The 62,780-nt window shown below is 50.7% G+C and overlaps 2 protein-coding genes across 2 annotated transcripts; one reads left to right on the forward strand and one right to left on the reverse strand.

The window, feature by feature from the left end:
• The first annotated feature begins 11,548 nt into the window (after positions 1–11,548).
• Positions 11,549–32,556, forward strand: PIGU (phosphatidylinositol glycan anchor biosynthesis class U). The gene is made up of 12 exons (XM_082491013.1): positions 11,549–11,800; positions 14,926–14,990; positions 16,309–16,368; positions 17,337–17,399; positions 19,502–19,611; positions 21,329–21,429; positions 23,484–23,581; positions 25,774–25,928; positions 26,431–26,574; positions 27,352–27,476; positions 29,339–29,481; positions 32,346–32,556. Exons 1-12 carry the CDS (start codon positions 11,671–11,673, stop codon positions 32,457–32,459), a joined length of 1,308 nt encoding a protein of 435 aa, XP_082347139.1. The 5' UTR covers positions 11,549–11,670; the 3' UTR covers positions 32,460–32,556.
• An 8,851-nt stretch (positions 32,557–41,407) lies between these two features.
• MAP1LC3A (microtubule associated protein 1 light chain 3 alpha) lies at positions 41,408–60,631 on the reverse strand. The gene is made up of 4 exons (XM_082491301.1): positions 60,491–60,631; positions 50,442–50,497; positions 43,209–43,315; positions 41,408–42,685 (listed from the first exon to the last, which is right to left on the reverse strand). The coding sequence occupies exons 1-4, from the start codon at positions 60,528–60,530 to the stop codon at positions 42,523–42,525; spliced, it is 366 nt and encodes a 121-aa protein (XP_082347427.1). The 5' UTR covers positions 60,531–60,631; the 3' UTR covers positions 41,408–42,522.
• Positions 60,632–62,780: the final 2,149 nt, after the last annotated feature.

Below are 62,780 nucleotides of genomic sequence, written 5' to 3' on the forward strand. Positions count from 1 at the left end.
CAAAATGTAGCTCAGACCTCTCACTGAGGGGGAATGACATCAGTAGGACATTTGGGTTCATTTCACTTGTAAGATTGGGCTAGGAAGGGCATGTCATTCCCCAGTGGCTCCTTCCAGAGAGAATCACAGAATGGTTTGGGTTGGAAGGGAGCTTTGAAGGCCACATAGTTTGGTTGATATTTTGTGGAGGAGGTCGCAACTCACCTGACTTTAAACCTTATGTGGTCATTTAGTTCCTTTTCTCCTGTCCCTTCTCAGGATTATCTGGAAAAACACTGATCCAGACTCTTACCTGGTTTCAGCTTAGCATTGGCTTTCCAAGTGAGGTCTGCTCCCTGCTCTGAGGGCAGCGCTGCTGTCTTCTGTTACGCAGCAGGGGTGGACAGAAAACTTGCCACAGGATAAATCTGCAATTCCATGACTTCAAACCAAAGAAGTACGTTCCCTGTAACTAAAACTGCACACAACAAGGCGGATTCTGTATTCCTGCTGCCTTTATTTCCAAGGAGTACAGAATCTAAATTCATACTTCGGTGGTTTAAAACAACACCGAGCTTCTACAATGCAAGAAAATTGGCAAGATTTGACACACGAGTGCTCACGGGCTCTGTCACTCTACTTCCCATGACCCTGCAGCCACCTCCACTGTCTGCAATAGCCCACATAATAGGAAACCTCTGCGGCATCTACAGTGTTTAGCACTATGCAACACCACAGGCCCTTTTTCCACATTCCTGGTGAAAGATAGGAGGAAAGGACAAACCCTCAGACACCTCCTCTGTGGTGCCCCAGGGCTGGATTGGGCATGAGAGGCTGATGCCAGAAGAGGACAGGTCTGCGGGTGGACCTGATGCTCCAGGAAAGCTCAGCAGTTGGGAAGGGCTGTTCAGGTGCTCTATAGGACCCACACACATCCCTCTGAACAAAACCCCCCTGAGGCCATGGTCCCAGTTGGCTGGGCAGTCACAGGATGTTTTTTCACCCCTCCACTGGAAACTCTGGCGTGCAGGCTGGTCCCTGGAGGAAGTTTAGTCCAGGAAAAGTGCATGGGTGGTGAAGGGGGAGCAGGGTGGGGGTTCACTGCTCAGGGATGGAGTGGAAATGGGTTCCCAGTGCCTGGGTCAGAGCAGGGCTGCTCACAGCGCTTCTCTGCATCTGGTTTTTGCCTGAAAACACACACTTGCCTTGAAAACAAATAAATCTAATGAAATGGCTGAGCAAACCACTCTGCTGTAGCAGTCCCCACCGCGCACAAAGGCACGGTACAGTTCAGCAGCTGCCAGCCAAAAAAACAGCTTTGTTTTCCTCCAACACACTAACACTCCTGTGTAACCACACAAGGAGAGGGAGCATCCGTCATACAAACCGACCGCTTTATCACACTGGCAGCAAAGGCTGAAGCAAAAGAAACGAGCCACATGCGTCAAAACAACAGTGTGTGGTACCACCGTAGCTGCTGGTCGGCAAGGACTGTGCAAGCGCAGGAGAGGGGCGCGGGAGATGCCCGGAGAAGGCACGGTGCTGAGCAGCAGCATCTCCTGCACCCACGGTCCTGCTCCTAAAGGCAGTGGGTGACCAGCAGTGGCTGGAAGGAGCCCACTGAGGAAGCGCGTGCTTTGTTTTTCTCTGCTTTCCTTGTCCTGCTCTCACCAGCGGCTCCTCCTCGGCTGGGGCAGTGCTGAGCTGGGTAACGTACTCCCTCGCTGCTCTTCGCAAAGGCGGGTGAGGCAGAACCAAGCTGAACTCAGAGATCTGTTTTCCTTGGAGACGGTGTTGTCCCACTGGCCTCCCATAGAGGAAAACACACACAATAAAAGAGAGCGTGATCTACAGAGCTGCTTTTCATAACCCCCTTTGCCTTTCCAGTCTCTCCTTGCTCCAGCTGTTACAGACCTGCCTGGTTTTCCCTCGCTTGAAAAGGAGGAAGGAACCAGGGCTGACAGCTGTGAATGCTCAGCCTGTGTCCTCGGGATCCTGGATCTGACCCAACCTTTTTTTGTATAAAGGACTTGAAAGCCAATATTCTACTTGATCAGAACAAACCCCATGTGTTTGTTATAAATGAGTGAAGATCCACAAGTATATTCAGTCGCAAATATTGTCTTGAATACTGCAGATCTGGCTCTAAATTTGCTGCCACATCAAAATTGCTACTAGGCTCTTTGATATATTAAAATCACAGAGATATGCAGAAGTCAAAGTGATTGCCCTCAGCGAGGCGAGGGGAGGGAATCGATAGCACCATGTTTCATTACTGTTTCGTTAGCCAGGTTAATCCGCCACCAGGATGCAACCGATGCCGCGTCTGAATGTGTGATCTCATTGTCCGGGAAAGCTTTAACAGCTTCAGGGCTTATCTAAATACAATAGGTAGAGCAGCAACCTAAAAAAATGTTAAAGTGACAGTTAATCAAGAAATTTGTGAACCCCAGAGAGCTCCCAAAAGGTCACTTTGGCTGAGTCATTACAGCACTTCTGGCTCCGAGAGCGAGGGACCTCTGGTGATGGAAAAGGGGGAGGGATTGCACTGACCCCCCTGCTTTGCTGAAAAGCTTTTCCGACAGCCTCGTTGCTGCCTCCCACAGTCACCTACATCCACAGCAATCATACTCGTTTTATTCCTTTTAAAATCTTTGTTTTTCTTCTTTTATTTTTTTTAAACTACAAGCTGTTGTGTATCCTTCGTGCTCCTCTCTGAATGGGCAGTTCTGGCCAGAATTTGTCTTAAATCTTGCAAGAAAAGGTTTGAGCTCTCCTTGGCTACATTCCCTCTGCAACTGGGGCTCCTGACAACATCTGGCGGTTGTGTTTGGACTAATCTCTCTATACTGAGTACGCCAGTTGGTCTCAGCCCCAGGCTGTTATTATGGCAATGACATATTAATCAAGCCTTGTTCCAAATACAGCTTTGTCGAGACTGGATCACTAAATCTAACTTGCTTTTATTTCTGGCGGCAGTCTGAGAATTTGGGAACCTGAGTCTCTTCGGTTTGGTTTCTGTCAACAGTGAGTCTTTGAAGGAGTAACCAGTGAGGGTGGTTGTGTGATTCTGATCTGTTGATCAGTGAGTAGATGACCTGGACTTACGTCAGTAACCAGTAGGCAGCAGGAGGTGGAAAAGCTTTGTACCGTCTTTATTGACTTCTTAGTCAGTGCCTCCATGCAAAGGAGGGGAGAGACAGAAATAATTCCATTTCACAGGTGGGTTTCTCACGGCTAACCATACTTCCCCAGCCTGGACAGTGTGAACGTCTTGGTACTGTGATATCTTGGCCCACTGAAATTCCCCACTAGAAAAGTATCCTTTTTTTTCCCTGAACTGCAAAGTTCAATGGGGAATGTTCAGTATCCCCATTGCCGTTTTAGGAGCCCTGCTCTGCCCCTGTTACCTTCCCCTAGACTTGAAGATTGAGGCAGAGGTTAAATGAAGGATTTGAGAGGTGCTATGTAAAATGGGCCCCTGCATAGCGAGACCTTTGCTAGCTATGGAGCCAAAAGAGGTGAGGTTTGTGGGCTTGGCACTTTTACACTGATTGCTTAAAAGAAAATCTTTAATTCCTGGGATTTCTGTGCAAATGCAATTGTTGGAATGCCTCCACTTCACGGTCACACGATCTCTGGAGCAGCAGTCATATAGTCCAGTGCAGCCCAGTGTATTACCTATTGCTCAAGGCCTTGGATGGCTCCGCACAAAACAGAGGATGTGACACTGCTCCAGACACACAGCCCGGGAGCAGAGAGCCAGCTGCTCTGGATTCGCTCCAACGCATTGCTTTCTGTAACGGCTCACATGTTGTCCCCTGCCTCTGTGACAGGTCACTGCTGAAGTACATGGTTCTCGGGCAGCTTTCCATGGAAACACCTCACTAGGAAGGCAGAGCTCCGGTGTCCCCGGCAAGAGCTGCCAATCGCACCGGTTAATGTTGCAGACAACCCATGGCTGCAAACAGCCAAATTTCAAACACTTGCATTCTTTTTCCCAATACTTAATGATTTCCTTCTGGCTGAACTGTTCCCAAAGCTGAAAAGAGACAGAACAGCTACAAGTAATTCATCCAAACCTTGCTGACAGCAGCAGACACCCTACCTGCGATTCCCCGTTGCAGTGGGGATGTTTGTGCTCCGGCATATTACTGCAGTTGGAAAAGGTGAACTAGGTATCATGGCACAGGTCTGGCGGGGCAAAAGACACTGCTCCTGCAACTAGCAACGCACCCTGGAAATGATCGAATGAGAACAGATGAGAAATATGGAGGAGGGCGGAGGGCAGAGACTTGGGCAAGGGCTGGTTTGCAAGAGCCTTGGTAATGCACAGATGATCCCTTTTCACTTCTTTCCCATCTGATCGTATGGCAGATCCCAGATGGAGGTAAACAAGTTGGGTTAGATCTAATTGGGAAAGGCTGACAAGCTTCCAGGTGCACAGCACGTTCTCTGAGCTCCCTCATTTGCCTGTTCTCATCCCTTAAGTCAAGCGAATAAGGCAAAGGAAAAAGAACTATGAATTTTAACAATTGCTTTTCCATCCATCACACCCTGTTGGCTTCAATTCTTCCACTGAGTTCCTCACAAATGAAGAAAATCATGTTGATTTGGAAATCTGTATTGTCAGCTTGGCAGTGCGCACATCCCGCGTGTTCCCTCCTCTCCTCCTTTCTGCTTCTCCTTTCACAGTATCACAGTATCACAGTATGCTAGGGATTGGAAGGGACCTCAAAAGATCATCTAGTCCAATCCCCCTGTCGGAGCAGGAACACCTAGATGAGGTTGCACAGGAAGGCGTCCAGGCGAGTTTTGAATGTCTCCAGAGAAGGATACTCCACAACCTCCCTGGGCAGCCTGTTCCAGTGCTCTGTCACCCTCACTGAGAAGAAGTTTCTTCTCAAATTTAAGTGGAACCTCTTGTGTTCCAGCTTGAATCCATTACCCCTTGTCCTATCATTGGTTCTCCTTTCCTTTAGCCCAACTGGTGGATGTTCTTCCGTGACAGTGGGGGTCTTTGCACATGGGCCCATGGACTTGGATAGCACAGTAGATATAACAGATCCTAACACAGGTTGTTACAAGCTGTACGTAGCCCTTAGCTGCTCTGCCAGTGGGTGTTGCAGACCGTTCTCAAACCCTCCGAATGAGCAATACTGCGGGAAAGGAAAGCCCTGCTGAAACGCTGGCACAGGAGTACTCTGAACTGTTAAACCTATGAACGCATCACACCTCAAGTGCTTCTCATTGTATTAAAAAAGACCTAAACCGCCCACTGGTCTGCATTAACCTCTGGTCTTTCCTCAGACTTGCCAAGAAGGGTGCAAAGCAGATGGCTCTGTCAGGCAGCTACGAGGGTGAGAAGGTGTGACGGGAGCGCTCGGCCTCCTCAGTGGACTGGCGGTGGTTCGGTGCAGGCTCTGGAGGAGGTAAAGGCCTGAGCCGTAGCCAGGCCGGCGACTCTTCTAGTTTCAATCTCTTCTCTGAAAACCCTCAAAGGAACCGACCGACACAGCGAGCATTGATGCATGTGAGCTTGGATCACCGATCATGCGATTAACACATGAATAGCGGTTGGCTTTTCCAAGACTCATTTATCAAGGAAAAAAAAAAGTTGTGAGTACAAGCAGTCTCACACGTACCTTTTCCATTTCCATCGCATGTAATTTGACTACGAGCCTACCACTTTATCCCATAAATATAACAGCCTAAGTGAGCCTTCTTTGAGCTCTGCCTGCACGGCAGCGTGGCTGCACGGCGGTGATCTCCCCTTGAGCTGGGACACCTCTCAAGGTTACGCCTCAAAGCAGAGAGACCTTTTACCAACTTTGGTAAGTGACCGATATCGCACATAACCCTGTAGTATGGTAATTTTGATTACATGTTGAATTGATACTAATGAAACTTTGTAATCTTAACTAAATGATATAAAGGATTGATTGCACATATATGATCATAAACTTTCGATGAAGTCTAAGTCTGGATCCAGCCACACCTAGACTTCTCTCTGAGAAGGAGTTTAGAAAATAAGGGGGTCGACTTTGAACTTCCTGACTCAACGGGAGAGTCCTCCTTACCCTTTTGCACCTCCTGTCTCTCTGTGAATCATTCTAACTCGAGTGTAACTCAATTTTCCTTTGTATGTTTTTCCATGCAGTAATTAATAGAGCGAACCCTGCCATCAAACTTTGTTAAGTTGCACTTTTACAACATCATATTAAAACCACTTTTGATAATACCTTTGACAGTGGTTCTTCAAGCGATCTAAATCACCCACTCGCGACAGAAATGAAACCAACAACCAAACCCATAGACCGTCACAAGTCTGATACAAACAATCATCTCTGCAACCCAGCCGGGGATTTTAACCAGGGACCTTCCCAGAAGAAGGGCGCCAGGTCCATGGCGGTGCTGTTAGTGGGAGCTGATCACACGCCCAGGTGGGGCAGCCCTGAGTAGGCTGAGTGGAATGATGGCAAAGTCAATGCCAGCTGATGAGACAACCCATTTTTTAAGATGCTGTTGTCAAGGTGAGTAGTTTGTAATGCCCTGTTTAGACAAAGCCCAAAAGCTGAACTGTGCTGTTGGTCTTTAGATTCATCTTGTCTAACTTCACCAGTCTGGAGTTTCAGTGTTCAGTTCACATAATCGGCTTGGCCCTTCCTCACCTGGGAGAGATGTCTGAAGTAAGTTTTTCTCTCTCTGGACAAGCCCATCTCTCCCTCGTGTAGATGACGAGCTTCCACTAGCTGATTAGCTAGCTTAAGTTAGCTGGCAGGAATCACAGCTTTCCCCTTTGGATGTTTTTATTTTTTTAACATTGCCATTTAAAACGCACTCTGGAAAATGTTCAGTGTGGCACCAGAAATATAATCTTTCTCGGGGCTGAGAAAAGCTGATTTCCTTTCTTACAAAGAGATCTGTCATTCATGTAAAGGAAGTTTCTGGCATGTGAAGCCACTCAGAGAAATCTGAAGTGCAACTTATTCACTCTCCTCTCCGAAGCCGAAGAAGAGCTGATCACTCAGGCTCCATTTTTGATACGGACCACTGCTAACCTCCATAAAAGACCAGAAAGCTCACGCTGTCTTCTGCCAATCAGCGGCAGAAAGCCTGGAAGATAGCTACAGTACTGCTATTCCAGCGTGCTAGGAAAATCTGTTTTGCAAGCTAATAAATAGAAGGCAAGCACCTTTCTCCCAGTGATTTACAAAAACAACAATACTCTTCAGTTTAACAGCAGTTTTTACCCAAGAATCCCAAAGAAAAGTAATGAGAACTCACGTAGCCCACACAAATTAAATGCATATGAATTGGGAGGTGGGTATTTTTTTATTGGCAAAACCGAGAACGGGCAGGTGTTCTAGCCAATAAATTCCAACAGGAGACAACTTGGAAAAGAATAGGCAAAAGCAACTGAAGTCTTTTATCAATAAAGGGTCCTGGTATGTAAGATAGAATATTTAAAAGTGGACTTCACAGGAAAACCAAAACCACTGAGGAACAGCAATGACTACATTGCGACTATTGCTGTGTAATGTCTGTGGTAGGAAAGGCAGAAGAGAACATGGTGTAGCACTGAAGTGGTTGACTGCAAGGAAAGAAAACATGACAGCTTGGCCAAAATAAATGGTGGGTGAAAATCATCCCTCTGGGACACGGGGATGGGGTGGAACAGATCCCACAGGAAGAGGAAGCACCTCCGAACAATGAGCACTATTGCACGGGGCCCTGATGAGGTCTCAGCCAGAATAATACATGTAGTTGTGGTCTCCCAAGTGCAAAAAGATTGAATTAGATTGGAAGAGCTGCCAGAAAGGGCTGTAGGGTGCCTAAGAAATCAGAACACCTATTTTACACAGTGAAGCTAAAAAAGGAGTGGCTTGTTTACCAAGAAAAATGTCACCATTGCATAATTCCAACAGGGCACACAAAAAGTGCCCAAACCAGCATCTGTTTGCGGGAACAAAGATGAATCATCCCTGAATTGGCTCAGTCTTAAACAGAGTGTTTTATGAAAGTTCTGTGATGCAACATCACCAGGTTGTATTCATCACCTAAATTATCAGCGTGGGTGCCCCACATAGGCAAAACAATCAATGAAGTGAAGAACCTTCCAACAGCAGCTCTCATTTACCTTTTCGGCTCCATCTAAATCTGCACTTTTTTGTTAGGCAACAAAAGCTGGAGGCTTCAGGATAGGCAGTGAGAGTGAGTCCCCCTCAGAGCTGCATTTGCTGCTACCTGTGTGGACCAGCAATCACTTCACTGTCCCACTGCAGTACTACCGGTGATACCACAGTAGGAGATACTCAAACTTCAGCTGGTTAAACTGCTCCCGTATTTCAGTATGCCAAGCCCTCTGTGCATGTCACCACCAGCTCACTTGTACAGCAAGGAATTTCAGGAAGAAAAGACAGCATGTAAAACCCCCGATGCTACAAAAACTACCATCAGTCTGGGGCAAACACCAGGACATAGCACATCAGGTTCATGCCTCTCCTGAGAAAAAAAAAAAACAAACAACCAAACCTAAATCGTTGCATGAAGCAAGCAAGCCCTTATTTCTCAGTTTTCTGTTTTGTATCCTTCCAGCTCTTTGCTGCTAGTCTCAGTTCAACTCTCAGTATCAGTCCCTGATAGCCCCTGAGACCTCTTCTCTATTGCTTCTGCTGCTGTCCCTCCCTGCCTCTTCGCTGCTGCCTGGGAAAGCGGCCGGCTATGCTGCGCTGGCTTTGAGCTACACAACGCTGCTTGGCTGCCCGGTACACGCTGCCAGGTGATCTCAGACTATCACCTTTCCCAAACCCACACCAGTCTGGGTCTCTTTAACCTCTTCCTGATTTTCACAAAGCTTGTAGGAACCCTGAGATTTTTAGAGGTCTGCTCCCGTGTCTCATTTGGCTGAAAGTGGGTTCAAAAGTTACTGCCAGACAAAAGGCAGCGCCACGCCGTGCATGTGTGTTTATTGCAACTCCTTAAAGACCCAGGTCTAACCCCCCAAATTAGTGTCAGCCTGTAGACAGATACCAAGACTCTAGCACTTAACGCACTCGTATTTGCCTTATGTATTTGATACTTTGAGGGGGCTGAACATGTGAACTTAGCTTGTGAACTTGACTCCATTGCTAGCCCCAGGATCTTCTACTGGAGAAACACTGAAGCAAACCTATGCTCCAGAAATAATTGCTGCATTTGTCATGAATTATTCTTTTGACCTTTCTTTTTAGTTGGTTTTTGCACTCCAATTAAATACAGAACAACTGTAGTGGCATGATTTCACATCTGATTCCTGGTGCCCTTGGAGGTTATCTGAATTTCCCCAGGGCTTCCATTTCCCTGTGCTGCATCAGATGGTGCTGGAAAGCCCATGGCACAGATCAGACTAGCAAAATCAGCATCTCGGAGTCGTGCAGCTTTAACCACATGACTGTATCCCAATTATGCAGCAAAGTAGCACTCTCGGGCAACTGCTGTCACTTGCATTGGATCAGAACTGTCACTTGAAGAGCAATCAGTGCTGGGGAAAAAAAAAAAAGCATTTCTGATTGGAAAACTTGAGAGTATTGTTAACAGCTGCAAAGAAGAACTGGCATTTCTGGCTTCTTATTTACAGACGTCTGCACAAATGAATTACATTGAACAAATCCACTCTGCTTAATTAGAGGATGTGCCAAGCCCAGTCAGTCCTGGGGCCATCAAGCCCCACGGCCAGCTAGTGCCCATGCTAATAGGAAATCAGTTTTAGCACCGCAACCACTGCCTTCATGCCAGCAGCCTGAGAGCAGAAGAGTTGCCACATGACAGACTGAACACTGAAGCTCCCCTTATTGCTTCAGGACAGATTTGTTCTGTGGCAGTGGATAGGACTGACCGCATTTGAGGAAACCCTGCAAAGGCAGAGGCTGAACAGATGTGCTGCCTCACCCCAGCAAGAGAGCGAGCACAGCAAGAAACGCTCCTTGGACCATCTGGCCCGTTTTGTAGCATGAAAGCATTGATGCTGTTCTAAGTAGCTATGGTCTTGGCGAGGTGAATAAGGTGAGTATGATTTACCAGCTAAATCCACCAGTCCCTCCAGTCCTAGGAGATATACACTGTGTCTGGGGTATTCACTGTGCCATCTGGGCCTTTAGAGACCATGTCCCCGAGGCATTCAGTCTTTCTCCATTCCTGCAGGTGGGTGCAAGTCTATGCTATGGCTCTGAAGCTGCATAAATCCAATCTAAATGTTGTGACTTGGACATTATCCATCTCTTAGAAATGGCAACCCCAGTACTATCAGCAAATCCTATCAGCTTCTTACATGAAAATAAGTGTTGTCTTCGCATACCGTGATATGAAGTGTGTGTTTTCATTCTGGCCCTCAACTTTTTAAGAGACTACGGGGTCTTCCTTCCATTTGTCTCCACTCCAGGGGAAGTGTTGTAAAGGCCGCTTTCGTGAATTTGTGTGAATGGGCTGTACAGGTACCTGCGGATGTAGATGCAGCAACAGTTACCAGGGGACAGCAGGAGAGCATGTGCTGGGAAAGTAGCGTGTGAAAATCTCCCAAAAACTTGTAAGCTCTGGAGACTGATGGTCTTGTTGAAACCACACAGACTGACAATCTCAGTTTGCCAAGAGCCTGCTGAAACCATACAAGGCCACCAGCACTCACTGTCATCTATAACAACTGCATAACTCAGACCATAGCCAAAAGGGTGGTGGCAGCTACACGCAGGCAAAGGCTACAGGGGTATATATACCTGATGAAATAATGAACAGTCTAAGGGACTTTCCAAACACCTGCCCAGAGGCCACTGATCCTCCACTTCTGAGTGTACAGCTGGCTTAGCTTGCCAGCCTCTGCTCCAGCTGGGCACCCGAGTGAGTGAATTGAACGCATGAGTAGCTCGTGCCTGGGGGTAGGGCTGCCATCCATAGGCACCTCCACAGGCTGGCGAAGTGGGACAAAAGGAGCCTGATGAAACTCAAGAAGGACATGTGCAGTGTCCTGCAGCTGAAGAGGAGGAGGAACCCCTTGTAGTAATCCTGCCCGAGCTCAGTGCAGGGCCACCACGGCGCTCAGGTGCTGGAGCACCTGCTCCAAGGAGAGGCCGAGGCACCGGGGCCTGCTCCGTGCAGGACACGAGACGGCTCCGTGGGGCAGCACGGCCGCCCGCGGGAAGGCCAGCGAGGAGACGGCGCCAGTCCCCCCACAGAGGCGGCAGGAGGAGAGGCGGCGTGCAGTAGCGAGAAGCGGCGGGCCCTGACCAGACCCACGGAAAGGCCCGCTCCCGCCAGGCGCTGGGACAGGCTCCACGCCCCGGCTCTGCCGCGCAGGCCGCACCGGCCGGCGACGCTGACTGGAAAGGTGCAGTTCGGCGGGTGGGAACCGGGACACCCGCCCCGCAGCGCCGGCAGAACGGGTGACCCCAGCCCCGCTCCCACCGGTCCCGGCCTCCCCGGTCCGCCCGCTCCCGCCCTCGCCAGGCGGGTCGGGGGAAGCAGCCCAACGCCTTCGCGCTCCGGCTAAGTTCGCCCCAACGCGCTCTCCGTAGCGCGCAAGTGGTGTCAGGAAGCGGCGGCGCGGCGCGGGGCCTCTTGGGATATGTAGTCTTCCCGGCCGGGGCGCTGCATTGGGGCCGCGTTCTCCGGCGCCGCTCGGGAACTACAGGCGGCGGCAGCCGGTTTGTGCCCGCGAGGATGGCGGCTCCCTTGGTGCTGGTGATCCTGGTGGCCGTGACGGTCCGGGCCGCGCTCTACCGCTCTAGCCTCGCCGCTTTCATCTCCGAACGGGTCGAGGTGGCGTCCCCGTTGAACGCCTGGAAGCGAGGTGAGGCCCGCGGGCCCGGGCCGCGGGACCGCTCCCCCCGCGGCTGAATGTGCCGAGGCCCGCGGGGGTGGCGGTGAGGGGGCCGGGAGCGGCGCCCCCCCGGGGCTGGGGACCCCAGGGGGCCGGGAGCGCAGCTGCGGGCGGGCGGGGGGCTGTGCCCGGGCACGGCCCCGCGGGGAGAGGGCCGGGCCGCAATCCCGGGGCTGGGGACGGGCCCCTCCTCTGCCGGCCCCGACCGAAGGCGGTATGAAATGGTGGGTGGGGGTTGGCCCCGAGGGAAGAGCGAGGGTTCGGCAGCTGCGAGGGGACGGGAGAGACGTGGGACCGAGGGCGGGAGGATGGGGGGTTTAGCCATCGTGTGCGGCTGATCTGGTTGTACTGGTACAGACTGATTGTGTCACGGGTGTCAGTAAGATGGAAGAATGACAAAATCTGGCAGTGAATATGTAGTTTCAGCAGCCTTGACTGAGTCGCTTTCCTTACACCGTAACTGCACAAGCACTGTCTGGTGGTGTGAACACATGGCTCCCACTTTTCACAGAGCTTTTCACCGTTTCATTTTCCTTGTTCAGTTTGTGGCCCCACATGTTGTTACCACCGTGATTCAAATTCTCTTTGAAGACTGAGGTACAGTTTAATCAAGGCTTTTCGGTGGCATTCATCTCTGTTGCATCTGAGCCCATTAGGAACCTTAATTTATTTTAAAGTCGGCCCTTTGGGAAAATAATATCCAGTTATTATGCAGGTAAAGTTATTTGCAGTTTTTGAGTGGAAGACAGCGGCACAGACTAATAAAGGTCAAAAGCATGAATGCAGTTGGTGGCCTGGGGCCTCTGCTGCATGGTGTCTACACTTCATACTTCATAGTTTCAAAATATAGGTCCCAAAAATTCCCTTACAGCAATGGATACTTTCTAAATCTTACCTTAGAGCGTCAAGGTAGGCATCTAGAGAGTAAGGAGCACAATTAGCATCACCTTGAAAAGTCAGGGCTGTCATCATATGGGAACTTTGTGGGAGAGACAGAATCCACTTCTCCAGTATATCGCTGAACTGGGAACCTCTTGTTGCTTCCTGCAGTCTCCTGCCTCACTTCCCTCTGAACAAATGGACCTGTTTCCCATAGCTTCTTTCCCTGCGTATGCTGCTCAATCCCCAGGGAACCTTTGTGCTCAGTAAGGTGGAGGTCCTATGGCAGAACGTGTGCATTCATTGCCGCACAAGCTGTAATTACATGATTGCAAAGGATCTGAATTAAGGCTGCAAAATGTCAGGAAGTTTCAACAGTGGATAAAGCTTTTAGCTTTGCCCGGTAATGTGTATTAATTTCTGCTCTTTTATTGTGGTTTTGGACGTTTCAGGTCTCTCTACATCTAATTAGGCAAAATAGTTCAAATTTTATATTATGTTGTGATTTGTCTTCTTAGAATTAAGTATTTCTCCAACATAGACACCGTTTACACATAATAGGTGACTCAAAAGCAGTAAATATAATACATTTGATTTATCATAGAATCATCGAATGGTTTGGGTTGGAAGGGACCTTGAAGATCATCAAGTTCCCACCCCCCTGCCATAGGCAGGGACACCTCCCACCAGACCAGGTTGCCACATCCCAAGGCCACGTCCAGCCTGGCCTTGAACACCTCCAGGGATGGGGCCTCAACAACTTCTCTGGGCAACCTGGGCCAGTGCCTTACCACCCTCAAAGTGAAAAATTTCTTCCTAATGTTTAATTTAAACCTGCCCTCTTCCAGTTTAAAGCCATCCCCCCTTGTCCTGTCACTACATGCCCTGGTAAAAAGTCCCTCCCCAGCTCTCCTGTAGGCCTCCTTTAGGTACTGGAAGGCTGCAATAATATCTCCCCAGAGCCTTCTCTTCTCCAGGCTGAACACCCCCAACTCTCTCAGCCTCTCTTCATAGGAGAGGTGCTCCAGCTCTTGGATCATCCTTGTGGCCCTCCTCTGGACCTGCTCCAACAGCTCCATGTCCTTCTTATGTTGGGGGCTCCAGAGCTGGATGCAGTACTCCAGGTGGGGTCTCACAAGAGTGGAGGAGAGGAGGAGAATCATTTCCCCAACCTGCTGGCCACACTTCTTCTGATGCAGCCCAGGATACGGTTGGCCTTCTGGGCTGTGATCGCACCTTGCCGGCTCATGTTGAGCTTCTCATCGATCAGCACACCTAGGTCCTTCTCCTCAGGGCTGCTCTCCAGCCATTCTCCACCCAGTCTGTATTTGTGCTTGGGATTGCCCGACCCAGATGTAGCACCTTGCACTTGGCCTTGTTGAACTTCATGAGGTTGGCATGGGCCCACCTCTCCAACCTGTCCAGGTCCCTCTGGATGGCATCCCTCCCCTCCAGTGTGTCTACCTCGCCAAACAGCTTGGTATCATTGACAAACTTGCTGAGGGTGCACTCGACCCCTCTGTCCATGTCTCCGACAAAGATGTTGAACAGTACAGGTCCCAGTACCAACCCCTGAGGAACGCCACTCATCAGTGGTCTCCACTTGGACATCGAGCCCTTGACCGCAACTCTTTGAGTGCAACTGTCCAGCCAGTTCTTTATCCACCGAGTGGTCCATTTGTTGAATCCGTGTCTCTCCAATTTAGAGACATGGGAGTGTGACGGTGTCGAACGCTTTGCACAAGTCCAGGTAGATGACATCGGTTGCTCTTCCCTTGTCCACTGCCACTGTAACCCCTTCGTAGAAGGCCACCAAATTTGTCAGGCATGACTTGCCCTTGGTGAAGCCATGCTGGCTGTCACCAATCACCTCCTTGTTTTGTATGTGCCTTAGCAGAGTTTCTGGGAGGATCTGCTCCATGATCTTTATGTATAGTTAAGTGCAAAATGTTTCAGCTATAACATTTGTAGCTGAAATAAATAAATAGATTACAACTGGCCATTCAGCTAGTAAAGAAATTTGCATGGCAGAAGTAAGAAAGCAATCAAATCTAGCTGGCTGTTGGCTTTGTGAGATTTTGTGTCACCCATTCAGATGGCCATTCAATGTGAGATTGTCACAAGTGCGGATGTTTTAAAAACTATAGTTTTACCATCATGAGATTTTTCTCTTCCCACATTACAGGATTCTAACAAAGGTGTTTTGTATGTTTCAGTGGTTGAAGGATTAGCTCTGCTGGATTTAGGGGTCTCGCCATATTCTGGAGCTATTTTTCATGAGGTTGGTATGCATGCTTCATTTTAAATGTGGTATTCAAGTGGCATGTTTCTTAGTCTTGCTGCTCACGGACTGGCCAAGGCCGGGAACCTGTCTTGTCCCAAAGACTTCAGAGAACTTGGAGTCGTGTAGTTGTCTGTGCAGTACTTGTATACGTAGTGACTGGCGCAATGAGGAAATGCAGTTCATCACGGAATAACTCGTTGCTGTGCAGATGATAGACATCATAATATTTGTTACTGCATAAGGAGAGTCTGAGACAGGGGAAATCCTTAATAAGTAAAATATTCTGTTCACATCCAGATGTTTCTGTCAACAGAAGCCAGAACAGGGAGAGACAGTGTCTTTGTGAGTCTGAACACAATTTTACTGCATAGCAGCATCTTGAGTTTCTGCATTTGCAGAAATATTAACATTAGCACAAGCATGCGGAACATCTGTTCCTCATCTTGAAAACACCTGGTTCCTCCAAACGCTTAAGTGCCTGTGGGGTTTTGTGCCCTTGAGTGGTCTTACTGATATGAAGTGTCACCTAGGGGTGTGGCAGATACTTTGTATACCTCTGAAAACTTGTTTCTCTTCCATAAATTCTTCTTTAAAGATGATTTCCTCCCAGGCTGTGAAATATTTTCCCATGCTTATTTATACCATCACATTATTTTAAAAGTCTTTCAAAAGAAATATATTTTCTCACAGTGAAGACTGAATTTACACCATGTAAATATAGTGCGTCCAGATTAAGCTTTTCTGTCAAAGGAATAATTCAGAAATATGCTCTTCCTCTTACCCTAGAAGGGAAAAACTGTGGTAGTAAGAGGATGGTAAGACTGTAGTCCTACTGCTTTATGTTTTTTATGTGCTTTCTTTGTTTTGCTTTATAAAAGACTCATCTAAACAACAGGCTAAACAGTGAAACCAGCTGTGTAGGAAATACTTTCCAAAGTACCTGCAAACAACCTGAAAAAATAGATTCTCTAGAAAAAGTTATTTTCTAAAGCTGTTCCTCATATGGTTTCTATTGTAACTGTACCACTATACTAATAGAATTGAAAAGTTGGAATAGAATATAATTTTTGAAGTTTATGGTGTCTTTTACAAACTGCATTGAGAACTTTGGAAGGGAAAAGACCAATAAGTGTGCTTTGATTAACCACTTTGCTCTGAAGTAACAGCGCTATAGAAGTTGCAAAGGAAAATTACCTTTCATAGTCTCTCATCTCATGAGTGATTTGTCTCATCTCTGCTCCATTTTTCTCATCAAATCGCCAGTTGTTTTATCTGGTCAGTATTTGACATGGGTTTCCCTGCTGTTCTCTTTTAGACTCCGCTGATAATATATCTCTTTCACTTCTTGATTGAATATGCTGAATTGGTGTTCATGGTAAGTGCTTCTCGAAGGCTCCTCTTGAATGGTCCCGTTCTGTGAAATGCTGAGTATGACTTTCCTTTTAGTTCTGCAAGAATCAGGGACCCGCAGCCTCCCTGAAGTTCAGATTCCTGCTGAGCTCACAGTTTCATTAGAAAGGCAGCTTTGGCTATAAACCCATGTTTGGGGTTTTCCCTTGTACTTATTTGTTCTTTTTTTGTGAGTTCTTGGTTAGATAAGTATCCCCACAGAGAGACAGAAGTTGGCATTTGGTTTCAAATTTCAAAGGTTACCTCTTACAGGTTCAGAATATTTTGCCCCCCTCCCCCCTGCCAGTCCAATCCTTACACTGCAGTGTTTCTCAGTAAAACCTGCTGCCAAACCCCAGGCAAAGAGAGCGCAAATGGGTTAGTCCCCCAGATGTCTCTTGTAAACTATTCTCTGAGTTCTGCATAATTCGGAAGGACAGAAATCGTATAGCTGGCTGCACATGCCGCCTGGTGGAGCCTCTCTCCCCGCATCCCTGCTGGGCAGGTCTCATGCAGAGCTAACAGCCATCTGCGCTGCGCTTTTGCCGATTGTTCAGATGACTGTACTGCTGCCTGGTAAGCTTGGGGCGGCTCAAGGCACTGTCGTGCTGGATTAATGGACAGGCGGGTTTAGCCAGCTGGGCACTGCCCCAGTGTTGCCTGTGCTCCAATTAGACCAGTAATTCTATTATCCTAGCATACTTCTCTCCCTGTAATTACCCATTCTCTTGTTTTGTAAATATTAATGTCTTTGGTACAGCTCTTGGCTTCAAGGTTAAGTGGTGGTGTTTGATCACAGTGTACAAATCAGCAATCTGGTGTTTTTAAAACTTGTTTTTTCTTCTCGTGAGCTGAGTCAGATGAGAGTCCGTATTCAGCATTGCAGTACTGTCCAATAACAACTTCTCCATTTGTTTATTTTGCTTACAGTCTGTCTATGCCTTGCTTTTTTAGATAACAGATGTGCTAACTGCTGTTGCCCTTTACTTGGCCATTCAGGACTTCAACAAAGTTGTGGTAAGCTGACACGCCAGCGTTGCTGATCCTCTTCTCCCAGCAAGTATGAATAAATATCTTGTACCAAAGAAAACACATGCCAGAGGATGCAATATCAACCAGTCCTTGTTGCGGTAAAACTGATCATATCTTGATGATCAATAAAGATAGGGACTGGATGTGGTAAATAGCAGGGGTATTTTAAGTTTTGTTGTGGCACTATTATGGTATGAAACAAATTACTGTCCGTAGCTACCACACTGCACTTGAATGATGATCACAGCAGTGTAGAGTCTTTAATGCAAAAGGAGTATAAGGATTTTGAGAAATTTGTGAGAATGCAATAGCCAATGAAACACAGACAAGTCTAGGGTCATGGTACACGACATGGGATGTGAGATTTTAGAACATGTACTGAAAACCCACCTTCCGTTGTTGTGGCAGTTTGCAGTACACAGAATGTAATTACTGGACTATGGGTTTGGCACTTCCTTTTCTCACCTTTGCTCCTGCTACAATCTTCTGTTGTTTTGTAGCTAGAGCCTGGAATGTTTTACCCTGAACATGGTTTGTATTTGTGCATGGCATGAGTTAATACACAGACTGGAAATATGTAAAGGAAGGAACAAACCTTCCAAGGACGCTGAGGTCATTCTACTGAGCAAGGTGAAAGTCTGATACCAAATATTACTTGTTCCCTTCAAAGTATAAGTAAATGTATTTTGAGCTGAGTGATTCCTCCCAGCTCTTTCTCATAAGTAGCTCAAAGAATATTTTGTATAAGCAATGCTGTGCTCTCTGCAATCCTAGAGGGACAGTGATTCAGTATCGACATGAATAGGGAGGCTGCATTTTCTACAGCATCTGTGTGGTCTTCCACCCAGCCACATACTTGCTCCTTGTCCTCTGACTTTGAGGTTGGAGAAATAACTCATGATAGAACTGCAGCCCTGTAAAAATCCTGTGTGTGGGTTACTTTGTTTGTTGAGAATTTATTGCCGGCATCTCTCTCCTGTCTCACCATGACATAATTCAGTAGGTTCGTAATTCAGATTTCTCTTTTGTCTCCATAGAGAGCATCATAGAACAAGATAGATTAAAGAGAGAGATCTTGTGTCCCTAAAGGAGATTTGGCATAGATATATCCATCTTCAAAGCAACAAAGACTTCATACTTCTGTGACTTGGTTTCTTAGGGGCTTCTATGTTGAACAGTGAATTTATAAAGTCAGCTTTTCATGGGAGCTCCAGACAAGCTTTAGGAAGATTGAAAGTATTAAACTCTAGTGTGGTGAATTCACTGTCAGCTGTGTCAAGAGTGAGACATAGGGAATTAAGGAAGTTCAAATAAGTAGAGATTATCTGCTTTCTCATGACTTCCAGTTGTTAAGTATTAGGCAGATGATTCTGCCCCTCTACTCTGCTCTGGTGGGACCCCACCTGGAGTATTGTGTCCAGCTGTGGAGCCCCCAACATAGAAAAGACATGGAGCTGTTGGAGTGGGTCCAGAGGAGGGCCACGAGGATGATCCGAGGGCTGGAGTCCCTCTGTTGTGAGGACAGGCTGAGAGAGTTGGGGTTGTTCAGCCTGGAGAAGAGAAGGCTCCAGAGAGACCTTATAGCCCCTTCCAGTACCTAAAGGGGCTCCAGGAGAGCTGGGGAGGGACTTTTTACAAGGGCATGTAGCGACAGGATGAGGGGGAATGGCTTCAAACTGGATGGAGGTAGATTTAGATTAGATATTAGGAAGAAAATTCTTTACTCTGAGGGCAGTGAGCCTCTGGCGCAGGTTGCCCCGAGAAGCTGTGGCTGCCCCATCCCTGGAGGTGTTCAAGGCCAGGTTGGACGGGACTTGGAGCAACCTGGGCTGGGGGGAGGTGCCCCTGCCCAGTGCAAGGGGGATTGGAACTTGATGATCTGCAGGTCCCTTCCAACCTAAAGCTTCTGTGAGTCTATTTGGGAGTAGAGAAGGGGTTTTTGTTCTGTTTGTACAGCACCTCACATAACATGAGTTTCGGCTCACACCTGGGGCTCGTGTATACTGTTCCATGTACTGGAAATCCTGTGTAATAAGAAATAATGACTTTCCTCATCTGACAATCTTTGTTCATTCTCCCGTGTTCAGTTCAAAAAGCAAAAGCTCCTCATAGAACTGGATAAATATGCACCAGATGTGGCTGAACTCATCCGGACGCCCATGGAAATGCACTACATCCCCCTCAAGGTAGCACTATTGTAAGTATTGCTTCTTATAGGCTGCAGTGGGCTGCTTTGGGTCCTCAGCTCCCTTTGGGTTTTATTTGTCTGATCTGGGGCTTCAACATTTGTTGAAGGTTATTTTTTTTTGTTCCCCAGAAATTCTGAAATTCCTATTATACATAAAAATCCCCCCAGCTCTGAGTACTCGGTTTGAAAGTGAAAAGCAGATGCTTTCCCAAAATGTTTTTTGCCAACAAGTAAATTCACTCATGCCTTCTAGGACAGGCTCAACAGCATCATAAGGTCATTAATTTGGTAGGAAGAATGTTGTGTCTGCACAGATCACTTTCCCATTTATTTTGCCTCTGTGGTATGTCATCAAAACTGATTTTATGCCTCCCAAATGTCTCAGGTGTCTTTTCAGAAAAGTTAGGAGGGTTTTTTAAGAGTCGAACAAAATGTTTGCTGAATATCGCAATTTGAATATTCCAGAATTGGTTAGAATAATTCAAAGATATTTTCAGATTGTCATCTTAATAGTGTCATGTCTTGGTGTTCCTCTGTATACTAAACATTTTTTTTTGTCTCAGAAAGCTTCAATTAAATAATACCCAATTAAGGTACTTAATGTCAAACAACTATTTTTTAATTGGGATTTTGACGTGAATGAATTATTATCTGAATTATTCTGTGTCAGAGGGAGTTTTCTATTAGATAAATTGTTATTTTTTCTTATTTTTGTGTGAATTTTGTAAAATGGTGAATTCTCCAGGAGTACAAAGGTAGAGTCTGTAAATTGCAGACTCTTTTGTATTTAACGTTGTTGCATGTTACCACAGCAAAGTTGGCATTCAGTTGTGCCTATCCTGCTGCAGGCTCTCTCTCTGGAAACAGAAAAAAAGCCAAACTGGGACTGGGAGCAATAGGAAAAATTTTTATGTATAGAGATGATTAGGAACTCATCAGCCCTGTCTACTCACTCCGATGACTGATTTAGTTATTAGCAAGGCTGATCGATACATTATCTTGCTTATTGTATTGGTAATCCGTCCAGACAATTTGCTGTGCTTTTGAGGTTATTGTGATTCTCATTTCCAAAAGCAGCTGGCATCTGTACTAACTAAAGTGTGGCTGCGTTCTGGAAGGTAAAGGTGTTCAGAGTTTGCTGTCTTTCCATAATTCCAATTAAAATTTTCAGAGCTGGCAGGTTTTGTGCTCAGATCACGTCATGGTGAACACAAACGATTGCTCTGCCATAGCAGGAGTGTGCAGGTGCAATTGGGTTGGGGGAAACTCTGCCGATGTCTCAGGATTTGTTTCCATCTTGCTATTTTCTTATTTTTATTACTTTCCCAGAGTTAGTACACGTGAGTAACATAAAGAGTTTACTTTGGGCCTGATATTCCTAGGTCTGACTGAACAAACGCACAATGTTTCTGTAAAGCACAGAACATTTTTGGTAGGCATTTTCTAGGATAGAACTTGCATTTTTGACACCTTCCCAACCATTTCCTTTTCTCCAGTGTTCTCTCTGTGGCCACTGTGTCCAAGGCTTCAATCCGTGGATGTGGTTTTTGCTCCAGACTAAACAAACTGTTCAGCTGAATTAATTTGATGATGAGAGGATTCCATCAAATGTAAATAAACAAAAAGAAATGGCAAATTGCATCTGTTTTTCCTTTGAATGTGTCTCTAATCAGATGGTATCGCCTTTGAATGGCACGAGCGTAACTCCAGCATTGCTCTTTTTCAGCTATCTGTTAAACCCCTACACCGTGATGTCTTGTGTGGCAAAGTCCACCTGTGCCATCAACAATACCGTCGTTGCATTCTTCATTTTAGCTACGATAAAAGGTAACGCACTGAAGAATAAATGGTTCCTTATGTCTTTCCGTAAAGGTTAGAAAATGAGCAGAAATTAAATCAAGGTGGAAATTTACAAACTGTTACAAAGACCTCAGTGAAACACAGCAGAAACGGGGTCTGGAGCAGGGTCAGAGTTCTGCCTGAAATCTCAGGAGATCAAGAGACTTTATAGTCAAGTCGACACTTGCTCTCATCTCACGTACCTGGGAGTTTAATCTAAAAACTGACTCCTTTTCCTGGATGGCTTTGAATAGTTTTCTGTTTCTGAAGAAATGCGTGTCTGTGTGTAGGAGGACATAATGCTCTGCTGCTCCCTCTTTTGTACATGAATATGCACTTAAGGGGTTGTATACAATTTATTTTCAAAGTGTATCTTTGAACTTCTATTCAAAAGCAAGCAGTCACCTGCAGCTATTATTTGGCTTTTACTCACAGGTTTAACCGTGGTTTGAAATTAGCTAATTGAGCTTTGGGGAAGCAGAAACAGTAACCAAAGACCCATGCCGGCAGAGCTGAATAGAGGATGACAGAATAGCTGTTTCATTCGTTTTGTGCATAATGCCACAGGTTTCTGTTTCTTTCATGACTCCCCAGTGCTAAAGTCTTTTAGCTTACGTGATTTGGACCAGTCACATAAGTTTTAGGAGTTCTTTGGTGGATCAGAGGAAAGGTCAGTCTGATCTCGTCTCCAGCAGTGCCCAGACCCAGACATTGCGAAGAAAGCTGCTATAGGTTGGTTTTATTAGTGTTTCCAAAAGAAAGTTTTCCTCCAATTATTGCCTAATTGAGGCTGGAGGGGTTTTCGATTAAAAGCATTTGCAAAAGCAAACGAATGTGGTCCATTTAGTCAAACTGGTTTTTAACTGTTCGCTGATACCATAAGACAAATAGCTCAGTCATAGTCAAAACTGTAGTGACTGTCCCCCGTGTTTTCTCCCTGCTTGGGAGTGTGGCAGCCTCCAGGTATTAACATGGGCAAAGAGAGGATATCAGATTATGACTATGATTTCTGCGTACAAATTCTTTAGATCAGTGCATAATTGAATATTAATATATTAATTAAATATTTCAATAAAATATTTAATTAATATCCTCAATAAAACAGAGGATAGGGAGGTTTCTGTCTAAAAAAGTGTAGTTGGAGAATGGAGAAAGCTCATCACCAGGTAAACCTATATTTTCTCTTTGAAAAGGTGGAAGCAGAGAGAAGCTTACCGAGTGTTTGATGTCGGCAGGCTGACAATTAGTCCAGTGCACCGAGTCAGGATTCTTGCTCTCTAAGCTGTATTTTTACAGATGACTTCCATGAAGTGACGTACAACTAAAAGCCATAACCAGGTTACTGCACTGGGTGCTCGTGTTTTTATTGTTTAACCTGGAACCTTTTGGACTTGATTTCTGGCGTTGGTAGTTGGGCAATGCGAGTACTCGGCACTTAGCTCAGCCTGAGAGACCTCAAAGCTTCCTAGATAAAGGCATTCATATTTTTAAGACCACTTGGAAAAGCTGTGCTAGTCCTTTCTATGCCTCAGTTTTGGTATCTGTAAAGTAGCGCTAATGCCACTTCACCCCTTCAGCTGCGGATTTTCCCTTGCTGTCTTTCGCAGGGCTTTGCTGAGGTCCCTGACACATTCTGGTGACGACGTTATCCAGTGTGCCCAGTATGAGTAAAACGGCTGTTTCATGCAGATATGACTTAAGTGAATGCATTCCCATGCACAAACAGCAGCCAGCGCGGTCTATATATAGACTGAATTACATGAATCTCTTTCTGTATGTGAATGATAGGACATATAAATCAGTCAGGGGTTCTTTCTTGTGGGAGAATCACCTTGGTGTGAGTCATTCTCCGTTCAAAACGTAGTTAAGAAAAGGACACTCTCCAGGACACATTCTGCTAAAACCGCCTTTAAGTGGTGTTATGATATGTGTAAAGCCCCCGCAGAGGGTTATGCGTTTCTTCCCATTTGGACTTCCTGCCTGTGAGGCTGTTTACATTAAATGTTCCTTACAAATGAACATTTTTTTTGTTTTCTTTGCAGGTAGTGCCTTCCTCAGCGCTGTGTTCCTGGCCTTAGCAACATACCAGTCACTGTACCCTCTCACGTTGTTTGCTCCAGCGCTCCTTTACCTTCTACAGGTAGATGATTTCTGACCGTTGGTACCTGTCTTGTTCTTGTAGCTCTGCAGGGACAGTCCTTAGCTGTTGAGAGGGGAATCGGGCAAGTCTGAGTTTCAGAACAAGCGACTCTCCTCAGGCCACGGGAAGTTTGAAGCTTTAATGGGGATGCCTGTGCATAGAGAGAAGGGAGCAGAAAGTCACCTACAGAACTGGCTGGTGTTTACCTTGCCCGAAATAAGTGCTATTCTTTGTGTCATGTGAATAGCAATGAGGATTTTAGACTTGGAGAGGAGGAATGAGAGCTGTATGTTTGAATCACTCCAACACGGAAATGCTGATTTGGAATTTAATGGCAAAAGGCACGTGCTTGTGAAAGTGGCTGGTTGCCCTTGTCCTTTCTCCCTCCCCGTTACAGGACCCCTGAGTTCCAGCAGGGCTGACCTTGATCATTCATGGGCACACAGTGCCTCGACAGACAGACAGACAGACAGACACTGTTCCAGGCAAAATTGGCCCAGCAGTCGGCCATCTGCAGGGAGGGGTAGGGTTTAAAGCTGAGGCAGCTCTTTCTAGTGAGTGGATTGATCACCGGTTTGCCCACATGCTTCCAGCTGGTCTCTCTCTTAGCTCTTGTGCCGATACTGTAAACAATGCCTTAACCGAGAGCCCAGATTATAATGCACTTAATGAAAACTGAGCATTTGCTCATCTTATTCTGATATGGGAGCAAGGTGAGGCTGTGGCAACTAGCAGAGGACTTTTATCCCAATTCACAGATCACTTGGTGATCATTTTTATTGTTTTTGCCATTCTGAAAGACCTGCTGTTGAGTGTTTCGCCACTCTTTCTTGGTTGCTTCTGTCCTGTCTCCCTCATGATTTTTATAGCTAATCTTAACTACAGGTTCATTAAAGCCTATTCTCAAATCTTTGAGCTTCAAAAGAGAATGGAGAGTCGGTTCTAGTCCATTTTCTTTCCCTGACTATCTGACATGGATGTCTCTTACTTTTTTTTTCAGAAATGTTGTTATTATTATTATTACTGTTTGCAAGACAAGAACTTCTGCAGAGTCAGTGTTGCTTTTTCAGTTTGTTAATTTTCAGGTGTATTTACTTTATATGTTTTATGTTTTGCTCTTGTTTGTTCTCTTTTAACTTTAGTCAAAGTAAAGTGGCAGTAAAGTACAAGCATTGTGTACACAAGCAACAACAAGTGCTTTGATATGTGAATGCCTAATTTGCAACTTTTAAAGGGGAACATGCTAGTGTGTGTTCTTTTATCCAGATTTGTAAATGAACTTTCCTGCATTCTTTGTGCGGAATTAAATAGCTTTTCTCTGGCACTTTCCGTCTGTCCTGCCAAATATCCTTGGTAAACTTGCTTACATTGTCCCAGCAAGTGGCGTTAAACACACTATGGCTGTGAAAGCAGAGCATGCTTTACACGGAGCCCACATCAGTCAGAGCTGCCTCTCTGTACATCTCCTGCCAGTCTAAACCCTAATACCAAACAGAAAAGTTACATCACTGACCTGGAGCTGCACAACCGAGCAATTCCCAAAGGTGTTTGTCCCTGTGTGTATATTTGTCTTTACAAATGCAGTCAGGGGACCTCATGGAGTGAGATACCCATATGTCATGTTATGTGACAAAGGCTTGTGGACATGTGGCAGTGGCAGGACTGCAGCAGTTTTCTTTGTCGGAGGAGGCAGCCTTTTAGAGGGGCTCCTTGGTGCTTAGGAACCCACTGGATGTCCTCTTTCCCTGATTTCAATTGATGTGGTGGAGACCTGGCATCGCAGGGTGGTGGGTCGTGGAGCAGGGTTCTCGGTCACCCAGTGGATGTGGGTTCATGCAGTAGAAGGCAGGCAGCAGGACAGTATTGCAAACATCTAAGGTACAAACGTAGCTGTGAGGAGGTGTGTGTAAGTCTCACACCAAGTGCATGAGACTTGACTCGCTGCAAGCAGAAATGATCGGCTTAGCAGCTGTATTTTCAACCACAGTTCTGGGAATATGTGCAATGTGTATGAGCTCATTGGCCAGAGTGAAGAACATCAAGCAAATTGTGCTTGAGAGCTCCTTCCAGTGCCATAGTGCCAGTGTTTGATGCTTTCTTTCATTGATTTAAAATGATGTTGTGAACACTCAGGCTTTCTTGTGGCTTTCCACCTGATGAGGGGTATCCGCCTGCTTGTATTTCATTTTCAGCGTCAGTTCATACCAATAAAGCTGAAAAGTAAAAGCTTCTGGCTCTACACCATGCAGTATGCAGCCCTGTACCTGTGCAGCCTGGTGGTGATCATCTGCCTCTCCTTCTTCCTCCTCAACTCCTGGGATTTTATCCCATCTGTTTACGGGTTTATGTAAGTATAAAGATTCTTTCTGTTTTTTCTGTCTAGCTCCCCCTATGTCGTTTCTTGTGTGTCACACACAGGTGCCCCACTCCCTGTCCTAAGCAGTGTGTGATCTGTGGTTTTACTGGCAATGCAAGAAACGGAGGGGTGTGTGGAGGAGAGCAGGCATTAGCCAATTTCTTTTAATTAAGTAACAGCAAAAATTAGAGAAGACAGGAGATGTTTTCCACGGGGTTGATTGGAAATGGATTTGATTGTTGAGCTACCATGGCTGTGAAATTTTCATCTCTGGAGAAGTGTCTGCTTGGGAATGGTTTAAATCCTGCTGGGGCATAGGTGAGGATTAGTCCCTTTCCTCTCCAGATTTTCACCCCTTTGGTTTCTTTTTCACGAATTTAAAATATAGGTCCTCCATCCAGTAGCACACAAGGATTGATTAATGTATCGGAAGCAGGGCAGTGAAAAACAACCATTTAAAAATGTTACCGCAACTTTTCTTTTTGAATTTCAGCCTATCCGTTCCAGATCTGACACCCAATATTGGCCTTTTCTGGTACTTCTTTGCAGAGATGTTTGAACACTTTAGTCTTTTCTTCGTATGCGTGTTTCAAATCAATGTGTTCTTCTACACCATTCCCTTGGCAATAAAGCTAAAGTAAGTATGTTTTTCTGATGGTTCTTTTACTCCCTGTTGTCCAGTGGAAGCTTATAAGGCTGGCATCAAATGTCTGAATTTACAAGCCTGTTTTTTTAACAGGGCCTATGCTCCTCATTTCCCAAAGTTTCAATCTTTATTCCTCTTAAATAGAGTGAGTTGGGCTCTTTTGATGCCTGTAACACATCTGTTGCATAGCAGAGAGAGCAGAAATTTAGGCTGTAGAGGTGCCTGCTCCCTGCCAGCATAAGCCAGTGTAATCAGAAAGCAAGAACTCTTGGCTGGAACTTCAAGTTCGTTATGGTCAGAAAAAAAAGTGAAAATGTGGGGACAATCCTAGCGGGCTGCGGTGTCAACATTGCCCTTCTTTCTGATAAAAACATCCATTAACATGCCTGGATTCTCAGTGATCTTATCCTGTTGACTTGAATGGATACATACATCATGATGTACCAGAGGGATAACTATGGGCCTCTCCAAATAACCTTCAGAGAGGAGGTGCCGGTTGCTTTTCGGTGAACAGGACAGAGCTGGGGACGAGCAGCCCGGGTGACCAACTGTGTAAATGTATGTTGAGTTGAGGCACTAAGTCTCTGTGTGAGGGCAGAACAGCTCGGTCTACCCCACCCAGCACTCAGGGGCTTGTTTGGAGAGAACAGGGGTATGAGAGCCCCTCTGAGCCTACTCCACAGTGCATTTGTGCCCTTGCTGATGTTTATTGCCATTTTCCAGAGACCCTGCTGCGTCCTCTTATCCTTTGTGTCTTATCCCTTCTAGGGAACACCCTGTGTTCTTCATGTTTGTCCAGATCGCAATCATTTCTATCTTCAAGTCCTATCCCACTGTGGGAGACATTGCACTGTACATGGCGTTCCTTCCAGTCTGGAGCCACCTTTACAGATGTAAGTTCTTTGTGTTTGATTGTTCCTTATCCGGGATGGGAAAGGGCCTGTCCAATAATTGCTGCCACTAAACCAAACCGGGCGCATGTTCGGAGGCTCTTGCGGCCTCCTCGGGTTGTCTGGAAGGAGGCTTGATTTTTCTGGTGATAGTCTCTAATGTATCTTTAGGGCTAGGATTGAAATTGGTGAAGGAGGGACTTTTCACTTGTGCCTTATCTTCCCGCTCTCACCAAGTTGATCTGAAGATTAACTTCCTTTGTAAAAACCTTTTACCGTCCTGCACAAGGGATGTGGCTTATTTAAAGTACATCCATCCTTCAAATGCTTTACTCTCATTTAAGGCTGTGTGATTTGAACACTGCTCCTGCAATTGGTGAGTCCCCCAACCTTAAAATCCTGCACCTTGCAGTGGTTCTTTGGTTTGCATCTGCTTGTTTGCTTAGAGTGAAAGTAACTGAATTACTCCAAGCAATTGTCCAGTTTTCTTAAAAGCTTCATGAAAAAAGCCTCTTTAGTTCTTTAAATCACCAGAGAGCTTCCTGGTGATTTTCAGACTCAGTCTCTAGAACCTGCTACACTGGAGCGATTTGGAAGTCCTGTGTTTTTCCTGGTGTTTCTTGCTTAAACCAACTGCTTTGACCAACCCTGCGAGGTTGTCCGGGCCTTTTACTGCAGTCTTCTCTAACCCAGGCCAAGTGTGTTTATGGACAGCTAAGCCCGCCTGATGTCAGGAGACATAATTGGGAGTCAAGAGACTTGGGAGACCATCTGCTTTCTTAGTTTCGGACTAAGGAAAGCAAAGGTCACAGCAGCTGTGATAAAACAGGGCAGGAAGCCCCAGGGTAGCCCCAAGCGTGTCGCAGCTGTAGCAGGTGATGTACTTCTGAGAAATGCTGAATCAGCGTAGTTCAGTTGCACATTCCGAGCATGCAGATAAGAGGACTGTGACCAGTGAGAGGGACAGTCTGGGACATGTTCCCACCCCACAGTGAGTGAATAGACCTACCGAACAAGAAGTTTAAAAAGGTAGGTGTGAACAGGTTTGGATGTGACAGTGCTCTTAAATGTCAGACGGTTCCTTTCAGCTGCAGAATGATCGGGAGTCTTCCAGTTACCTTCAGGGACATTGGCTGAGCCTCAGCCAAGCCCAGCGACACAAGTGCCGGGATGAATTATAATACTGCTGCCAAAAGACAGGCATAAATAGTTCACAGAAAACAAAATCTCTTCTGGCCTAGTAGTTCCTAGCTCTTTTAGACAAAGTTGTGCTTGGTTTTGCCCATCTAATGCACTCATGGAGACTAATGGATTCTGGCCACACTTGCGCCTCCCGAGGTCATGTGTTTGTCAACGCATTTGGCCTATGTGAGTTTCCTCCTTTTCTGGTGCTTTCATTTCCTTACCACCTCCTGAGGAGGTATCTCTTTTCCTATGGCCCACAGGTTCATTTTTTTCCTTTGCCGTCAGCTTGACGAGGCTGGGGAACGGCGTGCTCTGCTCTCTGAGTCATGATGCTGGTGGAAAGGCCCTTCTCAAAACCGCTGGTTACTATAGCATAGGCACCAAAAAGCCAGGTCCTCCGAGGAAGAGTGATTGGAAGCAGGACCTAAAAGGAAAGAGCTACAAATGAGGATGTCACATTCAAACAAAGGCAGAAGTCTTTATTTTAAAGGGAAATATAGTGGATTTCTTAGAAAAGCTAGCCAGGAAATTATTAAAGCAAACTGTGAAAGGTTGTTGGAGAGAAGTATGTGTTGGCGAGTGCCTCTGCCCCACTGCACATACCCTAAATACCACTGCTGGTTGCGTGAGCATGGCTGCTCAATAATGCATCGTTTTAACAGCTTGGTTTTCTTTTGCAGTCCTCCGGAACATCTTCATCCTGTCGTGTGTGCTCATTGTCTGCTCCCTCCTGTTCCCCGTTCTGTGGCATCTATGGATTTATGCAGGAAGTGCCAACTCCAATTTTTATTATGCCATCACGTTGACTTTCAACATAGGGCAGGTTAGTAGAGCAAGGTAAACGAGGTTAAACTTTGGGTAGGTCACTGGATCGGGTCTCCTGTCAGCAACAGTGAATTCTGCAGGATTCTTTGCATCCTGCTTAGTCCTGCGCAGCAGCTCCCTGCCTCTCCTTGCTCCAGCTGGAATCTGCCTAGTCCTCACCTTCTGGCAACCTGATGGGAGAGAGTTCTTGTGGTATTTGAGCTATAGCTTAACAATCCAACTAGGCTGTACTGCAAGTTGCATGGTCTGTCATTTGATAGCAGAGAAAAGCGTTTTGGTACGGCAGGACTAAGAGCACATGTGAACGGAGAAGGTGAGCTAAGAGGGGAAGTGGGAAAACCCATGGGGCAGCAGCAGTGGGGCCAGACGACAGGCAAATGAGAACTGTACATGGGGACGTGGCAGTGATTTTTCTGAGCGTTATACCTCACTGAGACGTAGGGTTGTGGGCACATGCAGGGTCCCAGTCGTGCCAGGGCTTGCTCTCCCTGCTTCTCTCAAGGCCATTCAAGATACATGACTTTATCCAGCCTTAGGGAAAACAGAGCTTGGCACCCCTGGGGGTTGGGATTCAACGTACACAGTTAACACAACCTTTTCTAAGGTTCCCTTCCTCTTCTCTGTGCTGTTTCTGTGCTGCTCTGTGCTCAGTTTCACATGGGGATGAGCAGAATGTTCATTTCGTGTTAAAGTTGCCTTTATTTTGAATGTGCCTCAGCCATTTACATTTGTCTGCTTCCCCTAAAACTAGAGGAGCAAATATCACCAAGTATCACCCTCACTAGAGGGCTGAATATCACCTGCTTGTACATCCCCCACCACCTCCATAAACGGGGACAGACACCCGTTCTGTGAAAGCAAGAAGCGATTCCATGCAGTGAGTGGGGTGAGAGAGAGAACAGAGATACGACGAAGAAGCGCTTATAGGAAATTGGGAGTGGTTCATTAGCGCTGTAACTACACGGTGTTGCTATGGAATGAAAGGCATAGTAAAACTTAAATTACAGATGGCAGGTATTGGTATTCTAAGAGGATTTTAATCTCCTGCCTGAGGAAGTCATCGCAGATCCTGCGAGGTCTTGTGCTCTGTGTAAATGCAAACAGAGCAAAAACCTCCATTCTGATTTCCCTGTGAGAAAGAACTAACCCTCATCCCCACTGACCTCAGCTCTTTCTTTTCCCATTAAGACATCCGCGGAGAAGTTTAGTTAAAAATAAAATCAGCCATATTGATGTAGCATGTCAGTAGTCAGCCACGGTGTTCAGCAAACAAGTGGACAGACTAAGCATGGCTGTTCTCACTCTCCCTGGGCACCTCTACCCTTCGCTCTCTGTTCTCCTTCCCGCTTTCTCCTCTGACGTCAGCAGCCCCGTTTCTCTTTCCCTCAGTCCCCGCACAGTCCTCCATATCCTCCCATCCTGCCACTGAGCCTTCTCCGCAGCAGCTGTGTGGCACAGTAACCCAGGCGGGCTCTGGTTGGCAGCCCGACCCTCCCTCTGTCCCCTTAGCACTGCGGCGTACGTCAGGTGGGGCTCTCCCCGGAGTGAATTCCCCGGGGAAAAGGGTGAGCACATTGTGCCAAAGTGATGCACTAAGTGGCATCCGGACATTAGGACAAAAACTACTAGTTTGGTCTGGCGCTGAAAGGTTTTCTGCTCAAGTTATGTGACACTATTTCCAGATGGAGGAGGTCAGCGTTCCTGGGGAAGGGTGGCACTACAAGAAGGTAAATGACAAATGGCACTACTGAGCCGTCACTGCCTGCGCTTGCAGCACCCCAGCCTGCCCCTGCAAAGGCAGCTGGCTGCTGTAGAGACACCACTGAGACCCACCCTGGCGTTCTCGGTGCTTTTAGGCAAGGGAGCTGTCACGCTGCGGTGCCTCGGTGCAGCCAAAGTGGCGCTGAGTGGGGGAAGGACCTTGTGATTGCCACATCAGGTTTCCACGGGCGCTGCGGTTCTCTTGCAAAGCACTTCAGTTGTGATTTAACACAACAACGTGGCTGGTGGCAGTACCAGCCCGGGGTATGCCACCTCCCGACAACACGGGACAGTGCCCGCAGCTCTGTGTGCGGCCGCACGCTCTGACCGGGGGCAGGGGAGAATCTGGGGGACGGCCAGCGCTGCTCACTCACAGGGGGACAGTGTGCAGACGTGTACCCGGGGTTGGCCGCCCCACAGAGGGCACGACAGCACGGGGGCAGGAGGGAGATGCAGACGTGATGGGGGTGGGATAAGGGCTTTTATCTGGTGTTGCTCCTGAACGTTGTACTGTGAAGCCACAGCCATGACATTTCAGCCCTTCTCTTCACCCCTGAGCCTGGTAAGTATTATTTTGTTAAACCGCTAAAGCTTCTGTTTGCTAAGGCTGACCCGGGGAGCTGTGGTGTTCCTGCTGCTGCCTGCAAGCTTCGTACCCGCTCTGAGTAGAAAAGGCTGTTGAAAAACTTCTGAAAAGTGCTTAATAGCAATCAGCAGCAGGAGACCTCTGGCATTTGAGCTGAGCTGCATGACAGTGCTTGCATGGAAGGAGTCCTGTGGGTGAGGTTGAGATGGTCTGTAGAGCTGTGGCACAGATGGAGCTGTCATTGTCACATATTCTGACCAGTTGGTGGAGCTGTTGTCTCCTTGGCGGCGATGTCTGTGAGAACCCACTGGTAGCACAACAAATAGATTAGTTTAAGTCTCCCGTGGCTTAATGCTGCAAAGGCAATGGCCAAGGAGTGTTCACAGGATCACAGTGTCTCCTCTCACAATGCACGATGAACTTCTTAAACCCCTTTAGGGTCCATCAAACACATGTCCCTTTTTATTCCTTATTCTGAAGCATTGCTAATATGTCTGAACATCTCACTTCTGCAGATCCTGCTCATCTCGGATTATTTCTATGCCTTCCTCCGGCGGGAGTACTACCTCACTCACGGACTCCACTTGACAAGGCAAGATGGGACAGAAGCCATGCTTGTTTTGAAATAAGGATTGTGCCCGCCTTTCCCTGGGACATGGACCGCTCTAAGGACCATGCAAAGCTTAGGGTATGTGGGGTGGGTGGGGAAGGTTCCCTGAATGAGATCTTGACTTTGGGAATGATACCTACTGAAAAAAAGGGCTGAGGTTCTTCTGGGAATGCCCTCCTGAGCTGTGGGCTCAGAGCAGAGACTGTAAGAGCTACAAGTAGGAGCTGCAGTGCCTCCATTGGAGCATCTCCCTTCTTCCCTCAGCTGTGCTTTTCACTGCAACCTCAGCCATCAACTCCGGGCAGTCCAGCAGGAACTGGAGAAAGTGTCTGAGCTAAAACCAGGGCTGAATCTCTGGCTCAGAAAGAGCTCAGGCCATAAACGGTTCACTTGAAAATCACTGCTTCTTGGAGATGTTTGCTTCTCCTGGAAATTTCCCCTTCGCTGCTTTGACCAGTAATGCTCCTCCTTGGCACAAGGCAACCTCTGGGTACCCGGTGCCTAAGCCCTGGAGGCAGGTGCCATTTCTCGGTTCTCCTACTGGTGTGGGATCTGGAAAAAATCACGTGTGCTCAGGCACAGTGGCTGCTGTGAAACAAATGGGGACCAAGGGTGACCTGTTGGAAGGGGGACAGCTGAAGCTGCTGCCACAGGTAATCTTGGAGCTCAAACACTACTAAGCACTGGATGGGGGGTGAAAGCAAAACTGGATTTGGGGTGAAAGCAGGAGCAGGGTGGGTACCGGGTAACTGCTGTATCCCGTTGAAGCGACACAGACACTTCCATGTCAGGAACTGCACAGAGGCATGACAGGGACTCGGAAGAAGGAACGCTACTGTGGAGATAGATTCCCGCTGCTCCTCGTTTCTGTAGGGTAACAAAGCTTGGCAGTGCGGGGCTCACACCGTAACGTTGTGTTCACTTGAGGCAGCAGCCTGGGTGTGGGACGAGCGCGCTGCCTGCCCGGGCTAGGGACCAGGAGGTGTCAAAATCTCCCCTTTAAGGTGCCAGACCAAATCCAGAAGGAGCCTCAGATACCACTGCTGCGGAGTTGTTGGGCTCCAGGTGTTCCACAGGCACGTAACACTATGGGACATGCACTTCCCCGTGTTACCCTCTTGCAGGTACAGTGATGGTGTCTTGTGGCTGTGCGCGGAGGACTCGGTTAAAGCAGTGCCCTTTGGTTCCCCCACCGCTCCCCTCCCGCTGTGCTCAGACCTACTCCCTGCAGAGCTGCTGCTGACCCCATGAATGTGACACACCAGGGCAAAGCCACCAGGCTGGCTTCTCGCTCTGCTGGCTGCGTGGTGGCAGGGAAGCGGTAACCGCAGGGCGAAAGCCGCCTCGCCGGTGTCGGGGCAGCGGGCAGCCCGCTCCCGCACTCAGCTCAAGAACACTCCGAAGGGCTGGGAATGTCACCACGTCGAAGCCAAACCGCACCTGGGACAGAGCAACTGAGAGACGGACGTGCCCAGGCGGTTGTGTAAACAGCTCTTCTTTCTTTCTGGACAATTAAAACGTTTGCCTTACTGCACTGCTGTTAGCGCTTTGGTGGGGGGTTGTTAATGGGCGCCCAGCTCAGCCCCCCGCGCTCAGCCCCCCGGGCCGGGGCAGACGGAGGCAGGGCTGTGCTCACTGCCGGCTGCGTGGCATGGCAAGGAGCAGAATAAACCGTGCAAGTTTTAACAGCTCTAGTGTGCGCTGTGTGTGGGAGGGGGGACTGGGGGTGAGTGGGGGGCTCTGGGAGGCACCGAAAGGCACATGGAGGGGTCGTGAGGGGACTTGAAAGCAAACGCGGGGGCCAGGAAGGAAAATGAGTGGCCCTGGGACATGCCAAAAAGCAAACACGTCTAGGGCACACTGAAACCCACTCCGGTTTTAGGACACGCCAGCTCTCCACAGCTGAGCCCCACAGCGGTGTGACTAAAGCAGAGGATGGGTAGCTGGGGCTATCTGGGGGCTCGCCATTTTACAGCCCCCTCTTCCCCAAAGAAGAAAGTAATTCACTCGTGAGGAGGGAGACGATGCTGACAGGAGATGGCAGGACTGAGCCGAGGGGCCACCGGCAGCAGCACCGTCCTCTGTCCCCAGCAGCTGAATTTGTTCCTGTGACTGTGCCCAGGGCCACACTCCCGGCCACCCACTGCCCCTCCAGCTGGGTCCATCCGGGTGTCCCGGGGAGCAGGACCCAAAGCTGGACTCAGAAGTGGTCCTGAGGAGAGGTACCGGTGGGGCTGAGGAAGAGCAGGGGCAGGGACAGGGACAGGAGCTCACTGGGTCTGTCTGAAACCGGAGCAAGGTGGGGAGCACATGTGTATCTGCACACACCGCTGGGACCCAGCAGAGCAGGAGGAGAAGTCGGACAGCAGCACATGGCACAGGGGCAGTGCCCAAAGGCCATGCTGGCCGTGCACCACGGAGAAACCCCCAACCCACCGTCCTCCAGGGAACAGCCCCACTGGGTGGGACATGCAGGGGGTCCTGGCGCGGGGTTGTACTCACCCACAGACTCGGTGCAAGCCCTGCAGATCCGTGCCGGCCCCCTCGTACGTGGCCATGTTTGCCCCCAGCTTGAGGATGCTGTTCCAGAAGCCTTGGTACATGTTGGCACAGGCAGTGCCCGAAGTCAGCAGCCCGGCCAGGTGCCCTGCCAGCCACCCAGGGGGTCAGCGAGAGCACCCACACCTTGGGGACGGAGCCCACCTCGCTCCCGGGGGGACCTGGCCACCCCTGGGCCACCGCAGTGCCGGTGCCACCCGGGCACGATGAGCTCCCCCTTCCCCGCAGGACGCACACCAACCTTCTGCCATGCTGTGCCCATGCCCAGCCCTGCCTGCGTTTGCAGAGAGCCCGAAAGCACGGCTCTGCCGGGACCGGGAGCCCATGCCGGGGCAGTTGGGGCGCCCCACACCCACCACCAGCACCCCCGGCCCACTGCTCATGTCCCCTTGAGTGGGCACTGGGGGCCAGGGCTGCTGCCAGTAGCAGTAATGCGGGCAGGGCACAGACTGCTCTGCTTCGGGCTTAGTCTCTTCTCAGGGCAGAGGGGAAAGCGGTGCAGGACGGGAAGCAGACCTGAGCGTGTGCAGCTTCACGACCTTAAAGCTTTGGCACCTCTGTGGCCTCATCCTGGCTCGTACCCCACCAGTCCCTTTTCTTTCCCCCCAGCAGGAAAGGGAGCAGAAGGTCTCCTGCCCGCTTTGGTGGCAGTGCGGCAGGGCTCGGGCACGGCAGAGGTGACGCTTTGCTGGGGACAGCTTTGCTGTTGGGGACACCGCTCTCCAGCAGCCCGGGAACCCCGCTGCCGCCCAGTGCCCTCACCTCCGTAAGCGGGACCCCCTCTCTGCACAGGGACCCCCTGCCCGCGGGGCGGCCGTGCCAGCACTCCCAGCCCCCTCCAGCCCCGGGAACCCAGAGCAGCTGGGAACCACCACTCTGCAAAGGCCACGGGTGCCCCGAGCCAATGCCGCGGGAGCTTGGGGCTGAGAGACAGGAAGAAAACGCTTTATTTACAAAAAACAAGTCCAACAACAACTGTTTACAAAAAGCAACTCGAACAACAACTATTTACAAAAATGAAAACAAAGTGAACACCAACTATGTACAATTCCTCCTCTTCAAACCTCCCCTCCTCTGCCGCCGGTCCCCGCATCTCTGCTGGCCCTGCAAGGAAAGCAAGCGGCACGGTCGTTTGGCTAACGAGCAGCCCCTCGCCTGGCAGAGCTGGGGGGTCCCGAGCCCGCTCAGCGGCAGCAGCTGCTTTGGGTCGGGGTTGGCCCCGATGGGCACTCGCTGTGCCACAGCCCCAGGACACGCTGGGGAGAGTGGGACTGTGCCACCAGCACTGAGCCCCGGCTGGGCTTCGGGGGAGACTGGGCTTGCCCGGCCCTAAGGAACCGCTGCCTTCCCAAAGCAGATGGGTGCTCATAGCAGCGCAGTGGTGGAGTTTCTGCTGCCAGGACGAGGGCACCGGGCACAGCGTCCCTGCAAGCAGGGACCACCCACCCCAGCCCCAGCCCCAGCCCCAGCCCCAGCCCCAGCCCCAGCCCCAGCCTGGTGGCAGGCGACCCTCCCTCCCTGCGAGCAGTGGATGGGGAGCACATGCCTGTCCTGCTGCTGGCTGGTCTATCTCCATGGGCGTCTGCTCCTCTGTCTTTTCATCTACTTCCATCTGCTCGTCTGTACCCCCATCTACCTCCATCTCCTCGTCCATCTCACCCTCCACCTCCATCTTCTCCTCCATCTCCATGTCCACCTCCATCTCTACCTCTTCCTCTACCACCACGTCCACTTCCATCTCTTCCTCTCTTCCAAAAGCCACGCTGTTGGCAGGCACTGCAGGTCCCATGGATCCAGCCTGGAAAGGGGCAGAGGAGGCACCAGCTCAGGCTGCGGGCAGGACCTGGCTGCTCCTGGCGAGCATCCCTGCGGAGTGAGCCTGGGCACCTGGGGCTCCCCTGTGTACAGGTCCCCCACCCAGGGATGCTCCGTTGCAGCAGGGCACCGGCAGCACAGAAGGGCTTCTCCCAGCCCGTGGCCTTGCAGGGCTGTGTGGAGAGGCCAAGCCAAGCTCCTGCCCCTCGAGCTCCCCAGAGCAGGGTCCCCATCCCACCCCATCCCTGCCTGCTCCAGCCTGCCCGGGCAGTGAGAGGGTGCCCACTTCCCTGTGGCGGTGCCATACCAGCAGCAGAACAAGCCTCCTCTTTAGGGGGCCTCCACAGTGCCACCCTGATAGCAGCAGAGAGAGGGGAGTGAGCGGATGGGAACAGGCGGGAAGGGCTGGGTCGGGGGTGCGAGGTGTCAGGAGCAGGGGAGAAGGGCTGCGGGGGGAGCAGGGAGATGCGCTGCACTGGACTCGTTGGGCACTGGCAGTTGTGGATGGAACACGGGCCATGGCAACAGGTGCTCAGGGTGCCGCCTGCGCCGTGGGCGATGGGGACGACCCCTGAAGGGGCTGCAGCTTCACAGGGAACATGGGGCAATTTTTATGTACCCCTTGGGGTGAATGAAACAGACTTATGTGCACTGATAGAAAAGAAAATCATAGAATCATGGGATGGTTGGGGTTGGAAGGGACCGTGAAGATCACCAAGTTCCCACTCCACTGTCATAGGAAGGGACACCTCCCCCCAGCCCAGGTTGCTCCAAGCCCCGTCCAACCTGGCCTTGAACACCTCCAGGGATGGGGCAGCCACAGCTTCTCGGGGCAACCTGCGCCAGGGGTTCACCGCCCTCAAAGTGAGAAATTTCTTTCTAATGTTTAATCTAAATCTCCCCTCTTCCAGTTTAAAGCCATTCCCCCTCATCTTATCGCTACATGCCCTAGTAGAAAGTCCCTCCCCAGCTCTCCTGTAGTCCCTTTAGGGACTGGAATGGGCTCTAACATCTCCCCGGAGCCTTCTCTTCTCCAGGCTGAACAACCCCAACTCTCTCACCCTTTCCTCATAGGAGAGGGGCTCCAGCCCTCTCATCATTTTGTGGCCCTCCTCTGGACCCGCTCCAACAGCTCCATGTCCTTTTTATGTTGGGGGCTCCAGAGCTGGAGGCAGTACTCCAGGTGGGGTCTCACGAGAGTGGAGGAGAGGGGCAGAATCACTTCCCCGACCTGTTGGCCACACGGGAAGAAGCGCAGGAGGAGAGGAGTCTTCAGATTTAGAGGACAACGTACTCTGTGAATAAAACTTTGTTTCGTGAGCTCATGAACTACAAAACCCACAGCAAACGGCTCAGTCCCCTTCGCCCCCACTCTCGGCTATGAGGTGAATTCACTTATTCACCACTCTCATCATGAGGTTTCATAACTTACAACCTGTAACACTTAATTAGAGCTCTTATGAGCAAACGAAAAATGAGTTCCCAATGAGAGTGCTCATCCTTCTTCCTCCCTCACGGTGCAGGTGCCCCCTGTGTCACCCTGGGGAGCACGAAAGCCCCAGTGGGTGCAGCTGCTCTTGGATCCACTTCAAAGGCTGTTTGGGTAAGGTGATGTTTGACACCTTCCAACTCGGCAGTCTGCTCTGGACCGTTTCCAAAAATCAGCAGATTCTGAGGAAGGATGGCCCCGGCGGTGCGTGGGGCAGCCCAGGTTCTGTTTCCCCCAAACCGTCTCATCTCCTTGGGGCGCTGGACACCTCCCTCCCCTGGGGGATGCTGTGTGGGAGATCTGCTGGACCTCCCGCTCGGGGTCAAGATCCCTCTGCTGCGCGGCTCCCAGCCTGTCTTCTGCAGGACAAAGCTGGGGGAAAAGGTAAAGGAAGAGGGGAGGGGTAGAAAAGCTCTCCTCTTTTACGGAGTCCCTGCCATTCAAAGAAGTCCTTGCGGCCACCTGTTCTACAGGGGGCCCTGCAGCCCTTCAATCTTGCAGTGCTGGGGAGTAGAGGGAATCTCCTGGCTCCCTGGCGTGGGGACAAAAAGGAGGACTTGTCAGCTTTCTGGACTGCTTTCTGGCAGCGTGCAAGCGGGGGGCCGGGGCCCTGCCTGCAGCAAACGGCAGTGTGTCCGGGTGCCAGGGCAATGTGCCCCTGCAGCTCATCCAGCCACGTCCAGCCAGGCTCCGGGGCACTCTCGAAGGAGAGTCCAACCTTCTCCCACTTGCCTTGCTGCCGTATTTGGAAAACCTTGGGCTTCTCTGCTGGGGGAATGCACGCAGTGTCCTCCTCCTACTCCAGCTTGGGGTGCATTTTTCCGAAGGCAGAGCCTTCCTGGAGGCAGAGTTAGTCGACGCACCCCTTGGGCCTGCCTAAGCCCCAGGAGACTGTTTGCAGTGCGTTGTCCATGTCCTGCGTTTGAACCGCCGGGCTTGAACTTTTCACTCTGACGGTTCATTTCTGTTGTGGCAAGGTCTGCAGTTCTTCCCGGTGGCCTGAGATGCCTACTTGGCTGGTGGGGTTTGTCTTCTCTCCCCCACCCCATCACAGCCCAGCCCAGTCCAGCCTGGCCCCGCAGGCTGGCTGTGGTGTTCTCTGTGCCTTCAGGAGGATGGAGAGGAGCGCTGGTCTACAAACGACCTTTACCTTTTCACAAGTACTGCTTGGCACCTCTTTGCTGCTCTCTCCTGCCTCCTTCACACTCTGGAAAATCTCTCTTACAGCTCCACCAGCCCTCTGGTTATTTCAATCTGGGAGACCCACTCTGCCACCTGCTGAGCACGGAATACAACAGCCTGCACGACCCGCATCTCTGGGTACCACAAACGCAAGGACCACCTGCAGAGGCTGAAGAGAGAGGGTTACATCAGCAGTGAAGGCAAAGTAGGTTTGGAAGTCGGGCTGATAACACCAGCCCCCATCAAGCAGGGTTCCCAGAGCGCTTCCTGCTGCCGCCTGTTGCTGGCGGAGGGCACGGGGCTGTGGGGCTGGTTTCCCTGGGAGCAGTAGCGCTGGCATCCCTCTGGCAATTACAGAATCACAGAATGGTGGGGATTGGAAATGCCCTGTGGAGCTCCCCCAGTCCCACCCCCCGCCAGAGCAGGGGCACCTCCAGCAGTTGCACAGGACGGCATCCAGGTGGGTTTGGGATGGCTCCAGAGTGGGAGACTCCCCCTTCTCTCTGGGCAGCTGTGCCAGTGCTCTGCCGCCCGCACAGGAGAGAAGTCCCTCCTCGGGTTGAGGTGGAACTTCCTATGCTCAAGTTTGTGCTCGTTCCCTCTTGTCCTGTCACTGGGCACCACTGGAAACACTGTTCCCATCCCCCGGCACCCTCCATTGAAGGATTTATAAGCATTGGTAAGATCCCCCCTCAGTCTTCTCTTCTCCAGACTAAAAAGCCCCAAGTCCCTCAGCCTTTCCTCATAAGAAAGATGCTCCAGTCCCCTCATCATCTTTGTAGCCCTTTGCTGGACCCTCTCCAGCAGTTCCCTGTCCTTCTTGACCCGGGGAGCCCTGAACTGGACACAGTACTCCGGATGTGGCCTCACCAGGGGAGAGCAGAGGGGGAGGATGACCTCCCTCGCCCTGCTGGCCGCACTCTTCTTGATGCACCCCGGGATACCGTTGGCCTTCTTGGCCACCAGGGCACATTGCTGGCTCGTGGGCGTCCTGTTGTCCACCAGGACTCGCCGGTCCCTTTCCACAGAAACTCCTTTGCCAACTCCTGCTGGGCTGACGCTGCTGCAGGGCCGCTGAAGGCACAGCTCCATCACCTGCAGGAGCCCATCCCACAGGGAGGCGGGTGGGAGAGGACCTTAGCTCAGGAACTAGCGTTTAAATACTGCGAGGTTGGTGCTCAACAAGGGGCAACCCCCATCGCTGCTCCAGTTGCCCGGCCCTGGGGGGGGGGGGGGGGGCAACTGTTCTTCTCGCCTACGCTCCGCTGGGTGCCGTGCTCCCAGCTGGCTTCCCACCATCCTTCTTCGGCGCTTACCCACCTGCGTGCACTCTGCTGGGTCTGTCCCTTACACCAGCTCCTTCCCGGGACAGCAGAGCCCCTGCAGGCGTAGGACATAAACAAGAGAGTCAACTGCAACTCAAAGAGCATCTAAACGCTTCTCCACTTCGCCGCCGGGCAGAGCAAAGGGAGCAGAGCCAGCCGAGGGGCAGGGGAACACCCTGGAATGCTAAATTGCCATCAGCCTCTGCCTGTGGTAGGAAACCAGTTCTGGCTGAGCGCTCGGGGAGATTTCCTGCACTGCTCAAAGTCTCCTTTAAAAGAAGTGACTTTGCAAATGCCCTCCACCTCAATTTTTTTTTTCCCCAGATGAGGAAACTTGGTCACAGGACAAGAGATTTACCCAACACTACGTCCCAGGCGGGGCAAGGACACCCACATCTCCCCCATCACTATCCAGCGCTCTGTCCTCCGAGCCCAGCTTCCACCTCAGCCACCCGCCTTCGGCACAGCTCGGACTAACGAGCTCCAAAACCTGGGCAGGAACACAACGCGCCAGCGAGCCGGGGAACACGCAGCACTCTTACTTGATAGGCACGAGGGACATCAACAGAGACAAATGAGATGGGAACAGAACATTCCTACAAGACACCACTTGAATTTACGTTTATTTTATATATATATTTATATATATATACCTTTGTATAGATTAAACTGGGTGGGAATTTATCATATACATTTTTTTGGTATAATACATGAGAAACAGGAACGGGAACATAGCAAATATAAATCAGTACATTCCTTGAGCGAAGTCTTTGCCACACTGAGACTGAAAAATTGCATGCAATGGGGAGACAGAGAAGGGAAATCAATTTTATTCAAAAAAAAAAAAAAAAAAAGGAAACAAAGACAATCTAGGTACAACTATCAACAGAGGAGCAGCACTATATATGGCAAACCTGTATAAATTAAAAGTAAATTCCACTCTGACATCTACTATGCTTTAAAGTGCAATGAAGCCGGATTTATTTACCTACAGAATACAGGAAAGATTACCCCCTCTCCCCATTCCAATCTATCCTTAAAAAAAACCAAAAAACCAACCAACCAACAAAACCAAACCCAAACAAAACCCCCCAATAAAATAAATCTAAAGGATATACATTATCCACAGTCCTACAGAGACGCCTACATCTACTCAGTAGCACCAAGAATCTGATATGGGTGTAATTAAAATCAATTAAAACTCGGGAGCAACGGTAACATCTGTTTGCTGCTTTTGCAGACCTCCTGCCCTTTATTAGTGTCTCGGAAGGAGCCGGCGGCTCTCCCTGTGCCGAAAGCGAAGGCGGCAGTGCCCCGTCCTCTCTCCACCACCGGCCGATCTCCTTTGGCAGCAGGCTACACACGCGCGCGGGCACACAGAGCACAGCGACAGCAGCTGTAAGGGACACGACAGGGACGGGACGGGGAGCTGAGGTCCCCACGCGTGCGCGCGGGCGCCTGTACGTCCGCACGCAGGCGGGTGCATGTGTGTGGAGGGAGCGGGACTAGTCTACACGGAGGTGAAGGGTTGTGCGAGTCCAACACACGCCACGAGCCTCTTTGGTGAGGGGGTGGTGGGCAGGGGAGGGAGGGAGGGAAAGGGAGAGTCAGCACAGTCCCCCTCTTGTCAGCTTCTGGTTGTGTCGTCTTCCAAGGCCGGGGGCCTGTGCGCCACAGTTCATCTGTCTCCACATGCCACTTCTCAGCAGGCTTCAGTAGCCAAAGGTCTCCTGGGAAGCATAGACCATGTAGAGGAAGCCATCCTCGTCCTTCTCCTGCTCGTAGATCTCCGAGATGGGCGTAGAGACGCTCACCATGCTGTGCTGGTTCACCAGCAGGAAGAAAGCCTGGGTGGGATTCAGCTGCAAGCGACGCCTGTGGGAGCAAGGGCAGGAGGGCCTGGGTCAGCACCAGGGGGGCAGGCGCTGGGACAGCGAGGTCCACCTCCCCCAGCAGTGCTGCTCCTACGCCCGCGGAGCCGGGACCCGCTCCCATGGGCTCTGGACATGGTGTCTGAGCCCAGCTGAGCTGCTCGGGGCTTCAGGACCTCCTGAGCCAGCACTCCTCGGCAAAGCCCCTTACTCCAAGAGCAAAGCAGAGGGACCTCTTCCATATGAGCTGAAGGATAAAAGGAGAGGCCTGGAGTCGCCCTCATCAGCTCACAGAGCGTCCTGATGAGGGAGAGGTCACGGTCCTTCAGCAGATGCTAAGAACCTGCTCCCCCTCAACCCCCCCCAACAGTCTGTACCACAACACACAGATGCTGTGGCTGCCACGTCCCCATCCCCATGCCCACCCTCTGAGCTGCCTCTGCCTCACCCTCACCCCACCGCTCTGGGTTCAGGGCCTGTGGGCGAGGACAGGTTCGCAGCACGCCAGCTGGGGCCACCCCACTCACCGGATTATTTTGACCAATTCACTCATGTTGACATGGTCTGGGACAAGGAACTTGGTCTTGTCCAGCACTGGCAGCTGCTTCTCCCCTTTATAGCGTTCGATGATGACCTGGGGAGAAAATCAACGGTAGGGTTAGCCCCAAGCACCGGCCTCAAGGTCAAACACAAATCAAACTAATACGAGTGGAGAAGTTGAGGTAAGGCCTCACTTTGCTTCACCCTCACTGGAAAACCAAAAAAAGGCCAAGAGCAGTGACCATCAGGTTGGCTGCAGACAGCTCTTCAGCAAAAAGCCATCTGTCTGCCTCAGCCAGATGGTGGAGAGCATCTGAGACAAGAGAAGTAAAGCATCCACTGCTCCGGCTGGCCGAGAAACAGTAGGCATTAGCGGATTGATTTAGCTACCTCCCCCGACACGCAGGAGACCTGGAAGAGGCGAGAAGAGTATTTTAACATCACTTTCAGACTGACCAAACCCACGGGGTTTGCTGACTTGAGCTAAGGACCGAGCTCGTGGCGCACAGCAAGAGATGTCTTCCTTCCCTTTTGTGCCACAACTCCGGGCGGCTGCCGTTCAGCACCACCCCGCTTGCTCAGGAAGAGCTGCTGATATTCCCAAAGAAGCAGCTTTTAGAAATCACCGTGAAGCCACTCAAGGTATTCCTTCAGAAAGAGGAAGTTTGGATTTTTTCATTCCCGCTCCTCATGTCAACACTCAGACACACTGACTCCAAAAAGGATCAGAAACCCACGGCCACTCCTCCCGTGTGCCACCACAACTGTGCGATGGGCTTCCAGGGCCATTTCAGCACACTGCCACCACGGGTCAGCCCAACCCGTCCTCCCCTGCAAGAGGTCTTCCTTGGGAAAGCTCTGACCTCACCTACATTCTGAAACAGCAAAACGATGACTTCTGTTCAGTTTTCCTGCTCCTATAATTAATCAATTTCTTCTGTTAAAGCGTGTCTGCTGACAGCTACCATTGCTATTCTAAACCGGCTTGGAAATGTACTATTTGTATTCTAAGGAACAAGGCGGCGGGCAGTTGAAATGATTAACGATATTACTTATTAAGCTCAACATGTTCCCATTACAGTGACGCTCTGACTTTCACACCTCTCCGGTACCTGGTTGTTTTCTCCGCAGACACACACTTGTACACTAATCAGTTTGTCGTCCTCTCCGAGCTGAGACTGAACGTTATTTTTCACAATAAGGCAAGGAGTTCCCATAAATCTTTTTCCCCAGGTCTTTTCCAAAAATATATGGGAGCCTGCAAATGCTTTTGGTCAGTGGAGGGATGGAGCAGCATGCAGAGATCAGGATGCCCAGAAGATGGCTCTGTGGAGCCAAAAGGATCCGGCCAACCTCTGGGAACATTAATTTCCCTTTCCCTTAGTCATTTGTTGACAGATCAGCCTCTATCAGCAGCAGCGATTGAACTCCTGCTGCCTGTCCACACCAAAGCCAAATCAGACACTCTGGTTGGGATTCTGGGAATGTCTGATGAGTTCCCCAGACCGCAGGGCTTATCTCAAGGTCCACCAGCGTGGGCCAAGCTATGTCGCGGGCAGTTCCCGGATGAGGGAGGGCTGCGAGGCGCTTTGGTGAGAGCTCTGCACCTAACTGCCCTCTGAAGAGCCCATTCTGGACAAAGCTCACACCAGGGGAACCCAGGAGGCTGAGCACCGGACAAGCAGCATATGAAGGCCCCCACGAGTCCACCAACGTATTCTCACATTGGTCACGTCTCCTCTTGATACGGAGCAAGGGTGCCAGAGAAAAAAAGACCAGGGAAAGGCGGGTATTGCTCCTTCGGCCCCTTTTGCAAGATGGGGACCTGATGAAAGAACAATTTCCTACAACAGAGTAAATCACGCATCAGGATGCCCCTCACCAACCTGCTCACGTCCCCTCCTCCCTCCAGGAGGGAGGACGAAGACAAGCAGAACCATCCTACCTTAATTTGAGTCTTACTTGGACAGATGAGTGTTTTGGCTATAGGGAGATGAACAGCCTCAAGGGGCCGGACGCTCACACCAGCCACATACGGGGATGCTGCTCTGCCCACTGGGGAACACCGGGGCAACAGTGGGACCTCCAGTTTTTAGCAGTAGTTTGCACAAAGGGGCAGCGACACAGCACCTGTTTGTGCATATACCTTTACGTGCAGAGAGGGCCCTACACACCTGGGTTGCACCTCATTTCTCACTTACATCTAGCAGGAACAGAGTCTCTAATTACCAGCCGGTCCTGTCCCACAATGAAAAGCCTCTCAATTAGTCCAAGAATGGGCTGAGAAGATGTCCAGGCTGTTAAAGCAGCAGCTGCCTTGTGCCCTGAGCAGACAAGAGGTCCTGTCATGTAGGAGAGCTCCAAGAGTTTCTGTTTCCAGAACATGAGCTGCTATTTGGGTAACCCAGCTATGGGAACAGGTGGCCAACGGACAAAACATTCTTGTGTTGCTTTGGAGGGAAATGCATGATCGAACGCTAATATTACACCCCTGTGGCCACAGGGCTTGTATACAAAGGCACCTCCCCTCCCCGTATCCTCTTCCAAGCTGCTGCCTCAAGCCAGGGGGTTCCTCAGGGTGGGACACTTGCTCTGGCACTGGGAACCCACCACAGATCTCTCCGCAGAGATAACATGAGCAGGGCACAGGTGGAAAGGCTTAGGACAGAGCCTGGGGTCCCGGCCCCATCGCGGAGTGGGCTTGAGCAGCATTTATAAACTCAACCCTTTACCACGGACCAGTCTGGAGAGGTGGAAAGGGATTTTGGGAGGGAATGGAGCCAGATCTGGCAGCCCGACAGAGACAAGGCTGCCACCTCTCTGTGCCCCCAGGTCCGACCAGCAGCAAGGCTGAGAATACGTTCCCTGTAGGCACACACACACACAACTTCACGTATGTAACATACACATACCTATATACATGGCCAGCCACAGAGATCAACACAGACATGCAGAGCACTCCCACCAACGCAGACAACACCATCAGCCTCATCCTGCCCCGCTCCAGCTCAGCAGGGAGGAGGTCCTCCAGGGGAATATATTCAGTATCCCCCTTCTGTCCAAAAGATGTTCTGGTGTTGATCCATCTTTAGTTGTGTTGGCTGGGCACAATGGGTCTGCAGCCCCCTGGCATGGCCCTCACAGGAGCCCAGAGAAGGTTGTCCCTTCTTCCAAGGGTTTCCATCCATTATTCCCATCCATTATTTGGGTTTCCATCTATCCTTATGCTGGGGCAGGGCATTATCTGGGCTCCTTCACCTGCCGTTGCCTCTCCGTGCTCCTCTGCGGGTGTGCAGATGAACTTTTGATCACATAACCTAACAGCGGCCTCTCTGCATGGCCCAAAGCCACCCTCAGCCCTCCCTATCGGCACGAGTGGTGGCTCTCCACCGACCCACCCACCGCAGCAGCACAGCCCGTGACTCGCCAGGCCCTGCTCAATTTAGCATTACAGTACTTTGAGAAACCGTTTGGGCCCATCGCTGCCCAGCACAGGCTGTTCCCCAGTGATTTTAGACTCTCCAGGGCTCTCTGGAGCTGACTTAAAGCTTGCAGCTGCTCCTCAACAGGCCCCAGTTCAACAGGCTCCAGAAGAAGAGCACTGGGGCCAACAGCAGGCGAGGGCAGACGTAAGATCGGTCTATCCTCTAGCAGGACAGAAGATGATTTCTAAAGCATCTACTGAGGCTGTGGATGGAGGTCCCAGCGAGAAGACAAGAAGTTCTCTGCTTGCTCTGACCGCCTGAGGAGAAATCAGCCCGCAGGTGCCTGCTGGGGGCAGGTGGAGGCTCCTTCCCAGCAGAGCTAAGCGTGGGCAGCACCTCGCTGCCAAAACAACCATATCCTTCTCAGCAAGAGCTGTGTTCCTGTGGTCAGCACTTTTGACCATGGAAGCACAGCCAGCTTTGGGGAACGCAGAGACAGCAAAGGAGCCCCTGGCGTGAGGTGGATAGGGAAACGCTGAGGAGCTCCGAGCTCCTGACCATCTCCTTATTACACGTGCCAGTGAGGCATCTTGGGATGTGATCTCCCTTCAAACACAAGCGGAGAAGTCCCCGCCTCAGGCAGAGGCCAGGTTATCATAGAATCATAGAATGGTTTCGGTTGGAAGGGACCTTGAAGACCATCCAGTCCCACCCCCCTGCCATAGGCAGGGACACCTCCCCCCAGCCCAGGTTGCTCCAAGCCCCGTCCAACCCGGCCTTGAACACCTCCAGGGATGGGGCAGCCACAGCTTCTCGGGGCAACCTGCACCAGGGGCTCACCACCCTCAAAGTGAAAAATTTCTTCCTAATATCTAATCTAAATCTCCCCTCTTCCAGTTTGAAGCCATTCCCCCTCGTCCTATCACTACATGCCCGAGTAAAAAGTCCTTCCCCAGCTCTCCTGTAACCCCTTTAGGGACTGGAAGGGGCTCTGAGGTCTCCCTGGAGCCTTCTCTTCTCCAGGCTGAACAACCCCAACCCTCTCAGCCTGACAGCGAGTTATCTACTAGCAGTAGTTACACAGCTTTGTCTCTGGTGGGCTCAGACAGACATACCACCAGTGCTCTCCCCACAGAGTGTCCCCTTCCTCAGCCTCCTCTGGAAGTACCCTCACGGAAACAGGAGGGAAATGCCTTTCCCTGGGCACAAAGACAGGCCATGCCCTCTGCAAATCATCCTGGCCCTCTGTCAAAGCAAAAGGGCACTCACCCAAGGGCTCCGGGTGGAAACTGGAGATGCAAGAAGAGGGCAGCAGCTGCAGCATGGCTCACTGCGATCCCTACCAGCAACAGGGATGCGACCTGGGCCACCGTCTCCCTAACCCCCCCCCGAGCTGTAGGCTCAAACCCCTTTCCTAATTCCAAATGCCTCTCCAGGGAGGGCCGTCACTTGGCAAACAAAGCTCCTGCCTTTCACCATGACCAAACCCTTCTGACAGCCAACTTGCCCGCACTGCTCAGCCCCACGGCCGTCCCCCCCGCCGTGCTCCCACCTGCAGCACAGGGTTCGGCTCACAGCCCTGGCACTGATGGCTACAGTGACTTGAGACAAGACAGCCCCAACCTCGGTGCCAGGGTCTGATTGGGACAAAGCCTTTAGAGACACCGGTGACACAAACACAGCTGGACCCCCCCAGCCTTCAACACCCTTCTCTCCTCCCGATTCTTTGTACTGCTCCAGCAAAAAGTGCAGCTAAACATATGTCGTGTCAGTCAGCCCGGGACAGCAAAGCAGCTGAGCGTGTAGCCAAGTCCCTCATCCTCTCACCATGCCGGCACTCAGGACACTATCAAGGACAATATTGCACCGAACAACATGGTCACCGGAGCAGGTGCAGGAGGGCGCAGGCTCTGCCATGGCTGAACCTCCCCAGACACCACACCAGTGGCCAGGTCCTGGTGACACAGATGCCTTGTCCTGAGGCACGTGGCGTGAGACCCCAACACAAAGAGCACTCCAGCCATGGACGCTCTCCCACCACGTTTCAGTAATGCTGGTAAAATTCTGCACGTGGATGCAGAGCTGCGGCTTCTTCTGTTCATATCTGAGGCAACACGCATTTGTGTACAGGCACTTGCTATATCATAGAATCATAGAATCGTTTAGGTTGGAAAGGACCTTGAAGATCACCGAGTTCCAACCCCCCTGCCATAGGCAGGGACACCTCCCATCAGTCCAGGTTTTCCAAGGCCACATCCAGCCTGGCCTTGAACACCTCCAGGGATGGGGCCTCAACAACCTCTCTGGGAAACCTGGGCCAGTGCCTCACCACCCTCACAGTGAAAAAACTTCTTCCCAATGTTCAATCTGAACCTGCCCTCTTCCAGTATGAAGCCATTCCCCCTCATCCTATCACTACATGCCCCAGTAAAAAGTCCTTCCCCAGCTCTCATGTAGGTGCCCTTTAGGGACTGGAAGGCCGCAATAAGATCTCCCCGGAGCCTTCTCTTCTCCAGGCTGAACAGCCCCAACTCTTTCAGCCTCTCCTCATAGGAGAGGTGCTCCAGCCCTTGGATCATCCTCGTGGCTCTCCTCTGGACATGCTCCAGCAGGTCCATGTCCTTCTTATGCTGGGGACTCCAGAGCTGGATGCAGGTGTATATTTTATGTAGAACTTATTTCTAGCCTGTCCTTATTGCTAGAGCCTTAAGGCGTTGTAATTAGCTCTGCCACAACTTTGGAGAAATGCAGAGCCAGCCTAATGCCATGAAAACCATGTTAAAAGAGGCAGTCGATAAATGCGTAGATGATACGGTATACTGGTATTCAGCGTGCTGTAAGGGGCAAGTCCCGCTCTGCTGAGCTGACAACACATGGGCATCACAGTGGTGGTGGAAGAGAAGGAAAAGAAAGCATCTTTTTTGCTAGAAGATGCTGTGCTAAAATCAAAAGAAGAGTGAGGCAGGAATGGACTAGTATGTGCCAAGAGCAGCTTGAGACATTAAGCCTTGAAGGCTAAATGCTGGAGATTGTATGCAATTTTAAGACAAGGCTGATGTTCATCCAACACTGAGAGTGAAGTGAAGTAGGAACACATCCCATTTTTTGGTCATACACGCAATAGTATTGCAAATACTAACTCAAGCAAGTCCTGAGCGTGTTATTTCTCAAAGTTCTCCATCTTCTCAGGAAGAGAAGCAAATACTCATCTAGGATATCAGAAACACGCTCACAGCCAAAGAGCAGGACAGCATATTAGGTCTGACACTGGCAGGAAGAACTGAAGGCAATTCATGGAGTCTCACCTACGCCATGTCAACAACAGACACTGGGAAAAGCACAGAGCTGGTGTGACCGTTTGGCTGTGGTATGAATTACCCCAACGGAGCCTCTTTGCTTTCAATACAGCGAAGATCATCTCACACATCTTTCTCTGGGCAGATGCAGAGAAATCCCTACCAGGTTACCCAGGAAAAGTCAGGTAGTTACTGCAACAACAACAACAACATTAAAAGGCCACTTCAGGGTTTTCCCCTGCTGTGCTAGCCTGGAAGTAGATTTGAGATCAAACCAGTTCCTTGCCTCTAGGGCAGGCACGAAGCTTAAGAGAAAGAGAGAACGTGGTCTGCTATTGAGCAGCTGCATGCACAAGGCACTGGAGGTTTATGGAGAGCGTCCTGTCTTGGTTCTGGGGAGCAAATTTTTGTAACCTCCGTGGCTGGTGGAGGCTGTCCAGCAGCACAGAGGGGTCACGAAAACAAAGTCTAATGCAGAACAGCGAGAATGTTAACTTACCGGGATTTTGTTTGGATGCTGCTCTCGGATCTGCTGTACTTCTTTACAACGATCCGCTGGAAAACGAGAAGGCAAGAAATGAAGTTAGAAACATCCGGCTGTGGTAGTTCAGGCAAAAACGAGGTAACCACCCTGCAAGCCACACATGGAAACCAAATGATTTAAATGAGACCGTAAGGATTACAGACCTGTATATAGCTGTGTATACCATCCGTGCCGGGTAGCAGCACAGCTTTAGGGTCTCAGCTCTGGAAGCTCAGGCTCTTTGTGTCTCCTGGCTGTTTCCCCAGAGGAGACGATTCTCCACCTGGGGCTGGGTTTTAGCCATTTCCTTCCGCCTGTTGTGCGCTTCCAAGCACTGTCTGGCGCAGTGCCTCAGTGCAAGAGAGATACGCCTTGCCAAGGAGGGCTCCTTCACTATCATAGATCTACACAGCAGCTACAACAGCTACTGCCCTGACAAAGCATTTCTAGACCTGTTGTGGAAACAGGAAGAAAAACTTAAGCAAGGAGATGACCCGTATACTAAATGATTTTTTTCTGCAGTTGTTCTCACACTTTCTTACCCATTTTCCTCCAGAGTTCATGTTTACTGACAGGCACAACAGGCAGCACATAAAAGCTTGAATGCTCTTTGAGCTTCCAGGAGACGTTCGATGCTCTGCTTTACCAGAAGGCTCTCCGCTTTCCACAACTCAAAGCGGCAGAAAGGAGGGGAAGAAGCCGTACCAGGGCCAGGTACGGCTCTGCGTGTGCTGCTCCTGGGACGCTACAGACCTACGCTCCTCCTTGCGTTCCCATTACTCTGGGAAGTGCTTCACAGCCTCCAACGGCCCATCTGAAGTGCCCAGGGGAAGCAGTTTCAGGGATTACAGTAGGTAAAGTTGGGGGTGAAGGCCAATGACTAAAGACTGCCTAGAGATGCAAGATGTGGGTATCGCAGGACCTGCGCCATGGCATCATCCCGCCACACACTCTGTCACTGGCACAGCATCCGCTTCAAGCCCGACTCCCCTGCCCTCCTTCACGCAGCCCCAGCTTCTCACGACCCACCAGGAGCATGTAGGGCAGGATAAGTGCATGTGTTTGAGTGTGTTTTCTCCCCACAAATATTGAGTATTTCTCCTCTAACTACTCAATAAAACCTTATTGCTTATAAATTGCATTTGGCTAGATACCACTTTGGGAAGAGACTGGAGTTTCTTTAGAGGCCACAAGACTACAAAGCACAAAGATCACAAAGCTTTTAAGCACCATTTCTGTCTCCTCTGAGAGGAAAACACCCCTCTGCTAGGAATTGCTAGACCTTTCTTTTGTAGGACTCCATGGGCTAGCATTATTTGGATTTAATAGAAAATTCGGGCATATTTGTTTGGGGTTTTATGACTGAAGCTGTAGTTCCTCGTGTTTCCTTTTCACCCTATCCAGTGCTCCAGGGCATCCAGAGTTATCCTTGTGATACAGACAATTTTCCCCCGAGGTCCCAATCAGCAAGGAGTTACGCAGCAATCAGCATTGCACGTGACGCTGGTGCAGCAACGTCTTTTCAGGAACGCCCAAGGACACGGTGACAAAAAGCACCCAGCACACACAAGCACCCCAAGGCATAGCACCCAACTCCAGCAGCCAGCCAGAAGCGCGTGCCTCCCTCTTCTGCAGAGCTCCACTCCCACGTGTTCATTGCGTACAAGCTTCAGCAGGACAGAGCATCTGAAAGGCTGAAGAGCCACAGCATGAGGGGACAACACTTATCAGCATAAGGACTTTTGGCAGCTTCACTGCAGTCAACTTAGACATGCCTGGTGCTACCAGAGCTGGCAGAAGCTGTGCGTCCTCATGGCTGGCTTGTTTTTTGAGCTTCAGTATCCACCCTGTCCTGCATCTCTCTCCACACCATCAGATGGCCGTGTGGATGAACTTCCCAGACATCACGCATTTCCCTGCAGGGTCACAGAACTGTTTGCACAGGAAGCCCCAAAGACGCAGGTAATTATCAGGAGGGTCTGAGAAGCAATTTGCCAAAGGCAACATGCAAATCTGCAGCCTTTGCATGTTATCGTGGCTACTAATGTAGATCATCTCAGAGCATCCAAGTAGTCTAGGCTGCACGTGCCGAAGGGCAGCCACACACCTGGTACCCCTTCTTGCTCCCTGGAAGCATCACCAACTCCAGCACAAGGCTGGCAGCAGCCACCACCACCTTCGCTTCCACAGAGGGGCCAGAGGTGGCCCCTGCCCATCACACTGAAAAAGATGCCACGCCGAGAATAAAACGGTACACCATCTACCCAGCTACACGTCAGCCCCTCGGGACCCCAGCCCTGAATCCGCAGCCCTTTGTCCCCCAGGGGGTGCAGAGTGCAGGTGCCTCGGGCAGAGGCAGACCAAGCTGCTGCTGCAGCACCTTTCTTCCAGGTCCTGCTGACTCCACGCTCAGCGAGAATTAAGGGCACAAGACACCAGTGATAAAGCTCTCAACCAGCCTCAAGCCTGATGCACCATAGTGGCAGCTCCCCTGTGCCACTTTTTAAGACGTGCCACATCCCCAGGACCCAGTCCCTCTGCTGCGATGGGCCCAGGGCTTTTGCAGCCTTTCGGATCTTGGGGGACCCTGTGGGAGGTGGCTGATTTGCAGGTTACCACGATGCAATGACAGTAGGTGGCTGCTTTCCTCCAGGGGCTGCAGGACCCCTTCAGCAGGTACGTGTGATTGCAACCACAAGCACCTACAACTCTGCACTTCTTCCTTGGTGCAGGAGATGCCCGTTTCACACACTTCATTCAGGAAGGCAGCCAGAAGCAAACCCACCTAAGCTGTTCAGGTGCCTTAAGTTTCCAGGACATGTGAAGCTCTGCTAAGGACCACACTCAGTCCCATCCTACCTAGCCTCGGAGATCCAACTGATCAGGCCTGGGAATCAGGAGCAGCTATCCTGTGTCGAACCCTGCACAAGGGTAACTTCTGTGCATACAATAGCTCAGGGGCTAGAGATCTCCTGCAGGGAATCGGTGATGGTCACCCACACCCTCCTCAGCCCGGAGTGGGGGTCAGAGGTTGGTCCTGTGTCTCAGGAAAGCATCTTCAACATCACACAGCAAGGAATGGCTATAAATACCACCTTTAACGTATACATAGGCTCATCTGAGTCACAAGAATTAAGAGAAAGCTGTTTAAGATGCCTTCAGAGCGGCACTAATGGAGATGCCAGCCTCGCACTCCAGCTCACGCCACGTATGGCGCTGCAGCCAGGTACGCTCCCTCCACTCTCTCACCAGCACACACTTGCATTTCATACGCGACAGGTCTGATTTTACAAACCTTGCTCTTCTCCTGCAGCTCTCCCAAATTATAGCCGCGCTAATTGAGGGTACGACCTTCCCCTCTTCTGTAGCACCTGGCTATAGTTAACCCTCAGCCTATACGTAAAGTGAACCAGAACTGTTTACACAGCCCAGCCCCGTATCTACGTTTTTTTCCCCCCTCCTCACTGCGAGGAGAAGCAAAAGACCACACCTCATTGCGGCAGCTCAGGGCCTCCAAGAAAGAGGGGATGGAGCTGAGTAAAGATTAATGAACCACACGCAGAGGGAAGAGCACCATCTCCGCTCCCAGCTGTGGGCACCGCACATCTGCCACGAGGGAAGCCGGGCTTCTCCCCAGTGCCAGCACACGAGAGCTCCAGATGGCCGCAAGATAAAAAACACACACTTTTTATTGGTTATTGCTAGCAAAATTTCGCTGCTAGGGCCTATTGAAAGACAGGAGTATTTTTGTAGCATTGCATATGCCAGGAAAATTGCCTATTTCTCCTCCAGCTGCTGTTTCGACTGTTAAGTACCAACAGCAAAGCTTGCAAATTGCCCCAAACACCAGAATCTCAGCTGTTTTCTTGAGGGAGGTCCTTCCCAAGCTGTTCTCTCAAAGATGTCACGACGTATCCCATGGCAATGCAGGACGAGATCATTCTGACAGTTAAGGTGAACAGTAGAAAATTTTAAGCCAGACTTTCTGAGCATTAACCTTTTTTATCAGCAGTGCCCAGAAACCTTGGCTACAGGAGACGGGTCTCTGCTGTGCCGGGCACTGGGCAGGCACAGGACGGAAGGACAGCCCTGGATGTAAAAGAGCTTAATCAGACAAAAGATACAGATGGTGGAACAGAAGGAAAACACATGGCAAGTTCTCCAACAGCGCAGTTGCGTAAGAGACAGCATTTTTCAGGAGACACTAAACAAACACTGGTCAGGCACCGGCGCTGTCCTGGGGCAGGGGATGGACTCCACGACCAGCCCTGCTGCCTGTCACCAACAGGAATGCTGTTCAGAAAACACCATTAAGAAAAAACACCACCTGGAAACGTCATCAACGCACCACCAGGTCAACAGCTCCAGAGCTGAGCACGAGCCGCGTGTGGAAAGCGAAGCAGAGAGTAGAAATTCAGGTGAGCTCCTGCCTCTCCCTGCAGTCCCAGGGCTCTGGGCACAGCGGCCCAGGGCACGAGGGGAGCACGCAGATGTCCCCGCCGCTCGCAGCAGGCTGCCAGCCCTGTGCCTTTCTCACTGCCACCCACAAGACGCTCTGCCAGCCAGCTTGGGGGTGGATCTGCCTCCGATCCGAAGCAGATGCAAAAATGAACGTGTTTCTTCAAGAAGCTGCTATGGTCAGTCCCAGGGCAGAAGGTTGCTAGAACGTGGTCCTCTCTCCAAGAGATTTTCTGCAAGGAGAGGAGGAATTGGATAGTTTTAAATCAGGATATGTCTGGGATGAGCTGGCAACTGCTGAAGACACGGGCAAGTTATGCAGGTCATTCCAGATGAACGTCAATAAATATTTTTGTAATATCACACCACCCTCAGGCCGGACACCTCTAATCACCAGGAAATACACCCCCGTGTATGTGTCACGGCTCACACAGCAGCTGAGCTGACCCGGCCTGGCCCTGCCCAGTGCTGGAGAGCTCGCTCCCAGGCCAGCGGCACGGCAGGAGAAGTGAGAGGAGGGCAGAGCCTTCGAGGCCAGCAGCGCCCTGGGTTGACACCCCAGGCTAGGCAGGACAGCAGCGCTGTGCAAACTTGACAGTCATTCTGATTGTTGGTGGTGTTTTACTTCTTCTGTCTGCAAAGCTGGGGGGCTCCAGACAGGACGAATGACTCAGGACCAAAATTACTCTCTTTTGAGCCTAGTGTCCGACAGAAAGCGTGTCTCTGCAACACGGTGTAGGTAGAGCATGATGCTCCACCATCACAGGAAGGTATTACCAACAGGAACGTGGAGCAACTGATGATCTGTCTGCACGACTGTCCATTTCGTTGTTACAGCTTCATTGCAAGACGTGTAATGTCCGGAAGGATTTTTGAACGCCTGACTCCTGGAGCCCTGGGATTGCCAAAGCATCTCAGCAGTCTTCTTCATTTGCATAAGTTCCCCATCTTCCTGGCTGCAGAGTAGAGCTTGAAAATGGATTTTAAAAGACAAACAGGAATCATCTTTTTTTTTTTTTTTTAGCAGTTTCGAAATTTAACTGAGTATGATTTTGAGCCTGGTTCCAGGAATGAATATGGCAAATCCATGACGAGTGCTCAGCTCGTGACCGAGCAGAGCCACACAACAACTGTAAGGTCTAAATTCGTGTCAAGACACTTGTCCTCTGGTTGCACAGTACCACGTCACCCCCGCTGTGAGTGACGCGGGGTGAGCACGGGACCTCCATCATACAAACAGCTTAAAACGGGGCTTCCAACTCACTGCACCCCCTGAGCACAGGGGGCAAACGGGCAGTACCTCCTGTGCCACGTTTGGATGGCATTACGCAGTATTTACATCAGAGGTCCAGATAAGGAACGGGGGTTTTTGCTCAATGTTTAATGCCAGTTTTCACGAGCCTCGGACAGAGAACAGTGAGTTCCCTCCGTGTGAGCCGTCCGGAGGCCGTCCTCCGCAAGCGCTTCCCTCCAGCTTCTGTTTGACCTTTTCTTCTGTCTTGACAACCTTCACAATTACAAGCCTCCAAGACAGCAGGAATGCACTCAAATTTCTCAGAACTACTCAGGACACTTCAAATTGCTCAAAACAAAGAACTGGCGCTCCTGACAGGGCTGTGTATTAATGCAGAACACCACACACGTGCATGCACAGCGGCTTTGCACAGCCCGGGTCACTGCTATTTGCGCACAAACATGCCCGGACACGCACGGATCTGCAGGGCCTATTTGGGGAGACGTGCCAGACTCAAGAGCCTTGAATTCATTCCTTCGTTTTCTCTCACGGCCTATTTCCAAACTGCCTTCTGAAGACAAAAGGCAGCAAACAACTGCACGACCACAGAGCCGGAGGTGTTTACACACTGCAGGTCGGCCGCAGAATGCCACACAAGCAGGGTGACACACGGGAACACCTCCTGAGTGACTCTCCTGGCTGTGACCCCCCCAGGACCTCCCATGGAAGGAACACAGACAACGGAAGGAACACAGGAGCCAAGGGAGATGACTTGTCTGTGGCTCGTGGCTCATGGCTACTCGATAACAGAGGCAGCAAGAGTCTATCAGTCCTGCAGCTCCTACGTTCATCAGCCTCCACCCTTCTGGCTCAAGGGGATATCTGAGGTTTTTGTAGTGACGAAAATATTAAGTAACGAACAAAGGACATACAGGTTTTATTATTTCTGGCTGCCAGTCAGGACCTTTTGTTATGTAAAAGAATAATAATAAAAAAATATATCAATATTTGTGGTCTACATGTCTGGCTGGCATTTGTTCTGGATGTTTGTTCAGTTCTTCTCATACCAATATTTTCTTCAATGCTGGCAATTAACCCCAGCTCAAATCATGTCCCAGAATGTCCTCAGTAATTAACAGAATTAGACACAGGCAGCTAAGCGTCAACTTGCAACAGCAGCTTCATTTCAAGGAATCCCAGCTCTTCAAGCACAATGGCGAGAGCAGGAATACCCTGAGCACAGAGTATGAGGACAAGCTGACCCACTAACCAACCTCAGATCAAGATCAAGACGCTTTTCCAAGCCACCAACAAGGAAAACCATTACGAGAAGCCCAGAACAGTGCACCAGAGAGACAATTCATCCACTGCTGGTCTTTCAACTGGTACAAGCACAGCTGGCTTACAGGAGATGAGTCCCCAGAGAAGGCAATGCTGCCAAGAGGAGAGGGAACGCAGCTTCACGCACCGCCTTTATCTACTACTGCCTTTCCTCTAAAGAGAAGCGGCTTCCCAGAGCTGAAGGCAGATCTCCCAGAGGGCTGAACCTGGGATGGGAATACTCAGTGCAGAGAGGCTGAGGTCAAACCTCCGTGTTTGTCACCCAGCCAGCGGCTCCAGCTGACCAACAGGACAGAGGCGTACGTGCCCTGCTGCGAAGTGCCTCCATGCTGGCAGGACACTGGGGCACGGGGCCACCTCACTTTCAGTTAGCCGATGACTGGTCAGGGTTTAAGGTCCATGTCCGTAACCACATCAGTTACGGGCTGCCTTGAAAATGAAGCCTGAATCCTGCTGACAGCCTTGCAAGAGCAGTGCAGCCCACTCCAACCAACCGCTCCAGGAGAGTTGGGAGGTGCGAGCGCTGCCCAGTGCTCCCAAGGACTCGCGCTCTTGATGGGAAGTGCAGCGGTGTCGTCAAGCTGCCGCACGCTCTCGCTACAGCCAGGACAGCCTGTTCCTTCGACACAGACCACAGCTTTGTTCTGGGAATTGTTTTGGACTCCTTCAGTCGAGCTGACTGCACAGAAGACAGCTGCCTCCGCGTCTAGAGTCGGGTTCAGCAGGTGAAAGCAGAGGGTTACTGTCAGATTTTTACCCCCCCACACCCAGACCAAAGATGCTCTGCTGCAGACATGCCAAGGACTGGACCTGGTCACAGAGAATCACCCTCTCACCACTAACGGCACATCAGATCGGGGAGAAGTCAGCACTTGGTGCCCTCAACACATCTGGGCTCAAACCCCTGGCGCTTCCCCAACAACAATGAGCAGAAATCCAGCAATTGTATTCAGGGGAGACGCAAGACAAAGCAGATGAACAAGAAGACGACAGTAATGAAAAAAGGAATTTCAAAAACATAAGATGGGGGAAAACATGCATCGAGGAAAGCAGAATCTTCAGCACAGGGTGGCAGACCAAGAGCTAAGCAAGCCACTTGCTGTGAAACTGGCGCCTGGGTCCCTTTTGTAAACAGGCATATTCCTGACTCTGCCTTTTCTCTGTGTTTTTGGCACCGTTCCACTTCTATAAAGTTTCGAAGCCTTAAAAAATGAAGCCATTCTGAGGGTACAGTGTCGCTGGCGATGTTTTCCATCGGCCCTCTCCAACTGCATTGTAAACAATCGCTTCCCGCCCCTGTTGTGTAATGACCCAAAGAGGAAAACAAGCTGTATTTACTTTCTCCAACCCAGCGATCCCAGCCCTGACCCAAAGCAACTGCGTGGGCTGCCAGGCCTCCTCCTCCTCCTCCTCCCTCCCCTCCTCCTGGCCCAGCTCCGCAGACCAGTCAGCGCAGAGCGCGAAAGGGCAGAGGAAAGTACACAGAAACGAGGAGCACCAAACTCCCTCACCCCCCTCCTTCCCTCCCCGGCTATTTTAATCCTGCTTTCTTTCAACTACTCCGAGCCTCGGATTTTGTTTTCCTTCTGGCTCAGGCAAAGTCTGAGCAATCTGCACAGGCAAACCAGACTCCTCCTGACCACAATAAGCTGATTCTCACCAGTTTAACAGTAGGTAGCTACGAAAGGTTTGATTTAGGACTTTACGGCTTTTAATACATAGCTCAGGAGAACACAGCAGGGTGCCAAGCAAGTACCCCAGGGCACCCAGGCTTCCTTTTATTCTTGTTTGTGCACGTTCGCTTGGCTCGGCAGCCATGGCAGGAGGCAGCTGGGTAAGCATTCAAGGCCGGAAGGGTTGCGCCAATAAATTACCAAATATTTACAGTTTCCAAGAGAGCAGCCAGGGGTTGGATCAGCAGTTCAGTAGGGAAAAGCTCCAATTTTAAAACTCACGTAGGAAAGATGCCCTCACCTGCGTTGGGACAGTATCTGACATAAAAAAAGGCCTCGTTTGGCATGAATACACCAGTTTCAGCATTATTCAGGCAGTAAAGCTCAACCGACACCCCCCTCGGGAGGTAACCCGCCAGAAACGCGCACCTCTCCCGACGCCAGCTGGCAAAGGCCGGGAAAGCCAGCAGGCCACCCTTCCTCCCAGTTCACTATCAGCTCTGGCAATCAGAGCGGGTACTCCTGCGGTGACCTCCTTGTGTTTGAGTTTCCCCACTGCCCCTCGTAGGTTTGACAGAGGGACGGGTATGACACACGCGTTAACTCTTCTGGGTCTCGGGAACGACTCGAGAGGCTGTGTCAAATTCTCGGAACAACAACTAACGCCGACGAGATGGGGAGCGGGGAAGGTCATTCTCAACAAGGCCGTCGTGCTCCGACAGTCAAAAAAGCATAAAGATTGGGCCCAGGGCAAGAGCGAAACACCAATATTTGCCTCTTGGCTACCGCCCTCGCCCCGCAGGTGTCAGAGCCCCTCACAACAGTCACCCTGTCCCCTAGGGGAGAACACGGGGGGGGAGGGGGGGGTACAGGCGGGCGATGGCTTTGGTGCTGGGACCGGTTTGTTATTCCGTGCTGTCTAAACCGGGGGGTCCCCTGAGCGCCCCCCCCCGCCGGGAGACACCCACCCAGCGCCATGTGAACTACACACACACAGCGCACCCCCGCACCGACGGGTGTGGGGGGGGGTTGGAGGGGGGTGTCCGTCCGTCCCCCCCAGACCCGGCCTGCGGGCTCCAGCGCGGCCCTCCCGGGGCTGCGGCCCCCGGTGCGGCGCCCGGTGAGGGGTGGGGGCCCCGCCGCGCTGCCGGCGCCATGACATCACCACACAGTGGCTGCCGCCCCGCCGCCCCCCGCTCCCTTCCCGTTCCCCCGCCCCCCGCCTTCACCCCGCGGAGCCTCCGGTCGCCCCCCCCCAACCCCCGAAGGTCAGCGCGGCGGGCGAGCGGGCGGGCGCGGGGACCCCCCGCCCGGCTCACCGAAGGTGCGGCGCTGCTTGAAGGGCCGGTCCGAGGGCATGGCGGGCGGGCGGGAGCGGAGGGCCGGGCCGGGGCGCTGGTGCCGGCGGGCGGCTCCGTGTGGCGGCGCGGCCTGCGCTGCGCTGGGGCTGCGGCGGAGCGCGCCGGTGACGTCACCGCGGCACGCCCGGCGGGGGCGGGGCGGGGCGGGCAGAGGGGGCGGGGCGGGGCGGGGCCGTGTGAGAGGGACGCGGAACGGCCCCTGGGGGGGGGCGGCCGTACAGGGCATCGAGTGCCACCCCCTGCCCCGGGCAGGGACACCTCCCCCCAGCCCAGGCTGCTCCCAGCCCCGTCCAACCCGGCCTTGAACACCTCCAGGGATGGGGCAGCCACAGCTCCTCGGGGCACCCTGCGCCAGGGGCTCACCGCCCGCACAGTACAGAATTTCTTCCTAACATCTAATCTAAATCTCCCCTCTTCCAGTTTAAAACCGCCCCCCCTCGTCCTACGGCTCCACTCCCTGATCAAGAGTCCCTCCCCAGCTCTTCTGGAGCCCCTTTAGGCACTGGAAGGTCACAGCTGTGCCCCCGCTAACGCGGAACAGCCCCTTCGCGGCGCTGCGGACAGGACCCCGGCCAGGGATGAGCACCCTCACCCCGGGGCTTTCGGGGTGCCCGATGGACGGAGGTGTTGGTGCCTCCAGCACACAGCGGTGTCTCCCGGAGCTCCCACCTCTCCCCAGTGTCACCGCCGGCCACTGCCAGCCAACGCGCCCAGGCGGGGATGCGCACCGAGAGCATCCGTGCCACAGGTGTATCTACGAGCTTCCACGGGCAACGGACCCGCACACAAACTCATCGCACCGACATTACCAGGTATTTGCAATCCCCACGGCTACCCCTATTATTTCTCAACTAATGACCCTCTTGTTTTCCCCGCTGCATTCAGAGCCACTTCGACGCCGAATATTTTAAAGACCGCAGCACGACTACAAATAGGGCAGGCTATTTCTGGAGCTACTGCAAAGGAATCAAAAAACAACCGCAAACAGAATGTCAACATTTCACGAAGAGGAGGAGTTTAATATTCCTCCTCAATACACGCCACAACAGCTGTATTCTGCCAGAGCAACGTTTCATTGTTCACAGTGAATTGGCACGAAACATGAGTGAACACAAAATGTTAAAGGATTAAGTACAACCTTGGTAAGAAGAGACATGAAAGATGCAGCTATTAAAAAATTGCACCAATTATTAAAAGCATCACCAATTAGAAGAGAAATAGATTTAACTACCATGGAACAAATTCTTTGCTCCTTGTAGCATTTACCCAGGCAAGGAAACAATTGCTTTCCCGGCCAACATCATGGATTTTCCTTGACCAAGCAGTAGCAGCAGTTCATTAAACGCATACTGGTAAGGAAGTGTAAACTCTTCAGATTCACTTTTATAATTAAGAAATGGGTAGAGATGTTCGTTTCTGATACAGGTCCTTTTAATCAGCCAATACATAAGGGAAAGTAGTAATGTGGAATTAGACACAGCAAGCTGGTCACCTTTGGAGACTGTATCCTCAGGCAAAGGAATTTTTATTACTATCGTCATAAAGCGTTAACTCCTTTTTGATGAGAGGCATGAGGAGCTCTTTCTAATTTAGTGATTTGATCCCTGATTTTATCAATTAAGACCTCAGTGCAGGACTGGGGCCATAATTCCATAGAAGATTATTCATATGCCCGGAGTGGGAGAGAGGACACTGGTTCATGGAAGCTCTGGAGCTTCTCAGCACGTTGATGTATTTACAAAAATGGGACACAGATCACGGAAGTTTTACTTCTAATGCAGCAGAGTATGATTTATACACTTCTTCAGCCCTCAGCTCTCCTGAAAAATCTTGCACACGCTAATACCTCTCTTGCCTGTTTCTACTGATGTCATTGGCAAAACTCCTTATTTCAGGAGGCGGACTTCAGATCCAAAACGCCCTGGATTGGTCAAAGGTTTAAAGAAGACGGAAGAATCCAGCTGTACCAACCCAACATCTGCAAACTGTCCTGACGTGACCTAGGATCAACCAGCAGCTCTACGCATGCCAGCGTTCCTACAGGCTAAACACCACTGGCAATAAGTACCCCTGGATGCTTGCGAAACCGTGCTGGCGGGGGGAAATCTCCCCGAAGCAGTCCTGGCGTGCTGATAAAGGAGATGTATTTTTGTCAACAGAAATCGTGTTGATGCTCTGGCTTCTGCTGATGCGGCAGCGTTTGTCAGAGCTCGCTGGCCCTGCACATCCTGGGCTTTTCCCACCCATC

Source organism: Vanellus vanellus (assembly GCF_965231255.1).
Source record: "Vanellus vanellus genome assembly, chromosome: 15".
In the NCBI taxonomy this organism is placed as follows: domain Eukaryota; kingdom Metazoa; phylum Chordata; class Aves; order Charadriiformes; family Charadriidae; genus Vanellus; species Vanellus vanellus.

Bases quoted from the DNA above. Each gene is read 5' to 3' on its own strand.
- PIGU (XM_082491013.1), top strand. From the start codon at position 11,671: ATGGCGGCTCCCTTGGTGCTGGTGATCCTGGTGGCCGTGACGGTCCGG. The intron at 17,400-19,501 runs GTAAGCTGACAC...TCCCGTGTTCAG, and splicing joins AGGACTTCAACAAAGTTGTG to TTCAAAAAGCAAAAGCTCCT. The intron at 19,612-21,328 runs GTAAGTATTGCT...GCTCTTTTTCAG, and splicing joins CCCCTCAAGGTAGCACTATT to CTATCTGTTAAACCCCTACA.
- MAP1LC3A (XM_082491301.1), bottom strand. From the start codon at position 60,530: ATGCCCTCGGACCGGCCCTTCAAGCAGCGCCGCACCTTCG. The intron at 50,498-60,490 runs GTGAGCCGGGCG...CTCGTTTTCCAG, and splicing joins CAAGCAGCGCCGCACCTTCG to CGGATCGTTGTAAAGAAGTA. The intron at 43,316-50,441 runs GTAAGTTAACAT...TTTTCTCCCCAG, and splicing joins AGCATCCAAACAAAATCCCG to GTCATCATCGAACGCTATAA.